Source organism: Leucopleurus acutus (assembly GCF_964270905.1).
Source record: "Leucopleurus acutus genome assembly, chromosome: 5".
Lineage (NCBI taxonomy): Eukaryota > Metazoa > Chordata > Mammalia > Artiodactyla > Delphinidae > Leucopleurus > Leucopleurus acutus.
Genome location: NC_139147.1, coordinates 131,432,457 through 131,504,545, shown reverse-complemented (window position 1 = coordinate 131,504,545; position 72,089 = coordinate 131,432,457).

Genomic DNA, 72,089 nt, shown 5'->3' with positions numbered 1-72,089 from the left:
ACAATGTCCATTTCTGCAGTTTAGGATAATGGTGTTGGGACAGAGATCCATTGTCTGAGCCTCTTTAAAAACACTGGCAGGAGTTACTGGAGAACTACCAAGTTCTAAGCCTCCTGGACAGACTTCAGCCAAGTTCAGAGTCCTGGGGTCTTGAAAGTCTGGACTCAAGGCTGCAGATAGCTTTCCCCTGCATGGAGATATGGCTGCCCTCACAACATCAACTCAGATGACTATACAAAGTGGGTTTTATTGCTATTTCAACATGGTCAGCACAAGGTGGGGAGGGTGTGAGGAGGTTAGAGCCCTAACAGAGCTCTGTGATCATATCTGATCAAGCGAGAGTTTCCAAACATTGGATCCCCAACATTTTTGCTCCTTAATACACCAATCAGGGAAAAGATTTCAAGTGAGAACCCATGAAGATCAAGGAACTTTGTTCCTCTGAGTAAAACTGACTCATGATTTGATAAGAAGCATGATTTGGTAAGTGATCATCATTTAAATCAGAAACTAAAAGTCATAGATTTAAAAAATTTAACACAAGAAAACTGAGGACCAAAGATGTAAAAGGGCCAAGGCTACATGGCTGGTAAGGGGCTGAGAAGAATTAGAATCTGGATCTAATTCATATGTTTCCCATTCTGTGAGCATATCTTTGCAATGTTTATACCTAATTGGTAGCCATCTCTTTTCTATCAGTATTATACCCCTAGGAGATCTCTTTCATTCCCATGGCTATGGCAAGTATCCATATGACACAACTCTAAAATTCTTATTTCCAATTCTGATATCACTGAAATTTTGATAGCACGTCAAGAGTATACATCCAATAGCTGATCTGACATCTCCATTTGGATACCTAACAGGCATCTTAATTTTCCCAAAACAAAACTTTTCATCCACAACTCTACCCAAATTTGTTCCACCTTTTTAGTCCTCTCCAGGTAGATAAAAATACCACCTTTCCCTTAGTTAGTCTATCCAAACACTTAACTTACCTCGAATTCTCATTTTTCCTCATACCCATGTCCAATCATCTATTAGCGTGTCCCACTTGCCATAATTCCAGAAGGTGTCCCAGATCAATCCACTTCTCATCACTATTGCCTCCATCCTCTCTCGCTTAGATTTCTCCTAGTCAGTCTCCTGGCTTCTACTCTTGTCCCCTCCAATCCATTTCCTAACACCCAGAATGATCTCTGAACACACATGTCAGTTCACGTCCCCACACTGATTCAAAGCATCCAAAGATACCCCAGGTTTTTGAACAAATCCAATGACTAAGCACAGCCTAGGAGGCCCCACTAACCCAGCCCCTGACTGCTATTTGACTTCATCTCCTATTACTCCTTTTTACTGCATCTTGAACATGCCAACCTAGTTCCAGATGAGGCCTTTGCTTGTGCCCTTCCCTCACTCAGGACTCTTCCCCAGATCTCCTTATTCCCTCTCCATCACTCAGATCTGATCATGTGGATCCCCCTCAGGAAGGCCTCCCCTGCCTGTTCTCCAACACATCTCTCTACTTTATCTGCTTGGTAACAGCAGTATATTTTTTTATCTTTTCACTTGCTTAGGGTCTCTTTCCAGCACCATGCTCCTCCCCACAATGTTAACTCTTTAAGTTCATGAGCCCTGTATCATCATTGAGAACAGGCCCTCTTCCTTCAAAAGGCTTTGCGGGTCAAAGAGTCTCTGTTGCAACTACTCAGATCTGCCACAGTAGCGTAAAAGCAGCCAGAGATTATATGTTAACAGACAAGCATGGCTGTGTTCCAGTAAAACTTCATTTACAAAAACTGGTGGTGGACTGGATTCGCCCAAGGACCATAGTGTGCCGACTTCTTAAGTAGATGAGCACTTGGCATGTAGATGATGCTCAGTCAATATTTATCAGATACATAAATGAATGAGAGATCTAAACAGAACACTCTCTTGGAGGAAACGCTAAACAAAGAGAAAATGACACTAAGCAGGATGATTCTGTATACATCTGGCAATAGCATATTAGGTACTATTTTTTTTTAAATTTTATTGAAGTATAGTTGATTTACACTGTTGTGTTAGTTTCAGGTGTACAGCACAGTGATTTAGTTATACATATATGTTCTTTTTCAGATTTTTTTTCCCTTATAGGTTATTATAAAATATTGAGTGGGGGCTTCCCTGGTGGTGCAGTGGTTGAGGGTCCACCTGCCAATGCAGGGGACATGGGTTTGTGCCCCGGTCCGGGAGGATCCCACATGCCGTGGAGCGGCTGGTCCTGTGAGCCATGGCCGCTGGGCCTGTGCGTCCTGAGCCTCTCTGCGGCGGGAGAGGCCACAACAGTGGGAGGCCCGCGTACCACAAAATATATATATATAAACATATTGAGTGTATCTCCCTGTGTTATATATTAGGTCCTTATTGATTATCTCTTTTACATATAGTAGTGTGTATATGTCAATCCCAAACTTCTAATTCCCCCCTGCTTCCCCTTTGGTAAACATAAATTTGTTTTCTATGCTTATGGGTCTATTTCTGTTTTGTATATACGTTCATTTGTACTTTTTTTTTTCTTTTAGATTCCACATACAGTAAGTCTTCTACATACGAATGAGTTCAGTTCCAAGAGCACCTTCATATGTCCAATTTGTTCATAACTCCAAGAAAATTAGCTTAGGTACCCAACTAACAGAATCGGCTATATAGTACTGTACTGTAATAGGTTTATAATACTTTTCACACAAATAATACATTAAAAAACACAAAAAATGAAGAAAACATTTTAAATCTTACAGTACAGTACTTTGAAAAGTACAGTAGTACAGTACAACAGCTGGCATACAGGGGCTGACATTGAGTGAAGAGGCAAGAATAGTTACTGACTGGAGGAGGGAGAAGAGGTGGGAGGTGGTAGAGCTGAAGGGTCATCAGCAATAGGAGACAGAGGGCAAGGTGCAATTTCACTCACACCTGTTGTTGATGGAACACACCTTTACATCTTTGAAAGTTTGCAACTTGAAGGTTTGTATGTGGAGGACTTACTTTATAAGCCATACCATGTGATATTTGTCTTTGTCTGGCCTACTTCACTTAGTATGATAATCTCTAGGTCCATCCATGTTACTGCAAATAGCATTATTTCATTTTCTTATGGCTAATATTCCACTGTATATATGTACCATATCTTCCTTATCCATTCATCTGTTGATGGACAGTTAGGTTGCTTTCATGTCTTGGCTATTGTAAATAGTGCTGCAATGAACACTGGGGTGCATGTCTCTTTTTGAATTATAGTTTTGTCCCAGGAGTGGGATTGTTGAATAATATGGTAGCTCTATGTTTAGTTTTTTGAGGAACCTTCACACTGTTCTCCATAGTGGCTGCACCAATTTACATTCCTACCAACAGTGCAGGAGTGTTCCCTTTTCTCCACACCCTCTCTAGCATTTATTATTTGTAGACTTTTTGATGACGGCCATTCTGACCGGAGTGAGATGATATTTCATTGTAGTTTTGATTTGCATTTCTCTAATAATTAACAATGTTGAGCATACAATAGCATATTATTTACAGAGCCTTATTGTCTCATGTACTTAACACTAAAATTTAATATTTCTGGCCCTCTGAGACTTAGCAAAGAGCTGAGAATATACTTTGTATTAAGATCAGACTGATCAGCTGGACCGTAAAATCTTGGGAAACACTTAAGACTCAACCTATGGACCCCATCTCTTTTTAGACCAGACAGGGCCTGAATATAGAAGGAAGTGGTGTCCCATTAGCAATGATAAAGTGACCACAGTTTCTAAAAGGAGGTTTTTAGTGAATTACTCACCATCAAAATTTTCCTTTGATTCTGCTACACCCTGAACTGCATTTTAAGCATTTTCTACTTCAATTTTTTCCTCAGCTATCCTTTATAATGGATTAATGTATTGTGGGGAAGTACCTGCCAAAGACAGAATTACTCAGTTACTGAAAACAATTGGAGACTTGATTTTGAGGGAAAAGCATCTTCTGGTTGGAAGAATAATAGATTCCCACAGCCCCGGATGCTGAGGAAGATCAGGTCTGCCCCTAGAAGGGGAACTGACCATCTTTGCCCATTTAAGATTAACAGAACAATGTAAGAGCTCCTGAGGTTCCCCTCTGTAATCCCAGATAAAGAATCAGCAAACGACTGGTGCCAGAAGAACTCTTTCAGCCCCTGAGGCTCCACTCAATGGAAAGTATTTCAGAATCCATTTTCAAAATCAATGGTGCACACACTGACTAGATTTTATTGAAATCATACTGAGACTCTGACCTCCAGGCCCAAGAAAGTTGAGAAGGCATTTATAAGCACCTCACCACCTTTTCTAAAAATACCTGTTTCAAGAAGGGCACTTTGAGTTGTAAGCAAATGATCTCTAAATAAAAACCTCTGGGGTGAGTTCCCTGGCAGTCCAGTGATTAGGACTTGGTGCTTTCACTGCTGTGGCCTGGGGTTCAACCCCTGTGGGGAACTAAGATCCCACATACTGCATGGTGGTACCAAAAATCAAACAAAACAAACAAAAAATGCTCTGGGGCTGGATCTTGAGATTATCATACTAAGAAAGAGAAAGACAAATACCATATGATACCACTTATATGTGGAACCTAAAGTATGACACAAATGAACTTATCTACAAAATAGAAACAGACTCACAGGCATAGAGAACAAACTTGTGGTTGCCAAGGGGGAGGGGAGGGGTGGGGGTGGGATAGATAGGGAGTTTGGGGTTAGCAGATGCAAACTAGTATATATAGGATAGATAAACAACAAGGTCCTATTGTGTAGCACAGGGAACTATATTTAACATCCTGTGATAAAACGTAATGGAAAAGAATATATATATACATATATATATACATATATATATGTATATATATATATATAAAATTGAGTCGCTTTGCTGTACAGCCTAAATTAACACAACACTGTAAATCAACTATACTTCAATAAAATAAATTTTAAAAACACAAAACCCAATCTCTGGGGCACAGTGTGTTCAGAGAGGGGAGCAGGAACTTTCAGATCCTCTAAGCGGGAAAGAAGACAAAATGGGAATAGATGGAGAAGTATCATTCTCTAATAGTTTTTATTTTTATTTTTTCCTCTGAGCCATGGAAGATATTTAAGTTAACAAAAATTTTATAAACTAAAGAAATTAACTTAATAAACTAAGGGCAACATTCCCTACTGCCCTTTGAATTCTGATATCTGAAAGAATGGACTGTGAATCAGGAAATGAGGAAAAATGTAACTTTTACAAAGCTCTAGTACTGCAAAAATTCTAAACTTAGATAAAACCTTTTTGCAGTACCTTTGTAAAAAGTTCAGTGTGCCTTTGCTGGAAAGTTGCTGATGAACGCAATCTACTGGGAATTTCCCAAACTGTTGTGAAAATATTTCAATGCACTTTCAGGACTCATTTTGCACAAGACCCTCTTGGCATATAAAAGAAAACTCCTGGGAACCCAGACGGCCTTCTGGGTTCATTTGGAAATTTTGTCTTGGACCTTTGCCTATGCTGTGGTATAGAGTTAGGGGTTAATTTCCAGGGGGGGAGATGCAAAATGAGCCCTTAGGAAATAAAGGCCCCAGAACATCTCTATAAGAGGGCTAGGGCTTAGGGCTAGAATCTAACGGGGAGGGGAAACTGGCCAAGCAGCCCACCCCTGCCTCTCACTGCCTTCAGTTGTCTAGAAAGAAAGATTCAGTCCTCTGAATATCAGACTGTCCTTGAAATTCTTTTCTTCTCTGTTGACAATACAGTATCAGAATATGAAGTCTGAATTAGGTCCTCCACTTGCCAATGACTATCACTGTCTGGCTAATAAAATAATACACACGTGTGTATGGGAAACCACAAATGGCTGAACTCTCAAATTCTTAATCAATGACATTCTGTTTGGATCTGCTGACTAAACATGCCACAGTCCTGTGAAGTAAACAAAATTCCATCTCTGGGTTTCCAGAGCAAGAGCATCTTCTGTCTCTGTGGTACCTAAGAGTTTGCACTATCACTTCTGTTTTTCTCATGAAACCTTTATAATGTGATTGATCCCTGGGGTGTTCTTCTGTAGTAAGTAGAAAATTTGGATCCAATAAAAAAGTTTTCATATAAAAGGGCAGCAATAGAGTCACCCTAGCAAGGACAGTAGATGGTGGAGGATGAGTTTCAATAAGAATAATGGTACAGTAATACAGTAGAAGGAACTTGGATTTGAATTCCTTGTTTACCAGCTGGATGACTTGGATTAAATCTCAACCTCAATCTCGGCTTTGCTATAAAATGGGGCTATACTGCTTCATAAAACTGCAATGAGAATTAAAATGAGATCATGATTTCTAAGTCACCTGACATATATTATCAAATGTTTTTTCTTTCTTATTTTCCTTTTTATAGGGCCTTTGTAGATTGTAGATGTGAGAGCTCTTTCCAGGATGTCTCATCAGAATTCAGAGCAGCTACCTTTCCTTTTCATTCCAAGAAGATCTGCAGTGGATTCTTGCAGAGTCAGCTCATAAAGCATGCATGAACTCTCTCCAAATGGCTGTTTTTAACCAAGAAATAAACTGCTTCATGATAGGTGCCCATAAATTAAAAGGGAAGCTTTCTAACATTTTTGCATGTGTCAAAGGTAAATATCTGCATTTCTCTAGGGAATTGCTGAAGAAATATTTAGAGAAAAACTCACCTATGCAGTTAAGTCAAAAATCCCCAAATGCCCCCATAACTCAATCAATTTATATGAAACTGACAAAAGTTTAAAAGAAAGATTTTTGTCCTACCACACCATTCCTTTCCTTGATTCATGAATTGCAGCCCCAAAGAAATTTATCTCAAACCAGCAAATACACAAAAAGTGCTGTTGTCATACAGATTGGTAGTTTGGTTAGATAAACTTTTGCCAGTAATCTTAGCTTTTAATATCAAAATGTTGAAATTACAATAGCAATGAAATACCTTCCATTGTTCCTTCACTTATTAATTTGTAAAATACTTCTCAAATACCTAACGTGAGCCAGGCAATGTTCCAGATGCTGGGGATGAAACACTAAGTTATACAAAGGTCTCATATCCCTTGGTATTTTCCTCCCACCCAACACAAATCTGGTATTTGGTAGATGTCCTATAAAATGCCTGTGTTAAATGATAAGGCTGATTATCTTGACCTGGCTTTTTACCTGGTGCTAGAAAGAGTAACAAAAATAATGTTGGAATGGGTGAAACAATGATAGTGAATAGAAAAATTATAAATGGACTTGGAATTGTATATTTATGGGTTCAAATCCTACACTAACAGCTGAAAGATCTTGGGAAAAATGCTCAACTTCTCTGAGCCTAGATGTTCTCATTTGTAAACTAGGAATAATATCCATTTCACTGGGGAGACATGAAATTTACAAGCAATAGTAAATTGGAAATGCCTTGTGATAGTACATGCTCAATACATATTCACTCTCTTCTCCTTCCCCAACTCCACTTGAAAGTCAATACCATGGTATTTGTATCAAAGCATCATAATCTGAAAATTTTGTAGAGCAAAGCTGATTTACAAATTTAGTACTCAAGGCCCACACCCACGTAAAGTAACTGATTATGGTCCCATAACATTTGCTTATTGCTGCTTTGAAGAGAATCAGGTGTTCATTCTATTACTAACTTACCTGATGATCTTTGGGAAATCCCTTGACCATCCGTGGGCCTCTGTGAAATGAAAGACTGAAGTAGATGTTCCCCCTACTCTGTCATATTCTGACCAATTACCCTGGTGAAAGTTCTGAGGGAGTGACCTTGCCTCCCAAGGCATGTTTGGCCAAAGCCTTGGAGCTGAGATGTTTGGGTGATGAGATCCAAATTAATCAAAAAGACAAGTGAAACCCTTGTTCATTAGCCTTGGCCAACAAAGAACCTCACTCCTTTTTCTCCAATCCCATTATTCCAGGAACTAAAATGCCAGAAGTGTTATCTCATCTTCATTAGAACTTTAGTATTTTTGAAAGCAACTGATATCACAGGGAAAACTCTAGAACTAGAGTTAATGAAGTCATATGTATGCACTTCTCTGCTTTTGGGTTGTTTTTTCTTGTCACACAGTAATGTTATAACACTTTATTTCTAAAAATATCTTTGAGATGAAAAGAAATCTATAAAAGTACTAGTATTTGAAACACTTGAAAAAATGTAAGGAAGATGCTTAAAGATTTCTATTGTGGTATTCGCTACCTCCACGCCTTCCTCACCCGAGTTTGATATTTTTATTGGCTTTTAAAATCTCTCTGCTTGTTCTTTTTTGTTTTTACAATTAGGCATGATAAAAATTAAAACTCCAGCAGGAAATCCCTCTGACACAAGAGAATTACAACTGCTGTGAGAGACTTAGGCTGAAAAAGGAACGTATGCATCTCCTCCAAAGGTGTATCTTTCAGGGAAATGGTTTTTCAACGCAGGCTTTGAAATGAGCAGAGATTATTTCTTTCTTTTTTCTTTTTTTTGTGGTACGCGGGGCTCTCACTGTTGTGGCCTCTCCCGTTGCGGAGCACAGGCTCCGGACGTGCAGGCTCAGCGGCCATGGCTCACGGGGCCAGCTGCTCCGCGGCATGTGGGATCTTCCCAGACCGGGGCACGAACCCGTGTCTCCTGCATTGGCTGGTGGACTCTCAACCACTGTGCCACCAGGGAAGCCCAGAGATTATTTCTTAAAAGGTCAGATGCTTTATCCCAACAGAATGTTTTCCCATGTCTTTCAGAGGAGACCAGTTACTTATAAATATGTCAACAAAAGTGCTCCTTCCCTCAGACCCAGGCAAAATGAAGAATTTCTTTTTAGCCTTATTTACCCTGTGCTTTAGCCGGTTTCACTGTTTACACCCTTAACCTGAAGTTTTAAGGACTCTGAATGCTGAGAAAATAGAGCTAAGACCTAAGAACCAGGTAATGGTGACACAGGGTGCAATTTCAGAGAGCTCATGGCAGCTACAGATCATAACATGTTGAATAGATTGAATTACATGTACCAAAGGTACTAAATCCTACACATTACACGTGTTTCCCATGGATCTATGGAGCAGACAAAGGAGCAGTTGCTGTTACCCTCAACGTTGGACCCTTAGTATCATCTCTGCTCTTTCCTGGCCAAGGGCACCCATAATTACCTCCATAAACTGAACTGGCAACCCAATCACCCTCCACACACCCCCGCTGTAGAAAATTGTATTGGCAATTAATTTGTCAGGAAAATGCAAGGGAATGTGAACACTGGTAATTTTATACCATAGATATTCAAATTAAACCTCGAGCCTGAGTGTTTTTAGTGTCAAATTGTAGAATAGTTACAGAGGGATAGAGAAACACAAGCTTCTTCCTGTTATCTCCCGAGGAGGGGCAGAAAAGGAGGTTCCAAGTGGATGTAATTACCTTGGCTCCATCTGTAGGCTTGACTTGGGAACATTAAGACAAAAACACACTAATTATGGGTGATGCTTCTGTGTTCCTCTCCAAATGAAAGGAGATGGGGTAGTTGTTTGTTCTGTATCATTCCTCGAGTGGCGAGAATCTTTTTAATGAAGAACAATAGTGTCAGATACGTGTAACTTACAGGAGCCCACTTCAATTCTGCTCCTTATTTTCCCAGGATTACTGTGGTTTATAGACTTGTGGTCAACTGACACGCACAAAATAAGCACAGGAAAATACAGCATCAGTATAGCACCAAGTGGAAAGTCCCTTAAACTATCTCCTGTAGAGAAGGACAGCTTCTGGGTCATTCAAGCTGAATCTACGGGAAAAGCATAAATCCTCAGATTCTCCTGTGGCTATATCCTAAAGAGTCACTTCATTAATTCTTATGAAGAGAGAAAGAAAACCAATGTTAATTGTCCATTTCAGGCCAAGAAGTGTACATACATTACATAGTTCAATCTTTACATTAAACGCATTAGGAATATGTTAACTATCATTATTTTACAGATGAGGAAACTAAGGCTTATGGGTAAAGTCTCTACATAACTAAGGCAGTGTGTGTCCTTTGTGGAGTTCAAACTCAAGTACCCCGGTCTTTTCCATATCCCAAATGATGCGAGCTTCTGTGTCAAGGAACACAGAATGGGGAACATATGGGTTAGCTTGATGGAATTCTTTCACAGGGTTTCCTAATCTGTTGTGCGTAGATTAAATAAACAGTATCTTCATGCACCCCAATTTTCATAGGAGCACTACTCACAGTAGCCAAGACATGGAAGCAACCTAAATAACCATCTACAGATGAAATGGATAAAGAAGATCTGGTGTGTGTGTATATATATATATATATATATATATATATATATGAAATGTATATATATATATGGTGGAATATTACTCAGCCATAAAAAATGAAATAATGCCATTTGCAGAAATATGGGCAAAGCTAGAGATGATCATACTAAGTGAAGTAAAGCAGACAGAAAAAGACAAATACCATATGATATCACTTATATGTGGAAGCTGAAGTATGACACAAATGAACATGTCCACAAAAGAGACAGATTCACAGACATAGAGAACAGACACGTGGTTGCCAAGGGGGAGGGGAGTGGGGAGAGATGGACTGTGAGTTTGGGATTAGCAAATGCAAACTACTATATACAGAATGGATAAACAACAGGGTCCTACTGTATAGCACAGGGAACTATATTCAATATCCTGTGATAAACCATAATGGAAAATAATATGAAAAAGTATATATATGTATATATATATATATATATATATATGTATAACTGAATCACGTTGCTGTACAGAAGAAATTATCACAACACAATAAAGCAACTATACTTCAATAAAATAAAAAATAAATAAACCATATCTTTCACACATATATGCAACTGATACTTTTTTTTAGAAGATAAACTCTAAAAAATATTTTATTTCTTGGATGTGTGAAATAAATTAAAGAGGCAGAAGAATAAATACTGGCTCTCAAATTTCTTTGTTAGTGATACACAGAATACAAAAGGAATAGTTTGACAAGTTACAATCAGTTCAGTTTGGGATACATTGTTTGAGTATGAGTCTGAAACTCCAAGAAGAGTCCCAGATATAGAATTAAGTTGACTTTTTTCATACAAAATTATCTAGCACAATATATTGATTAATCAATATAATGCCAATTTATAATAACATCAAGTTCTCATTATATGTGGGTCATTTCTTGAGCACTCTGAACTGTTACATTGAAATACAGTACTTGCACACTCCCATGACAACATTACACTAGTTTTATTTTTAAAGTCTTGTTATTGCATAAATAAGTCTCCACACCTTATCACTACTACATCTTCTTCTTCCTCTTCAAAATTGTCTTGGCTGTTTTGGTTCTTTTTTTTTATATATATACAGCAGGTTCTTATTAGTCATCAATTTTATATACATCAGTGTATACATGTCAATCCCAATCGCCCAATTCATCGCACCACCACCACCACCACCCCTGGCTTTTCCCCTTTGGTGTCAATACGTTTGTTCTCTACATCTGTGTCTCAATTTCTGCCCTGCAAACTGGTTCATCTGTACCATTTTTCTAGGTTCCACATATATGCGTTAATATACAATATTTGTTTTTCTCTTTCTGACTTACTTCACTCTGTATGACAGTTTCTAGATCCATCCATGTCTCAATAAATGACCCAATTTTGTTCCTTTTTATGGCTGAGTAATATTCCATTGTATATATGCACCACAACTTCTTTATCCATTCATCTGTCGATGGGCATGTAGGTTGCTTCCATGACCTGGCTATTGTAAATAGTACTGCAATGAACATTGGGATGCATGTGTCTTTTTGAATTATGGTTTTCTCTGGGTACATACCCAGTAGTGGGATTGCTGGATCATATGGTAATTCAATTTTTAGTTTTCTAACGAACCTCCATACTGTTCTCCATAGTGGCTGTATCAATTTACATTCCAACCAACAATGCAAGAGGGTTCCCTTTTATCCACACCCTCTCCAGCATTTGTTGTTTGTAGATTTTCTGAGGAGGCCCATTCTAACTGGTATGAGGTGATACCTCATTGTAGTTTTGATTTGCATTTTTGTAATAATCAGTGATTTTGAGCAGATTTTCATGTGCTTCTTGGCCATCTGTATGTCTTCTTTGGAGAGATGTCTATTTAGGTCTTCTGCCCATTTTTGGATTGGGTTGTTTGTTTTTTTAATATTGAGCTGCATGAGCTGTTTATATATTTTAGAGATTAATCCTTTGCCCATTGATTCATTTGCAAATATTTTCTCTCCTTCTGATGGTTGTCTTTTCGTCTTGTTTATGGTTTCCTTTGCTGTGCAAAAGCCTTTAAGTTTCATTAGGTCCCATTTGTTTATTTTTGTTTTTATTTCCATTACTCTATGAGGTGGATCAAAAAAGATCTTGCTGTGATTTGTGTCAAAGTGTGTTCTTCCTATGTTTTCCTCTAAGAGTTTTATAGTGTCTGGTCTTACATTTAGGTCTCTAATCCATTTTGAGTTTATTTTTGTGTATGGTGTTAGGGAGTGTTCTAATTTTATTCTTTCACATGTACCTGTCCAGTTTTCCCAGCACCACTTATTGAAGAGGCTGTCTTTCCTTCATTGTATATCCTTGCCTCCTTTGTCATAGATTAGTTGATCATAGGTGTGTGGGTTTAGCTCTGGGCTTTCTATCTTGTTCCATTGATCTATGTTTCAATTTCTGTGCAAGCACCATATTGTTTTGATTACTGTAGCTTTGTAGTATAGTCTGAAGTCAGGGAGCCTGATTCCTCCAGCTCCATTTTTTTTTCCCTCAAGACCACTTTGGCTATTCGGGGTCTTTTGTGTCTCCATACAAATTTTAAGATTTTTTTGTTCTAGTCCGTAAAACATGCCATTGGATGTGCATAGATGCAGGTGTTGAAATATAAATGCCATTAAAAATGTTAATGAGCTCATAGCATCTTCTTATTATTGCATATGTTTTCCATCAGTAGATACTAAAAGTACGATATTATCACATGGATATATGAGTATTTTTGTCATTCAGGGTTTTCATATTTAAGAACTACTCTGTTCTCCATATAGCTTCTGGAATTTATTCTTCAAGATATGATGCAAACTGGGCACCATAGACTTAAATGATGGTACCATGTGGCTCATTGACATGAAAAATGGGAAACATCAATATCCGGTTTTAAACTCAGGAAAGAACTCCTTCACTATAAAATAGACAACTTTTTAGCAAACTGTGATCTAAGGACTATCTGGGACTTGATAAAAACCATATTCCTCAGACCTGTTAAGCCAGACTCTGGAGATGGGGCCCAAGAAATTACATTGTGTGCAAACTCCCTATGAAATTCTGTTAACCATAAAGTCTGAGAACCACTAGTAAAAACTGATATCATGAAATAAATTCTGTTCCAGCTGTACAATACTGCATCTAAATGAGATGCAAAGGATTAACATTAAAGAACAGAGGATGTAAGGCCTTGTATGTGGTGGTTCTTGTCCCTGGAGAACATACACAATAGGCTTTACTAAGGCAAAGAAAAAGCCTTCAGTGTTCAAGTCAGCAGCACAGAATTGTTAAATATCATCAGCCAAAGGAATTTTCCCCCTATTTGGAGATGTGAGGATACTTTGCCAAACCAGATTTAGAATCTTTTTTTTAAATTCTCTATTGCTCCTACTTAATATAGCACAAATCAAATGTTATTCACTTATATTGATATATATAGCCTCTGTCTTTACTGTTGCTGTTCATTTCATTTATTTTCACATTCAGACATTCTTTCCTTGATGTATGCCAAAGACTGGGAATGTGAGTTTATCTTGGTGAGTCAGCTGAGACCCTTGTTGTCATGAGCAACTAACCAGCTTTAGGAGCTGTTAGGAAAATGGAAATTCCAGCGTGATGAGAGAGGCAGAACCTTGAACTCTCACAGTCTGGGATGGCAAGAAGATTCTATCTTGAAAGCCAACTTCAGTTAATTGGTAGTGGTCTCCTGGGCACTGTGTTGCGAGAGATTCTGAGACCACACTCTGGCTCAAGAGGAAAGGATAGTGCAATTGATTTGGGGCAATGTGGCAGCCATGCCAGGCACTTGCCATTCTTGCTCTTAATGATTCAGTATTTCCACTGGAAATGCCTGCCACGTTTACAATACCCAAAGTCAGAGAATTCTGGAAACTTCTCCTCTTTCAAATTTGCATTTAATGTGAGAGAAGCAGTATTCAGAAAGGATGAATTTCCTGAAGCTAAATATCTACTTGAGACAGGACCAAAGTTAGACCTCAGTTTTCTTTTCTGCCCATCCAATTCTCTTTATTACCCTCAGTGATGTTTCACAATGAAACATCTTTAATCTTAGCCATATCTGTTACATAGCTTCTAGAAAGAAAGCTGAGAAAATCTCCACTATGTCAGGTCAGTGGGCAGTTGTCCCAAGCAGTGGGTGTTGGCCTTTTTTCACCAATATCAAATTGGCCTACAAACCACAAAGAAATAATCAGGAATAGTCCAACCCTAGAAGAACAAAACCAGATAATGACTGGTTCTACTCTCCTAAGCAGGAATACATTCCCAGGAGAATTGGGGACAAGGGAATTCACAGGGATGAAGTTGGCTCCTGAAACAGGACAGAACGGACCACATGCTTCATTTTGTGACGTGTTCTCCTCCCTGGAGCCCACTGGGTGGAGGCATGGAGTCTACCCTTGTAGGGGCTAGATTCTCCTTCCTGAATGCACTCTAAAATGCATCATGAGAGTCAATAATCAGAGGGCTGAGTTCCTCCTGATGGACTCACACAGAGAGATGCTCACAGCTTTATGGATCTCTCACAGTTAAATGTGACTCCACAGTCCCAAGGATTGGGCCTAAAAGGAAAATTAGCATCACAAGCATTTGGACACCTTCCTTCTCTTGGAACCATTAAATAGTTCCCTTTCATTTCTTTGTATTTTCCTTTTGATGGTTTTATTTATTTTTTTAAATTGAAGTATAGGTGATTTACAATGTTATGTTAGTTTCAGGTGTACAGTGAAGGGATTCAGTTACATGTATGTGTGTATCTATCTATCTATCATCTATCTATATTCTTTTTCAGATTTTTTTTCCATTATAGGTTATTACAAAATATTGAGTAGAGTTCCCTGTGCTATACAGTAGGTCCTTCTTTGTTATCTATTTTATATATAGTTGTGTGTGTGTGTTAATCCCAAACTCCTAATTTATCCCTACCCCCCCTTTCCCCTTTGGTAATTGTAAGTCTGTTTTCTATGTCTGTAAGTCTATTTCCGTTTTATATGTAAGTTCATTTGTATCATTATATTTCCACATATAAGTGATATCATACAATATTTGTCTTTCTTAGTATGATAATCTCTAGGTCCATCCATGTTGCTGCAAATGGCATTCTTTCCTATTGATGGTTTTAAAAAGACTTCTCTTAAAAACAATTCTGCATAGACTGTTCCAACATCTCCAGGGCCATGTTCCACTGGTACCTATACTGATGTTCCATATAAGGACTCTTAATCAGACTTGTGATAGAACACCTGTTGTCTACAGATGAATTATAGGAAGTGAGGGAATGAGACAAGTGTGCCAGGATGAAGGCAGGGCTAGGCAGGGTCCATGCTGTGCTACCCTGTGACACATGGTAACAGGAAATCATCCTAAGGAAATATGTGTCATTCTCCAAGCGTGAGGCTTTTCCTATTTATTACATCTTCTTTATACCTGGCCAAGTACAATTAATTACCAGTATAAGAGGAAGAGGAGACAGACAGGAAACCACAACTAGAAGCTCCTGCTAGACCCCACTGACAGCCCAGATCCTGGCTTGTTTGAGAGCCTGTGCAAACTAGAAAAAAGGCACCCCCTTGCTCAAAATGCTTTACTGCCATCTGCTGGAATGTTGTCAAAATAACTGTTTATATCTAGGGTGAATGAATGTTGCCCCCTGGAGGTGTGCCCTGCCACTGCACAACCCAAACAACTGAAGTGAGGTGGACTTTGGAGGAAATCTAGTCTGGTAGTGGAACAGGAAATCTCAAGACATGTAAGCATGGTTATGGGCCAGAAATCAGTCTACACCAAGACACCACAGCATGTAAATCAAAGGAAGGCATAATCCAAGACAAAGTACTCCAAAGGGAGACTGGGCTCAGAAAGCCAGGAGGGCCATTAACTTTAATCATGCAGAGGATGATGGAGGCAGAGGGAGCCTGACAAGCCCAAGACAGGTCCCAGCACTAACCAGACTGAGGAAGCAGGGCAGACTCCAACTCAGAGGGTCAGACACAAGTCTTCATAATGTGATTCGAAGTCTCAAAACCTGAGGGAGAAGCTGAGGCTGCAGTCAGAACCAGCCAGCCACAGCTGTAAGGACAGAAGGGCTGCAAAGCCTGGGGTTGTGGCAGGGTTCAGTAGTCATTCAACAAACATTTACTGAGTGCCTACTATGTGCTAAGCTTTATGCTAGGTAAAGAAACTACAGAGATGAATGTCATGATCCCTATCTTCAAGGAACTCTTATTCTGAAAAAAGCTCCCAAAACAACATTTTTGGTGAATTTAACAATTCATCAATAAAAGCAGTAAATATATGATGGGTGTCTATGATATACCTGGCCCTGTACTAAGCACAGGACATAAAACTGTAACCTAGAAACGGTCCTTGCCTAGAGAGTGTGGAGAAAAAGGAACCTTCCTACACTGTTGGTGGGAATGTAAATTGGTGCAGCCACTATGGAGAACAGTGTGTAGGTCCCTCAAAAACCTAAAAATAGAGCTACCATATGATCCAGCAATCCCACTCCTGGGCATATATCTGGATGAAACTATAATTCGGATAGATACATGCATCCTTATATTCATAGCAGCACTATTTACAATAGCCAGGTCATGGAAGCAACCTAAATGTCCACCAACAGATGAATGGATAAAGAAGATGTGGTACAAATATACAATGGAATATTACTTAGTCTAAAAGAAAAAATAAATAATGCCATTTGCAGCAACATGCATGGGCCTAGAGATGATCATCCTAAGAGAAATAAGTCAGAAAAATACCGTATGATATCACCTATATATGGAATCTAAAGTATGACACAAATGAACTTACCTATGAAACATAAACAGACTCACAGACAAAGAGAACAGACTTGTGGTTGCAAAGGGGGAGGGGGTGGGAGAGGGATGGATTGGGAGTTTGGGACTAGCAGATGCAAACTATTATATACACAATGGATAAACATCAAGGTTCTATTGTATAACACAGCATTCAATATCCTGTAGTAAACCATGAAGGAAAAGAATTTTAAAAAGGTGTCTTGAATATTAAAAGAAAGATAGAAAGAAAGAAAGAAGGAAAAAGGAAAAAAGAAAGGAGGAAGGAAAGAGAAAAAGAAACAGTCCTTGCCTATAAGAAGCCTACAGACAGTTAAATAAGTAATTGCAATGCAGGAGGCAAGCACTGCCTGAGAAGTTAGTGCAGAGGGCTGTAGGAGCACATAAGAGAGGCATTTCACCCAGTCTTGGGGGACCTGAGAAGGGTTCCAGGAAAAAGCAACAACTAAGAGGTGATCTGCATAGAACACAGTTCCTGCCTTCAAGAAGTTTAAAGCCTGGTCCTGAGCTATCCAATAGAGTAACCACACATGGCTACTTGAGCACTTGAAATGTGGCTGGTGCAAAAAACTAATTTTAACTAATTTCAATTTTAAAACTGAAGCAATGCAAAATATTTTTTTCTGTTCAATACACTGTATTGTTTTGGTAGGATTACATTTCACTCTAACCATTGCATTTTATAGGATATTATTGTACTGTAATCTTCATGTGCTTTCTCCTTTCAGAAAATTTTAAATTACACATGGGGCTCTTGTTATATTTCTATTGGGTAGTACTGGCCTAGATGAAAAAGATAGTTATACAATCAGAAAAGCAAAGCAAAGTATTCATTATATTGCTGGGATAGGTTTACTTACTACCTGCCGTTGCCTGGAAATATTAAGACAAAATGTTGAGAAGATCCTAGATGGCAGAGAAAAGAATACAGATTAAATGCAAATTAATGCAAGCTGAATTTATAAAGAAATGCGTGGCACATACTTAGCCAGAGGGAAAAAAAGCAACATGTTTAAGAGGAGCACCTCATAATCTGGGCATAGACAAGGTCCCCGCAAGGGGGTAGAGTCCCTGACTGCTACAGATGTGGAAAAACAATACTCACTGTACTCCATCTGTCATTGGCATTAGATTGCTAGTAATGAAAAGTCTCACAGTGGCTTAAACTTTCAAGATATTTGCAGTTTACTTAACACACCCAGCGGTGAGGAGCTCATGGTTTGTTCAGAAGCTCAAAAGTGTCCTCAAGGATTCAGCAACTACTATGCTTTCCTCCATCCCCCTAGGGATTTGGTTCTTAACCTTAGGCTTGTCACCTCAAGGTCTCAAGTCAAGAAGTGATGGGAATGAAATCAGCCTCGTTAAATAACCTTCCCTTTAGGTTACTGACACTCAAAATCTTACCTTTAGATTCCAAGGAGGCAGAGAAAGGAATTATCTGGCAAAGGAGAGCCAGAAAGCCATGATACACTTACACTAACCACAAGGGTCCTGTCGAGGCCAGAAATTAAATTGACGTTCTGTTAACCCTCCTACACTGTTGGTGGGAATGTAAATTGGTGCAGCCACTATGGAAAACAGTATGGAAGTTCCTCAAAAAACTAAAAATAGAGCTACAATATAATCCAGCAATCCCACTCCTGGGCATATATCTGGGCAAAACTATAATTGGAAAAGATAGATACACCCCTGTGTTCATGGCAACACTATTTACAATAGCCAAGACATGGAAACAACCTAAATGTCCACCAACAAATGAATAGGTAAAGAAGATGTGGTATATGTCTACTATGGAATACTACTCAGCCATTAAAAAGGAAAGAAATAATGCCATTTGCAGCAACATGGATGGTCCTAGAGATGATCATACTAAGAGAAGTAAGTCAGAAAAACAAATACCATATGATATCACTTATATATGGAATCTAAAATAGGACACAAATGAACTTATCTACAAAACATAAACAGACTCACAGACATAGAGGACAGACTTCTGGTTGCCAAGGGGGAGGGGGATTGGGGAAGGTATGGATTGTGAGTTTGGGATTAGCAGATGCTAAGTATTATATACAGAATGGATAAACAACAAGGTCCTACTGTATAGCACAGGGAACTATATTCAATATCCTGTGATAAACCATAATGGAAAAGAATATGAAAAAGAATGTATATATTTTAAAAATTGGGGTTCTGTTAGCCGGGACTAAGGGAAAGTAACTCATAGTATCTCCCACATATACCAATAATGATACTTGTCTGATGATATGTAAGTACCCCATAGTCTAATTCTTAGCAGCTAATTTTCTAAAATATACTCCTTTAATTGAAAACACAGGAAATTTTTATCACCGTATATGAGGGAATACAGTTATGAAAGCTCCGGGCAAAACAAAGCTGTCGGAACCCGATGAGAACCTGCCTACAATTCTCTTATTTTCATTTAGGAAAAGTAGTGCCATCTCAGACCATTATCTTCAGTGAGAAGGACAAGTATGGGCTTCACAACAACTGAGAAATTGTGCTTACTGAGAAAATAAATTGTTTTAAGCACTGCTCTAAAGAGATGAGAAAACTGCAAAGTGTCCAGCCTTCCTGAGCTTAGAACAAGTCATTTTTCAAATTTCTCCAAGTATTGAGGGTTGTAAATTGGACCTCAGTAACTGTTAAGACAAAGATAAACTGTAATCGAAGAGATATGAAAAAGAATATATATATATATGTATAAGTGAATCACTTTTTTGTACAGCAGAGGTTAACACATTATAAATCAACTATACTTCAGTAAAATAAAAAATTTAAAATTTAAAAAGAAGGAATACATGTGGGCCTAACATTTCAAAAGGGATTTATTACGTTTCTATCCAGTTTTGGACACTGAGGTAAGTCCTGGCAATACAGAAACAAAGAACACCAGGCTCTACCTTCAGTCAGTTGACAGCCTAGTGGAGAGACAAATTGAAAAGTGATAAAGGCCGTTCCTTAGAATAACAGGTCTTTTTCAACAAAGAAGAGAGATGTTCAAGGAGTACCTCACAGAGGAGGGGATGTTTTATCTGAGTTTTAAAGATAAGTAGACACTTTCCAGGGGGGTCAGAAGCTAAAGAAGATTCCTGAAGGAGAAACAAAGGCAGCAATTGGAGAAGCAGAATGGTGTTCAGAGACTAGGCACACAGTTCCCCACAAATGTAACAGAGCAGGTTAGGACGACTCTGGAGGAGTAGCAAGAAAAAAGGCGGGGAGTGGAGTAGCAAGCATACAGTTTTGAGGCTGAAAAGACCTGTCTTTTGTCCCAGCCCCTTCACTACCAGTTTCCTGATTTGAATAAGTTGTTTCCATATTCAGAGGCTCATTCTCTCCCTTATCTGTAAAATGGGATAATAAATTACATCCCAGGATTCATGTGTGGAAGAAATATAATGATTATAATAAGTACTCAGTGAACTGCAAAGCAGTACACTGACATCCATAATTATTTTTACCATTACACATGTATTATTATTAAGCTGGATATAAACACAGAGCAACCTGCATTTATATGCCATCCAGAAAAAAAATGGTGCTACTGTTTCCCAGCGAATGAGTGGAGGCAAAAGGGGAAGTAAACTAGCTTAAGTTGTGAGAACTTACCTGAGAGCCAGAACAATGCTACTTCATTTAACTGCACTGTGACGATATGGCTGAGAGCTGTTAGAGCACTGAACGCTTATTAGTGGGCTAATCAATGTAATTCAGTGGTGATCTTATAGGAAACTTTATGAAGCTATTTCATTTCCATTGGAAACCTGTTTGCTGCTGGGCATGCCCTAGTCCTCTCTCCGGGAACAGCAGGGCAGACTTGTTATTGGAAGCAATGATGAAATATACTGGCTACAGCTTCACCACCATCGTAATTCTATCTGGTTACCATGGAACCTAGTTACCATGGCAACTGTTCACACATCCTCCAGAAGGACCCTTCTAAGGCAGTGATCCCCAACCTTTTTGGCACCAGGGACCAGTTTCGTGGAAGACAATTTTTCCACAGACGGGAGGAGAGGGGATGGTTTAGGCAGTAATGCGAGCAATGGGGAATGATGGGGAGCGGCAGATGAAGCTTCGCTCGCTCGCCTGCTGCTCACCTCCTGCTGTGCTGCCCGGTTCCTAACAGGCCCTGGACCGGTACTGGTCCGAAGCCTGGGGGTTGGGGACCCCAGTTCTAAGGGACTCTGCTGGGGTATGAGGTGGTGACCAAAGCCAGGGCTGGCCCAGATACATAAATCTGAGCTCTGGCCTCAGCTATGTCATGAAATTTTCGATATTCCTAAATTTTTGATATTCGATATTGAGAAGTGACCTCAGTTTTTCAGGCTCTGATTTCTCTGCACACAGAGAAAGAAGGTTAGTCTGCTCTATTCCACCTTTGTAAGGCTATGTGAGCTCACTCATTGAAATTAACACTTACTGAAGGCCTACTACATGCCAGGGACTTTACTAAATGCTCTATCAGGGATCCACAGGGCTGTGAGTTTTGGTTCTCCAAGGTGTTTGTAATGGTTTCCTTCAGTCTCTTGTCTCTCTTCTCAGCTATCCAAGTAAGTTTCTCAATCAAAGTTAAGGCTTTTTAGAAAGATGAAGTTACTCTCTCAAAACTTTGCATCTTTATAAATAAATGGCAATCTTTTGTAATATTTCTGAAAGAGTGAATCTGGCTGTCAAAGTTGTGTCAGACTTTCCAAGGAGCTCTGGTACAGAAACTCATGAAACCAAGCCCCCAGGGCTAATGTGCCAATAAATATAAAGACCCCAACATCATGTATTAGTGCACTTAAAGTGGGGAAATGATGGACTTTGCAGGACGGTCTAGGTTTAAATTTATAATTATTTTATCCATCATACATACAACCTTGGATAAGTCACTTAATTTCTTGTCTGCAATTGTCACAACATCTGAAAACATCAAGGTTACCTCTCAAGGTTGTTGTGAAACTCAAGATGAGTATATTAAAAATTCTTTTTTTAAGAGCTATATGTTGTTATTTTATCACATATCCTTCTTCTAATTCTAAAATGTAAGCATGAGCAACACCTGGCTAAGGACTAGTTCGACAACCAAAAACAGAGGAGGAAAAGTAGAAGAAAATAAAAGTGATCAGTCTGAAAAAAATTGAATTAGGCCATGGATGAGGCGACTGCTTTCTTCAAACTCTTGAAAGACTACCCTATGAAAGCAGGAAGAGATTTGTGAAGGAAAGCAGGAAGAAAATGTGAAGCTCAGAATGCAGAATTAACTAATTGCAAAACACCATAGCAATGTGCTTAGTAGTTTAGGCTTTGGAATTTGACTAAACTTGAGTCAAATTCCAGTCCTGCCATTCTCTATGGATGACCTTTGGCAGGTTATTTAACTTCTCTAAGGTTTAGTTCTTTCATCAGTATAGATGGAATTAATAATACTACCTGAACAACAAGGTCCTACTGTATAGCACTGTGTGTATATATATATATATATATATATATATGTGTGTGTGTGTGTGTATATATATATATATATATACATATATATATATGCATGCATAACTGAATCACTTTGCTGTATAGCAGAAATTAACACAACATTGTAAATCAGCAAAAAAAAAATACTACCTCTCTCATAGGGCAATTGTGAGAATTAAAGATAAGGGCTGTAAAACACTTAGCAGAGCCAATGGCTTATGGAATTTTTCTATAAATATTAGCTATTTTTATTAAATGATGAAGAGGTGGAGGAGGAGGAAGAGAAAGATGGACTAATGGGTGGAAACTTCTAGGAGACAGTCAGTTCCCTAAGAGGGATGCTTTCCCCTGGAAAAACACCTCCAATGGAACTGCTACTGTCCTAGTTCCCCTGTCCAAGCAGCACAAGATCTGGATGGTGCCCTAAGTCAGTGGTCTTTACCCACAAAAGTCATTTGAGGGTGAAGCTGAGCCTTTCCTTTGTTTGAGAGCTGGGATGTGTGAAGCTGAGGGAGAAACTAAGGAGGCAGTGCTGCCTGGGAAAGTATTCATTCAAAATCCCAGAAGACATGCAAATACATCACCAAACCAACCAGAGCTTGACAAAGAGGAAGGACCCCAGAAAGAGGCCAACAGTGGAGCCAACAAGGAAGAGGGAGAGAATTAGAACCTGGAGTCACTCTCACCAACGAGGCAGTTGCTGGAACTTGTGGGTGTGTGTGTCCATGGCTATGCAGTGGGGATCCTGGGAGCAAATAAAGGCCCCACAAGGGGCAGACACCCTCCTGAGGCACTAGGTTCTCTGTCACCAAACATTTTCCTAAAGATGCGGGCTCCCTCCATCAGGAATCCCAAGAGGGTGTTCTGTCCCTAGAAGAGAACTGGGTCTATGTATATGACTTCTCATCCCTTCCAGCTCTAACTGTTGTGCAGGTCTATAGATGATAAGATCCCACTCGATCATCCTGTAGAGCTATTCTCTTTGCTTACCTTCTTCCGCACATTCAATCAACATACATTTATTAAGCACCTGCTGTATAGCAGACACTACTATTTACGAGGAAACATGGCTTCCATCCTCAAGGAGCTTACAGTCTGGCAATGCTGCCCAGCAGATGTATATTTTGAGCCATGCATGTCCTGTTACATTTTCTAGTAGCCGCAGAAGCAAAAAATAAAGGGTGAACTTCATGTTGATAATGTATTCTATTAAACCAAACATATCTAAGATATTATCATTTCAACATGTAGTCAATAGTTTTAAAATTATTAATGAGATATCTTATATATTTTTTCATATTAAATCTTGAAAGTCTAGTGTATATTTTACACTTACAGGACATCTAACTTCAAACTAGTCACACTTCGGGACTTCCCTGGTGGTCCAGGGGTTAAGACTCCATGCTCCCAATGCAGGGGGCCTGTGTTCGATCCCTGGTCATGGAACTAGATCCTGCATGCCACAGCTAAAGGCTCACATGCCACAACTAAAAAGTATCACATGCCACAACTAAAGATCCCACACGCTGCAACTAAAGATCCTGCACACAGCAATGAAGATCCTGCATGCGACAACTAAGACCCAGCACAGCCAAATAAATAAATAAAAATATAAAAAAAAACTAGCCACACTTCAAGTGCTCAGTAAACACACATGCCTAGTGCTTCCATGCTAGACAATGCAGGTGTAGTAGAGAAAACAGTTATTTTAGAAAATAATGACTATATAAACTGACAGAGGAGAGAAGCCGTGTCTTGTAGAGTTAGCAATGGTATACTGGTAATTGTTTAATAACTGATTAGGGAGAGGTGGACAATTTGTAATATTTTCTGAGTTCCATGGTGCTTTAAATGAAATTTTGTGCCAAATGGGAATGATACCTTCTTCTGGGACCATGAATTTTTTCTTCAAGTGCTAATGAAATAAACTTTCCTCTCCTAGAAGGTGACCACAAAAGGAAGTCAGATAGAATGTGCCCTCGTCAATGGTCAGGTGACCTGGATTCTAATCCTAGAAATTTAACTACCTTAAGGAAGCCCTAGTCCTTGTTCATCTGTGAAATGGGGATTACAGTGATTGCTATGAAAGAACAAAGGGATAAAATGCATGAAGGAATCTTTTAAGAATCCCTACAAATGTCAAGTTTTATTACTGATTTTGCAAACTTCAATGAGTTTTTATTAAAAATTCCAGCTTCCCCACTAAGTCAGGAGAGACTGTTACTAAGGGAAGGAAGGCAGGTGGCCACTAAAAGGCCCTAAGGAAGCTCCAGACTATTGTGTTCATTCTGGAAAAATGAGGAGCAGCTGCCATCGCTGAGCCTGCCGAGTCCGCAAACATATTCCAGCTGCCTGGGAAAAGAAGCTTCCTAGAGAGATCATTAAAAATTACCATTTCAATTTCTACATGTCCTTGTGGCTCTAATTACTAATGCAAAGGAGGGGAGGAAGCATGATTTACTCATGGTTCTGTAATTATCACAGAGTACTGCAGCTTCTCAAATAAATATTGTCAACAAATTGCCATCAATCCTACTCCCCAAAGCCCCAGCTGTTATTGACAGCATTTCCATCAAGACTCCTCACACAGTGGAGCAAGAGCAGATGGTTCCAGGTGATCAGCAAATCCAGTGATATGGGGACAAATATCAATAACCACCATTATTTGTCAAATATTTGGGGGGGTTAGCTTCAGCAACAAAGGCAGGTATATCCTGAGCTGCCTATTTAAGGGCGATGGATTAGGATAATGCTCAAGGTCTGAGCCAGGCAGAAACCCTCCATCCAGCATCTCCTCACTGATTAAACAGAGCAGCCTTGTTATAACCCACACTCCAGACTTTAGTATTAGGAGATTTTGCTTTCTTGTCTTGATGTATGAACTCTGTAATTCAGGGTAACTGCTGATCTTCTGACACAGACATGGGAGACAATCACATTACCAAGATGTCTGATAAAATGTCCAGGGCAGAAAGCCCTATGGTGCCAGGATCTCAAGAGAAGAGGTAGAAGGGTTAAGATTGGCAGACAAAATACAGGACTCCCCTGCAACATTTGGGGACTACTTACATTAACAAATTATTATTTGTTTAATTGAAATGTAAACTTCACTTGGTGTCCTGTATTCTTCTTTGCTACATCTGGCAACCCTAAGAGCACCTCCCAGAGAAAAGGGGCAGAAATTAGCTAATTTGTCCCACCTCAACTAGTGATGTCTCCCTTCAGTCATCCTTTGCACAAGGAAGAGAGATTTCTTGTTATAAATATTAATATTCTTATTATTGAATGTTAATTACAGGACAAAATTTTACACTTTGAGGCAGGCCTGAGGTATCTCATTTTGTCTTTCCTTTGAATTCACAAAAATATTAAAACTCTCCCTTGTTACTATAAGCGAAAATAATCTTTGTCTTCTTTCAAGTTATTTCAAGACCCAAGGGCCGTGATGACTACAGATTGGTCTTGGCACTATAATGTTCACTATGGGCCACATTCTCTATTAAAAACCTTATAAATACCAATTCATGCTCATAAACAGCTCATAAAAAATAGTAAGTGTTGGAGAGGATGTGAAGAAAAAGGAACCCTCTTACACTGTTTGTGGGAATGTACAGCCACTATGGAGAACGGTATGGAGGTTCCATAAAAAACTAAAAGAAGACCTACCATATGATCCTGCAACCCCACTCCTGGGCATATATCTGGAAAAAAACATAATTCTAAAAGATACATGCACTCCTATGTTCATTGCAGCACAATTTACAATAGCCAAGACATGGAAGCAACCTAAATGTCCATCGACAGAGGAATGGATAAACAAGATGTGAGATATATATATATATATATATATATGGTGGAATATTACTCAGCCATAAAAAAGAATGAAATAATGCTATTTCCAGCAACATGGGTACACCTAGAGATTATCATAGTAAGTGAGTAAGTGAAGTAAGCCAGACAAAGAAAAACAAATGTCTTATGCTATCACTTATATGTGGAATCTTAAAAAAAAAAGATACAAAGGAACTTATTTACAAAACAGAAATGGACCCACAGACCTAGAAAACAAACTTATGTTTACCAAGGGGGAAAGGGGTGTATGGATAAATTAGGAGTTTGGGATTAACATAACACACTACTATATATAAAATATATAGCACAGGGAACTATAGTCAATATTTTGCAATAACCTATAAGGGAAAGAATCTGAAACACAAACAAACAAACAAATATATATATATGTGTGTGTGTGTGTGTGTGTGTGTGTGTGTATGTAACTGAATCACTTTGCTCTATACCTGAAACTAACAAAACATTGTAGATCAACTATACTTCAATTTTTTTAAATAAGGAAATTGACTCTTAAAGAAAGTTATTTTTATACTTATTTTTAAAGATGAATAAATCAAATTTCATAGAACTTAAGCATCTTGCCCAGGTCATACAGCTAATCAAATGTCAGAGGTATGATTCAAACCCACAGGTGACTTCAGGACCCATGTCTGGTGTAACCCACGGAGTAGTTTGGGAGCCTTTCTGTTAGCAAACTGTAAGGATCTTCTGGAAATAGGAACTACATCGCCTTCTTTGTAGGGTGCTTCCCACTTCAAATAAAAAGATCTGCTTGATTTTTTAAATTATTGGATTTCATTAGTGGTAGCCAGTATGAGAATTGTCCCAAGATGTGTTTGCCATGGGATTTGGGCTGCTGGGGCATCTGAAGTGTGCTATGACCTAGGGGAGAGAGGCCAGAAGGAGGGGTAGTGTTGTTCAAGGGCAGGGCTCAGGCTGTGAGCAGTGGAGGTGTTCCGCTCCTGAGAAGAGCAAGTTATTCCTGGGATTGTTCCAGAACCTCTGTAGACTCATATCTGAATAATGGGAGTGAGGGCTGCAATAAACAGTGAGTAAGTGCAAAGTTTTTTGTTTGTGGTCTCCTTGAGTCATTAAGAGGACATGAGTAGCAGCAGTTTCTGTGGTGACAGGACACACTGAGTTAGTGTCAGTGGCTTTGGATGGGGATTGGTACCACTGAGGCAGCAATAGCTCCTGGGGAGGAGGGCAGGGCTTGGAGGCAATCACCACACCAGATCAGAGCATGAGAGGAAAGGGCTAAAGGCAGATTTGGTGGGGGGCCTGAGATCACGTGTGAGACCTGAGCCAGAGATTTCAAGAACACTTGAGAGGAAACCAAGATCCCACCAGACAGGTGGGGGCAGAGGTGAGAGAGAACAAACTGATTTGGGGTTATTTTTATAAAATATTCTTCACCCCTGTCTGATTCTCCCTGGAATAATTAGGGTACATTAAAAACAATGGGAACCTCACTCTTTTTATATGGCTTTCAAGTTCAAACATAGTCTTCTAAATTCTAACAAGATAATGAGAAAGAAAATGTAAGGAATAATGAGTGTGAATTGTCTCAAAATGTACATCCTAGAATGTCTATCAACATATGATAAATCGGTGCTTATATAGACATGTTAGTTTTCCTTGTCATTAAAAATCCTTAATTCCACAGCAGGGCTAATGTCAGCTTCCACTAACGGGATTGTGTTATCTAACCCTGCTAAGAATTTCATAACATTTTGTAGCAATCAGTTAGTCAAAATAGTTTCATGCATGTCTTCTATTTTTTCTCATATTTCTTTGAAAATCATGCATGAAGCTATTGCCAGGAATATTTCCCCTTACATTTGTTTCATGCCTTGCAGATTACCAAGAGCCGACAGAATTATTATCTGTTTTGATTTCATACAAATTCTGTGGGGTTTTGCAGGGTAACATGAATTAGTAGTAGTGGTAAATTATCATTGACTGAGTCTCCATTAAGGGTCAGGCATCATAAAAGCAACGAACAATAATGGTTAACATTTGCTGAGGGTTTTTACATCCCAGACATTGTTATAAGCCTTTTCTATGAGTTAATTTACTTGAAGAAATTTCCTATATATACTGTAAAGCCAGACATAGCCACTGAGGTGTCCTGCTTATTGGGTTGAGAAACTCTTAAAGATGGGTCATTTTCCTGGAAAAGGCTAAACTTAGCCATGTGTTAAACACCCCTGTGGTACCCCATCCCTTGACCTGGTGCGACTAGACAGATCCTGCCTGAAAACTGACCCAGAACCAGTTGTCACATGTTCTAATGGAGTCTGTATGGTTGTTGATTGGCTTAAATATAACCAGAGGCATGATGGAGTAGAGCCTAGCCCCCACGTCTCTTGGGTGGCTAAATCATTTCTTAACCCATAGAAATGATAAATAGAGACAGCATCCAAGTTTGACCAGGTCTGTCCCCTGAGGCCCAAGCCAAGAAGAGACAGGAGTAGCTCTAGAATTTTGGGCTTCATCTCATTAGGCTTCTCCAGGGGCAGTTCACACACAAGGATTCCAAGGCAAAACTGAAGTGGTGAGTTAGAAAGCCAGGATGAAAGGGATGCCTTGTAAACCAGGGACTGAAGTGTGGGGCTGGGAACAGAAAATGCAGATTGTACTAATCATGTTCCCTCCTCTTCTGTTTCTAGGAATAGTTTGCAAAAAATTAGTATTAATTTAAATGTTCAGTAGAATTCACCAGTAAAGCCATGTGGGCCTGAGATTTTTCTTTGTATTTTTTTAAACTACTAATTCCATCTCTCTACCTATTATAGGGATATTCAGACATTCTACTTCTTGACTTAGTTTTGTGTCTTTCTAGAGATTTGTGCATTTTATCTAAGTTATCTAACTTATTGGCATACAACTCTTCATAGTATTCCATTAACATTTTTTTTAAAAAATTCTGAAAGGTTGGTGGTAAAAGATGAATGTTGTGTCCCACCAAAATTCATGTTGAAATCCAATCCTCAGTGTGATGGTATTTGGAAGTAGGGTCTTTGGTAATTAGGTGAGGAGGGTAGCACTCTCATGAATGGGATTAGTGTCCTTATAAGAAAGGCCAGAGAGCTAGCACACTCTCTTTCCATCATGAGAGGATATAAGAAGTCAGCTGTCTGCAGACCAGAAGAGAGCTCTCAGCAGAACCTTGTTACACTGGTCCCTAACCTCAGATTTCCCAACCTCTAGTACAGTGAAAAATAAATTTTGATTTTTGATAAGCCACCCAGTGCATGGTATTTTGTTATTATAGCAGCCTAAACTGACTAAGAAAGTCAGTAATAATGTCCCCTCTTTCATTTCTGATATTAGTATTAATTTGAGTCTTCCCCTTTTTTTCTTGGTCAATCTAGTTAATGGGTTGTCAATTATGTTGATATTTTCAAAAAAATAACTTTTGGTTTTGTCAATTTTTCTCTACTGTATTTCAGTTTTTCATTTCATTAATTTCCACTCTAATCATTATTACTCCCTTTCTTCTGCTTGTTTAGGTTTAGTTTGCTCTTTTTTTCTCAGTGCCTTAAAATGAAAAGTTAAATTGTTGAATTTAGATCTTTATTCTTTTCTAATACAGACATTTTTACAGCTATAAATTTCCCTCTAAGTACAACTTTAGCTCTGTCTCAATTTTTGGTATTTACATCTTCATTTTCATTCATCTCAAACTTTTAAAAAATTTTCCCTGTGACTTATTCTTTGACTCATTGGTTACTTAGGTACACTGCTCAATTTCCACATGTTTGTGGGTTTCCCATACTTCTTTCTGTTATTATTTCTAATTTAATTCCATTGTGATCAAGAACATACTTTGTACAAAATTAATTTTAATTTTGTATTTTACAAAAGTTAACAGCTTTCCTATATATCATTAATGAACAAGAGGAATTTGAAATTAAAAACACAATATCATTAGCACCCCCAAAATGAAGTAGGTATAAATCTAACATGTACAAGATCTGTATGAAGAAAACTACAAAACTCTGATGAACAGAATCAAAGAAAAGCTATAAATGGGGATGTGTTCTATGTTCATGAGTAGAAAGATAACATTATCAAGATGTCAGTTTTCCCAACTTGATCTGTAGATTCAATGCAATCTTGATCAAAATCCTACCAAGTTATTTTATGCACATTAACAAACTAATTCCAAAGTTTATATAGAGAGGAGACTCAGAATAGCTAACATAATATTGAAGGAGAGAACAAAGTTGGGTGACTGACACTATCCAACATCAAGACTTACGATAAAGATACAGCAATCAAGTCAGGGTGGTATTGGCAAAAGAATAGACAAATAGATTAATGAACAGAATAAAGAGCCCAGAGATAGACTCCCATAAATACAGTCAACTGATCTTTGACAATGGAGCAAAAGCAATACAATAGAGTAAAGGTAGTCTCTTTATAAATGGTGCTGAAACAAACAGACATCCACATACAAAAAAATAAATTTACACAAGATCTTAGATCTTTCATTAAAAGCAACTAAAATTAGATCTCAAACCTGAATGTAAAATTCAAAAATATAAAATTCCTAGAAAATAACATAAGGAGAAAACCTAGATGTTCTTGGGTATGGTAAAACCATTTTTAGATACAATACCAAAGAGACAATCCCTGAAAGAAATGATTGTTAATCTGGACTTCATTAAAATTAAAAACTTCTGCTCTGTGAAAGACAATATCAAGAGAATTGTAAGACAAAGCCACAGACTGGGATAAAATATTTGCAAAAGATATATCTGATAAAGGACTATTATCCAAAATGTACAAAGAATACTTAAAATTCAACAATAAGAAAACAAACCACCCAATTATAAAAGGGGTCAAAGACCATAACAAACAACTCACCACAGAAGATATACAGATGGCAAATAAGCATATGAAAAGATGTTCCACTTCAAATGTCATCAGGGAAATCCAACTTAAAATGACAATGAGATACCACTACATACCTATTAGAATGGCCAAAATCCAGATGAATAGGCAAAGCTCAGAGGATTTTTAGGACAGTGAAAATAGTCTGCACAATGCTAAAATGATGGATACAGGTCATTATGTACATTATATATTTGTCCAAACCCACAGAATGTACAACACCAAGAGTGAATCCTAAGGTAATCTATGGATTTTGGGGGATTATGATGTGTCAATGTAGGTCTTCCTTTGTAAATTATATAGATAGATAGATAAATAGATAGATAAATAGATAGATAGATGATAGATAGATAGATAGATAGATAGATAGATAGATAGATACAGGTTCCTGCTATTTAGTCTTTGACCCCAGTTCCTGACACAGAGCTCCTGAATCCCTTGTATTTTCCTGGGTGGTAGAAACATCTTGCATTCTAATAAGGCAACTCTTGATGGGTTCCCGAGTAGGGTTGGGCACCAGAAAGACAAAGCCATAATTAGCAGCTTGGAACTTTCAGTCCTACTGCCATTTTCCAGGAAGAGAAGAACTGGAAATTGAGTTAATAATCAGTCATGCCCTATATGATAAAGTCTTTGTAAAAATCTCTAGACTATATGGTTTGGAGAACTTCTGGCTTGGAGAACACATTCACATGCCAGGAGGGTGACTCACCCTATTGCCACAGAAATATTTGTGCTCAGGACCCTTCCAGACCTTGACCTGTGTATCTCCTCATTGGGTTATTGATCTGTATCCCTTATCATATCATTTACTATATAATAAACCAAGATATATAAGTAAGTGTTTCCTTGAGTCCTGGGAACTGTTCTAGCAAAGGGTTGGGGGAACACTGATTTATGCTGCTTGGTCAGAACAGGTGGCAACTTGGGACTTGTGATTTGCATCTGAAGTGGGGGCAATCTTGTGGGACTTCACCCTTAACCTGTGAAATCTAATACTAACTCCAGGAAGAGTGTCATAACTGAATTGAATTATAGGACACTCAGAAGATTGGTCAGTGTGGGAAAACCCCACACATCTGGTATCAGAAGGGTTCTGAGTGTGGGTAGAAAAATAACAGAAGAGTTTTTCCCTCTCCATGTATGTAATTACTTGGAAGCATCCTCATGTCCACACTTTCTAAGATACATTCAGAGGAAATCATGTTATAACAAGATTCAACCCCCAAATCAAATCTCGAGTGTTACATCTACAGTAATAGTGTTACATCTACATCCTTCAATGGATGAATTTGTCTATTTAATTTATGCTGCCATAACTATTCCCACTCCATGCCCACATGACCACCACCAAATACCACAAGAGCAGTGCTGGGTTATATCAGACACAAGGGAGTTCTAGGGATTAAATGGGGTACCCCAAGGCAAACTCTAAACAGCACTTATCCAGCTGACCTCCATTCCTTTCATAACATCATAGGAGGAAATACATGGAATTCTAGGAGGAAATAAATGGAATTCTAGAATCCTGCTGACCCTGGCCAAAGACCCCAATCATCCTTTAATTGTATTGATAGTATGACTTTCAACCACATTAACTCCTGGAATTTCATGATACTCAACTGTAAAATGGAGATAAAAACACCTTCATTATAGGCTTGTTGTGAGCACCGAATGAGATATGGGTACAAACAAGCTTTGATAACTGTAGAGTGATGTGTTAATATTAATAGTTGTTGTCTTATGCCTCACAGATCCCCTACTTTGACCTCAGCCAGTGAGGAGAGGCCACACTCTACTTGAGACTAAACAATAATTCACAAAGAGTGAGAAGAAAAGGGTTTCCAATCAACTCTACTTCTATGGGGGAAAAAAATAAATCAAAACTGTCCCAAGCTTCCAACTTCTTATTATGCCCGAAAAGTAAAAAGTATGCTTCAGAAGGCCCTGAACCAAGATGGCAGAGTAGAAGATCATGTTCTCACTCTCCCTTGTGAGAACACCAGAATCACAACTAGCTGCTGGACAATCATTGACAGAAAGACACTGGAACTCACCAAAAAAGATACCACACAACCAAAGACAAAGGAGAAGCCACAATGAGACTGTAGGAGGGGCGTCATCACAATAAAATCAAATCCCATAACTACTGGGAGGGTGACTCACAAACTGGAGAACACTTATACCACAGAAGTCCACCAACTGGAGTGAAAGTTCTGAGCCCAACATCAGGCTTCCCAACCTGGGAACCCGGCAATGGGAGGAGAAATTCCTAGAGAATCAGACTATGAAGGCTAGCGAGATTTGATTGCAGGATTTTGACAGGACTGGGGGAACCAGAGACTCCACCCTTGGAGGACACACACAAAGTAGTGTGTGCATCGGGACCCATGGGAAGGAGCAGTGACCCCAAAGGAGACTTAACCAGACGTATGTGCTAGTGTTAGAGGGTCTCCTGCAGAGGCAGGGGTTGGCTGTGGCTCACTGTGGGGACAAGGACACTGGCAGCAGACCTTCTGGGAAGTACTCCTTGGCGTGAGCCCTCACAGAGTCTGCCATTAGCTCCACCAAAGAGCACAGGTAGGCTGTAGTGTTGGGTTGCCTCAGGCCAAAGAACCAACAGGGAGGGAACCCAGCCCCACCCATCAGCAGTCAAGCAGATTAAAGTTTTACTGAGCTCTGCCCACCAGAGCAACAGTCAACTCTACCCTCCACCAGTACCTGCTATCAGGAAACTTGCAGAAACCTCTTAGATAGCCTCATCCACCAGAGGGAAGACAGCAGAAGCAAGAAGAACTACAATCCTGCAACCTGTGGAACAAAAATCACATTCACAGAAAGATAGATAGTATGAAAAGGCAGAGGGCTATGTACCAGATGAAAAAACAAGATAAAACCCCAGAAAAACAACTAAATGAAGTGGAGATGGTAACCTTCCAGAAAAAGAATTCAGAATAATGATAGTGAAGATGATCCAGGACCTCGGAGAAAGAATGTAGGTAAAGACCGAGAAGATGCAAGAAATGTTTAACAAAGACCTAGAAGAATTAAACAACAAACAAACAGAGATGAACAATACAATAACTGAAATGAAAACTACACTAGAAGGAATCAATAGCAGAATAACTGAAACAGAAGAACGGATAAGTGACCTGCAAGACAGAATGGTGGAATTCACTGCTGCAGAACAGAATAAAGAAAACAAAAATGAAAAGAAATGAAAACAGCCTAAGAGACAACTGGGACAACATTAAATACAATAACATTCACATTATAGTGGTCCCAGAAGGAGAAGAGAGAGAGAAAAGACCAGAGAAAATATTTGAAGAGATTATAGTAAAAACTTCCCTAACATGGGACAGGATATAGCCACCCAAGTCCAGGAAGTGCAGCAAATCCCATACAGGATAAACCCAATGAGAAACATGCTGAGACATACAGTAATCAAATTGGCAAAATTAAACAAAAAGAAAAATTATTTAAAGCAGCAAGGGAAAAATGACAAATAATGTACAAGGGAACTCCCATAAGGTTAAGAGCTGATTTCTCAGAAGAAATTCTACAAGCCAGAAAGGAGTGGCATGATATACTTAAAGTGATAAAACGGAAGAACCTACAGCCAAGATTACTCTACCCGGCAAGGATCTCATTCAGATTCAATGGAGAAATCAAAAGCTTTACAGACAAGCAAAACCTAAGAGAATTCAGCACCACCAAACCAGCTCTACAACAAATGCTAAAGGATCTTCTCTAAGTGGAAAACACAAGAGAAGAAAAGGACCTACAAAAACACCCCAAAACAATTAAGAAGATGGTAATAGGAACATACATATCGATAATTACCTTAAATGTGAATGGAATAAAGGCTCCAAACAAAAGACACAGCCTTGCTGAATGAATACAAAAACAAGACCCATATATATGCTGTCTACAAGAGACCCACTTCAGACCTGGGGACAAATACAGACTGAAAGTGAGGGGATGGTAAAAGATATTCCATGAAAATGGAAATCAAAAGAAAGTTGGAGTAACAATACTCATATCAGATAAAATAGACTTTAAAATAAAGAATGTTACAAGAGACAAGGAAGAACACTACATAATGATCAAGAGATCAATCCAAGAAGATATAACAATTATAAATATATCTGCACCCAACATAGGAGCACCTCAATACATAAGGCAACTGCTAACAGCTACAAAAGAGGAAATCAACAGTAACACAAAAATAGTGGGGGATTTTAACACCTCACTTACACCAATGGACAGAAAATCCAAACAGAAAATTAATAAGGAAAAACAAACTTTAAATGACACAATAGACCAGATAGATTTAATTGATATTTATAGGACATTCCATCACAAAACAGCAGATTACATTTTCTTCTCAAGTGTGCACAGAACAGTCTCCAGGAGAGATCACATCTTGAGTCACAAATCAAGCCTCATTAAATTTAAGACAATTGAAATCATATCAAGGAACTTTCCTGACCACAATGTTATGAGATTAGAAATGAATTACAGGGGAAAAAAGGTAAAAAACACAAACACATGGAGGCTAAACAATACGTTACTAAATAAACAAAGATAACTGAAGAAATAAAAGAGGAAATCAAAAATTACCTAGAGACAAATGAAACACAATGATCCAAAACATATGGGATGCAGCAAAAGCAGTTGTAAGAGGGAAGTTTATAGCTATACAAGCCTACCTCAAGAAACAAAAAAAATCTCAAATAAACAATATAACTTTACACCTAAAGGGAAGAGAGAAATAAAAACAAACAAAACCCAAAGTTAGCAGAAGGAAAGAAATCATAAAGATCAGAGCAGAAATAAATGAAATAGAAACAAAGAAAACAATAACAAAGATCAATAAAACTAAAAGTTGGTTCTTTGAGAAGATGAACAAAATTGACAATTAGCCAGACTCATCAAGCAAAAGAGGGAGAGGACTCATATCAATAAAATTAGAAATGAAAAATGAGAAGTTACAACAGACAACACAGAAATACAAATCATCCTAAGAGACTACTACAGGCAACTCTATGCCAATAAAATGGACAACCTGGAAGAAAAGGACAAATTCTTAGAAAGGTATAACCTTCCAAGACTGAACCTGGAGGAAATAGAAATATGAACAGACCAATCACAAGTAATGAAATTGAAACTGTGATTTAAAATCTTCCAACAAACAAAAGTCCAGGACCAGATGCCTTCACAAGTGAATTCTATCATACATTTAGAGTAGAGCTAACACCCATCCTTCTCAAACTCTTCCAAAAAAATTGCAGAGGAAGGAACAATCCCAAACTCATTCTATGAGGCCACCATCACCCTGATACTGAAACCAGACAAAGATACTACAAAATAAGATAATTACAGACCAATATCACTGATTTATATAGATGCAAAAATCCTCAACAAAATACTAACAAACAGAATCCAACAACACATTAAAAGGATCATACACTATGATCAAGTGAGATTTATCACAGCAATGCAAGGATTCTTCAGTATATGCAAATCAATCAATGTAATACATCATATTAACAAATTGAAGAAGAAAAATCATATTGCATCTCAATAGATGCAGAAAACACTTTTGACAAAATTCAACACCCATTTATGATAAAAAACGCTCCAGAAAGTGGGCATAGAGGGAACCTACCTCAACAACATAAAAGCCATTTACCACAAACACACAGCAAACATCATTCTCAATGGTGAAAAACTGAAAGCATTTCCTCTAAAATCAGGAACAAGACAAATATGTCCACTCTCACCACTATCATTCAACATAGTTTTGGAAGTCCTACCCATGGCAATCAGAGAAGAAAAAGAAACAAGAGGAATACAAATTGGAAAAGAAGAAGTAAAGCTGTCACTGTTTGCAGATGACATGATACTATACATAGAGAATCCTAAAGATGCCACCAGAAAACTACTAGAGCTAATCAATGAATTTGGTTAAGTTGCAGGATACAAAATTAATGCACAGAAATCTCTTGCATTTCTATACACTAATGATGAAAAATCTGAAAGAGAAATTAAGGAAACACTTCCATTTACCATTGCAACAAAAAGAATAAAATACCTAGGAATAAACCTACCTAGGGAGACAAAAGACCTCTATGCAGAAAAGTATAAGACACTGATGAAAGAAATTAAAGATGATACCAACAGATGGAGAGATATACCATGTTCTTGGATTGGAAGAATCAATATTGTGAAAATGACTATACTACCCAAAGCAATCTACAAATTCAATGCAATCCCTATCAAATTACCAATGGCATTTTTTACATAACTAGAAAAAAAATCTTAAAATTTGTATGGAGACACAAAAGACCCTGAATAGCCAAAGCAGTCTTGAGGGAAAAAAACGGAGCTGGAGGAATCACACTCCCTGACCTCAGACTATACTACAAAGTTACAGTAATCAAGACAGTATGGTACTGGCACAAAAACAGAAACATAGATAAATGGAACAAGATAGAAAGATAGAAAGCACAGAAAAAGACCCACACACCTATGGTCAACTAATCTGTGACAAAGGAGGCAAGGATATACAATGGAGAAAAGACAGCCTCTTCAATAAGTGGTGCTGAGAAAACTGGACAGCTATATGTAAAAGAATGATATTAGAACACTCCCTAACACCATATACAAAAATAAACTCAAAATGGATTAGAGACCTAAATGTAAGACCAGATACTATAAAACTCTTAGAGGAAAACATAGGAAGAACACTCTTTGATATAAATCACAGCAAATCCTTTTTGATCCACCTTCTAGAGTAATGGAAATAAAAACAAAAATAAACAAATGGGACCTAATGAAACTCAAAAGCTTTTGCACAGCAAAGGAAACCATAAACAAGATGAAAAGACAACCCTCAGAATGGGAGAAAATATTTGCAAACAAATCAACGGACAAAGGATTAATCTTTTAATTATATATAAATATATAATATTTATATAAACAGCTCATGCAGCTCAATATTAAAAAAACAAACAACCCAATCCAAAAATGGGCAGAACAGCTAAATAGACATTTCTCCAAAGAAGACATACAGATGGCCAAGAAGCACATGAAAAGCTGCCCAACATCACTAATTATTAGAGAAATGCAAATCAAAACTACAATGAGGTATCACCTCACACCAGTTAGAATGCGCATCATCAGAAAATCTACAAACAACAAATGTTGGAGAGGGTGTGGAGAAAAGAGAACCCACTTGCACTGTTGGTGGGAATGTAAATTGATACAGCCACTATGGAGAACAGTATGGAGGTTCGTTAAAAAACTAAAAATTGAATTACCATATGATACAGCAATCCCACTACTGGGCATATACCCAGAGAAAACCATAATTCAAGAAGACACATGCACCCCAATGTTCATTTCAGAACTATTTAGAATATCCCAGTCATGGAAGCAACCTAAATGCCCTTTGACAGACGAATGGATAAAGAAGTTGTGGTACATATATACAATGGAATATTGCTCAGCCATAGTAAGGAACGAAATTGGGTCATTTATTGAGACATGGATGGATCTAGAGACTGTCATACAGAGTGAAGTAAGTCAGAAAGAGAAAAACAAATATTGTATATTAACGCATGTATGTGGAACCTAGAAAAATGGTACAGATGAACCAGTTTGCAGGGCAGAAGTTGAGACACTGATGTAGAGAACAAACGTATGGACAACAAGGAGTTAAAGGCCCGGGGGCGTGTGGATGGTCGTGTGATGAAATGGGAAATTGGGATTGACATGTATACACTGATGTGTATAAAATTGATGGCTAATAAAAACCTGCGGTATAAATAAATTAATTAAATAAAATTCAAAAAAAGTTTTTTAAAAAGTATGTTTCAGGGCTTCCCTGGTGGCGCAGTGGTTGAGAGTTCGCCTGCCGATGCAGGGTACACGGGTTCGTGCCCCGAACCAGGAGGATCCCACAGGCCGCGGAGCGGCTGGGCCCGTGAGCCATGGCCGCTGAGCCTGCGCGTCCGGAGCCTGTGCTCCGCAGCGGGAGAGGCCGCAACAGTGAGCGGCCCGTGTACCGCAAAAAACAAAAACAAAAACAAAAAGTATGCTTCAAAGCATACCCCTCCCATTTCAGAATGAACCATGTTACTAATCACGAATAGTAAAATCAAACTCAAAGGGCTGGAATGCTTGGTAATTTTTTTCAGCCTTTGAAAGATGAAGCATTTAATTATGCATTTTTTAATCAGTTTGTAATTCTTACAAAAGGCACATGAGGAATGTTAATGGTGGGGGCGTGCTGTATGGAGATGGTGCAGCATATTTGATATTCAAGAGCCATTCCATGGAAGCGGTTCACTGTGTACATTGGAACTGTCATCAGCTTTGTTCAGCTATAAAGAACTCCTAAAGGCAGCTCCCATTGGCACAGTGAGGGTGGAGAAGGAAGGAAAGATTCTTTACAGAGTAAGGTTGACCAAGGTCATCACCTAGGGAGTTTACTGCTTAATTATATCAGCTTTGTGGTACAATCAGGGATTGTGTTAAGATGACATTTTTGTGTTGGACATTCCCAGAAGTCATGGGTCTCGATTGCCACTTTTGTATTGTTCATTTCTGCTAGTGTTATGCATTCCTCACAGAACTGGTTCCCTTGAGTAGAAGCCAAAAGCATTTCAAATTCAAAGAAATACAGAGTATGTTGAAGGTAATCAGGACCAAGAAGCCTGCTCCATAGACCAAACACCAAGCCATGGGGGTGTCATCACTGTGCTGCCACTGATTCAGTCAGTGGGTGCCTGGACAGACCTTGCTCTCAAGAAGAGGAGCTGGTTTTCTGTGCAAACTATAAAGTGTGACTTAAATTCAAATAAGGTAGGCTCTGCCTGCTCACAGAAGGATATTGGGTAGATTGTTTGCAAATGTGTCCCCAATTATTCCCCTCCCTGCATCCACATTTGTTTGCAAGGTGATTTTGCAGTTCTTCCCATCAAATATCTATTTCATAACCTTTTGAGTCTGAGCTGGACTTGTACTTGTTTTGGCCAAAGATACACAGAAGAATTGACATTGTGCCAGTTTCGAGCTTACGTCTCAGTTGACCTTACACACGTTTTTGTGGAACCCTCCAAGCCACCAAGTGAACAAGCTCAGGCCAGCCTTCTGGATAATGAGAGACCCATGGCCCAGCCAACAGCCAGCAAAACCCAGAAGCAGAGCATCCTAGTTGACTAGCAACTGATCACAGGCACACATATGAGCCTGACTGTACCCATCCAACCCATAGAATTGCAAGCTAAATAAATAGTGGCTCTTTTAAACCACAAAATTTCAGGGTAGTTTGCTGTACAACAAAAGCTGCATAGTGAAATGTATTCCATACATAGCCCATCCTGGTGGCAATCGCTCTGGGAAAGATGATGACAGAGAAACAAAAGCAGATGGTTTCTGAGGGACAGGTGCAAATGTTAGTCAAGTGTCAGTTCTAGAATGAGATTCCACATCTGAACCATCTATGGAGCCCCACCCTCTGTCACAAGGCTTGGTCTGCCCACCTGGGTGAGTGTAAGCACCAGCCTCTGGGTGCTGCTCTGCATGTCCCGAAGTAGCCCAACTCCAGCTGTGACCCACCACTCCTTGTGCTCAATTTCCCTGTTTCTTTGACCAAATTTTTCTCCCTACCTCAGTCCCCACTACCCACCTTCTCCCATTTATTCTGATAACCTGATTGAGCTCAGTATGATTCTTCTGCTCCTCCCTCATTCACAATTTCTTGCTTCTGTCCACACCACTAGACAGAAACTACTCACCCCAAGGTCATTAATGGCCTCCTAATAGCTTTGTCTCCATTTCCCTCTTATTCAACATCACTGCAGTACTTGACCTTGTTCTCTGCGACCTCCTTTCAAAAGAGCTGACTTAGGATAGTTTCCAAAAACATTATGTTAAAGAATCCTTTCATTCAAGAAAGGCTTAAGGCTTGAACATGATTATAGTGAGAGACTTGCCTAGTCAGAATCCTTTCCAAATGATAGCAGTATTTCTGACTCCAAAGGGAAGACTGTGACATTGAAAAGGTGGTACAGGTATAAATAACAGACTTGTAGTTGCCAAGGGGGAGGGGGCTGGAGGAGGGATGGATTGGGAGTTTGGGATTAGCAAATGCAAACTCTTATTTGTAGAATGGATAAACAACAAGTTCCTATTATATAGCATGGGGAATTATAGTCAATATCCTGTGATAAACTATAATGGAAAAGAATATGAAAAAGTATGTATATGTATAACTGAATCACTTTCCTGTACAGCAGAAATTAATGCAACATTGTAAATCAACTATACTTTCATAAAATAAATTTTTTTTAAAAAATAAATAATTTAAAGGGTGGTAAAGACATGCTGTGTGATTCTTCATGTTCTTAGCATGTTTCAAGCCAAGTCTAATTTTTTAAAGGGCATGATTACATCTAAAAGGATAGAAGGTAGAATCAAAAGAACACTAAACTAGGATTCAGGGGTTCTGAAATGAGTCTCAGTTCTGCACTTAGCATAAGTCCATCTTTGTAAGTTGCTTAATATATTTGAATGGCATCTATATTATCAGATCGTGCACTCCTTGAGGGTAAGGATTCTTTTTATACTTCTTGGTGCCCACAGAGCCTAGCACAATGCCTGCAACATAGTAGATGGTCAATACATGTTTAAATGTTTACTGACTGAATTTTGAAAGAAAGAATGAAAGACCTGCAGTTTATATACATAAAATTATAAACACTAATGGTATCACCACCACATCCTTTAATGCCAAAACTGCCAGCATACAAGTCCCCCATTGTGCTCTTATCCTCTCACAGATTTGTTCTTGATGGTCACATAAACACTTCCCTCTGAATGGGGGAGACAGCAACGGTGCAAACAATGAACCAAAGTCAGAGTCACCTGAAAAGCTTATTTTTCAAAGTCCATATTCCAGGGTTCCACGCTCATAGAATCTGATTTGGAAATATTAGTTGGGCCCAAGAGACTTTTTTTTGATAGATCTTTATTGGAATATAATTGCTTCACAATACCGTGTTAGTTTCTGTTGCACAGCAAAGCGAATGAGCCATATGCATACACATGTCCCCATATCCCCGCCCTCTTGACCCTCCCTCCCATCCTCTCTCTCCCACCCCTCTAGGTCATCACAAAGCACCAAGCCAATCTCCCTGTCCTATGTTGTTGCTTCCCACCAGCCAAGTATTTTACATTCGGTAGTGTGTATATGTCGATGTTACTCTCACTTTGCCCCAGCTTTGCCCTCCCACCTCATGTCATCAAGTCCATTCTCTATGTCTATCTCTTTATTAGAAGACTTTCTTAAAAATCAAGCTCTCCAAGTGATCCTGATGCCAATGGTCTTTTGTCACAATTTGAGAAACACTGCCCTCACCCTTCAAAAGCTTACGTTTCATCCTGAACCTTCCCTCATACCTGCCCTGCTGAAGGATGTCATCCACACACTGAGAGTCTTGCATTTTTAACCCTCTCAGCTCAGACCCAAGACTTCAAATGCATCTAACTCTCTGCCACACGGAGAGAAATGGGTATCTGGCCTCCGCAGGTGGCTGGGTTCTTCTGCCAAACAGTAATTCAGAGCTCATGGCTACGACTTACTTAGACAGGCTCAGTCCCCTAGGAAGTTATGAGTCAGAACATCCTTTTCAGTCTTGAAAGTGATTAGCAAAGCAGAACAGCGTCTTTGAAACATTGTTTTCCTCCATAACAAAGAGATGAACATGCATCTATTTAAATTAGGACCGTTGTTATAGAAACTACCTATTTTAAGTGAATGATAAAGAACACACTCCATTGAAATGAACAAGCTCTTAGTAGAGCTTGGGAGGCCTTATTTGTTCTAAATGCACATCTTGGCTGACTGACCGGACATTCAGATGTGTTCGTGGCTCCTCTGGAGTTCTCCCCTCCCTTCAAACAAAGGCCATAGGGCTCCAGAATACCCCAAATCCTTTTAAATCCCAGACCCTACTTAAACACAAGAGAGATTGATTTGACCACCCTCTTTTCCTGTAGCAAATGAGTTTTAAAATATAAAATATATAATTCTCTAGTGAATTTCATCATCACCTTGGTGAAAACAATTGTGGACCTCCTTCTTTGACCCCATCGTGTAAAGGAAAGAGAAAACCTTGAACCAGGCTGCAGGTCAGCTCCCTGGGATCCTAGGGAGGTTACCTCCTTGTACCTAAATGGCCTTAGGCAAATTTTTAAATGAAGCCTCCTGCCTAAGCCAGAAGGTTCCCCCTCTGCTGTCTTCCCCTCCTTCCACCCTGCCCCCTACTATCCCAGTACTTGGAAAGTGTCACAAAGACCTTCTGTTGAAGAAGACACTTTGAACTGGGCTGCGTCCACCTCAGTATTTGCAGCAAACTCCTTCTGAAAGGGCCAGATAGAAAATATTTTAGGCACAACTCTTCAACTCTGCCATTGCAGCAGGGAACAAGCCATAGACAATATGTAGGTGAATGAGCACAGCTGTGTTCCTATAAAAGCTTATTTACTAAAACACGTGGCAGGCTGCATTTGACCCATGGGCCACAGATTGCCAAGCCCAGATGTAGTAGATTCTGTCGTGTGCTGCCTGCATTGCCCCCTCCAGGACTAAAGTACTCACAGTTCTAGATGCTGGGAATTGTAGCAGCTGAAAGTTCCCAGCTGAGTCCCTGCATGGGACCTGTTCTCACCTTACAAAAGGTACAGTCTGTCTCCTCAGGAGCGGCCCACATCCCATGGCTGGTGATTGGGAATGCAGAGGTGGCATCCACGTGGCCCAATCCAGGACACAGCTCTGAAAGGCCCTCCCAGCTCCAGAGTCCCTGTAGCATTGACTGAGGCCCTTTGTGTGAATGCATCACAGTTCAGCTTCTGTCTCTCCCCAATCTTGTTTCCCTCACTCCCAACAGGAGTCAGTCCTGAGAGCACCACCCAATAAACTTTATGCTCTCAAATCTCCAAATCAGAGTCAGCCTCCCAGAAAACCCAACTAGAGACAAGCACTGGGCCTCTCCTTCTGTCCTTACTCTCCATCCCTAGCCCACACTGGTGGGCTTACTTACCTCCTGACTGGCCCCATGATGCTGACTGCGCTCCTGTGCACACCATTGACCAAGAGAACTTTGGGAACACATCTGATCCCTCTGCTCAGGCCACCACCACTGCCACCCACTCAGGACAGCTGCTCACAAGTGAGTCTCAAACTGTGCCTTGTAAAAATGCAAATTCCAGATCCCCACACCTGGATAATGTTACAGTAGATCTGAGGTGGGGTTTAGGAATCTATATACTTAACAAGCATAAACAAGCACCACAGGTGATTCTAAACTTTGTGGTTTATGAGCCATTCACTAAAACTACACTATACTTGTGCATAGTAGCTGCTTCACAAATATTGATTCAAGACACATTTCTAAGCACTTCCTGTGCTGAGAGTTATAATCCAAGACATATTGTTACATATGTACAGGATATGCAAACAACAGGCTAAGAACAACCAAATGAATATATTCACAATCAGAATTGCACATAGAATTTCAAAAGCATATCTTCCTTATAAGCCAGACAGAAAAAGACAAATGTCATATGATATTGCTTATATATGGAATCTAACAAAAACAAACAAAAAAGATACAAATGAATTTATTTACAAAACAGAAATAAACCCACAGACATAGAAAACAAACTTATGGTTACCAAAGAGGAAGGGGGGGAGGGATAAATTAGGAGTTTAGTATTAACAAATACACACTATTATATATAAAATAGATAAACAACAAGGACCTATACTGTATAGTACAGGGAATTATACTTAATATTTTATAATAACCTTATAAGGGAAAAGAATCTGAAAAAGAATATATATTTATATATATATGTGTGTGTGTGTGTATATGTATAACTGATTCACTGTGCTATACACCTGAAACTAACACAACATTGTAAATCAACTATACTTTGATAAAAAAGCATATCTTCCTTGAGAATAAGAGACACTCATTATATATAATTGAGATGAGAGCAGAGTTAGAAGGGTTGAACTTGGGAAGAGGTTCCAAACTCAAATAGGAATACTGGACAGGCAGGAAATCTAAGGCCGTGATAGAGCTGGAAGCAATATAATAGGGTTGCTAGGGACTGTGGCATACCCTCTCCAATAGTTGTGAAATGTGAAAATGGGGAAATGTTGTTGCTAGATCATCTAATTTTTCTAAGAATAGTCTAGAACGGCATACTGCTGACATAAAGCCTACAGGTTTTTAAATACTGGCTCATAATTACTTTTTCTTAAGTCTGTAAATTCAGTTATGCCCTCAGGACCTCAGTACTAGCTGAAATCTTCTGAGAGTAACAAATAGGGTATTTGCTCTATTTCTGAAAAAGAAATATTCCTATGTTCCCAAGGAGCATAGTCAGAGGAGTCCCAGAACCGTCTGAGTAGAAAAACACCACAGATGTTCTTTAATGAGGCAGAAGGGACCAGAAGTTGAGGTTATGAGATACACAGAGTCCAGGTTACATGTAAAAAGTCCCAGGAAGAGAATTCAGTGAGGGGCAGATGGGATGGGCGACTGGAGATACACTTAGCATCAACCTTGGGGAGGAGCAGTGGCTCGGCCATGTGGGGAAGAAGCCTGCCTGAACAGAGGCTGACTCCAGGAGAGACAGGATGGGGCTCTGTCCCCAGATCACAGAGGTTGGGCAGGTTAGAACTCATGCAGGAATTGAGGTCAAATTCAAGTTATCTCATGCTGATGGGCAGGATACAACCACTTACCAGGTAACAGAGGCCGGGGTTATCCCAGGCCCACCACACAGCCACAGGGGATGTTATAGTTTCAACTCAGATTGACAAGCCAAGAACATGTTACAGTAACTCTTATTTTTCTTTGTTTGCTTGTTTTAGTTGGAAAGCCAGTTGTGGTTTTATTTTAGAAGACAAAAGAACTGACATCAGAACTGGCATATTTGAATGAGAATAAATTCAAAAGATTAAGCAAGTTTCTTGAATATGTCTTATCTTGGTTATAGTTCTTAATTTAAAGGCAGGAAAGGAAAGAGACCCAGATGCTAGACATACTTCTACCACCAGTGGACTTGGTGCCAAGTCAGTGCCCCACCTCCCTGGTTTATGTGTTCTAGAAATAAGGTGTGGAGAGCATCATCCCTCAGTCCCTTTCAGCATAAATGGTGGTCATCTCAATCTAAATATTTAGGCCTTGTTGGCTTACAAGTAACAGAAAACATAACCCAAAAAGGTTTAAGCAAGAAAAGATTTATTATCTTATACAATTGAAAAATCCATAGGGAAATCAGATGTGAATTGATCAGGGCTCCAATGATGTTCCCAGAAGTCTTTCTTCCTCTTTATTTCTTGGCTCTTTGTCTAGATGTTGAATCCATGCTTAGCACTCACATGAGAGCAACATGGCTACAACAGCACACAAACTACATTGTTTTTTTGTTCTAATCCAGTGAAAAGAACATTTGCCCCTATCCTATATGCCTCAGCAAGCATCTAAAGATGTCTCATGGGCTTAATAATGAACCTCTGACCCAGGTAAAACTCATCTTCATTGCCAGAAGGCATGCAATGATTTGATTGGCTTAGGTAACATGGAGTTGGGTAACTGGAGTTGGAGAGTAGAATTTTACCAGTGAAACGAGGAAGGTGGAGCCCCCCTCCGAGGAGTCGGTAGTAAAACTGAGATAGACAGACAATGGCTGCCAAAACAAAGGCAAACGTAATCTGACCTTGTGATTTCATTACATGTCATCTGCATTACTCAAACTGTCTTTTCAAATGCATCCCTTCTAATAGGTTCATTAGGTCATGCTCATAAAAATGCAAAAGAAGTAATTATAATAATCTACTTTGTGCTGGTGTTTTGGTCATTTCCAAAGCTTTTAGCATGCTAGACAGACTACATCTTGGTTTTTCAGATTTTAAAAAAATTGCTGTTGTTTTTGTTGTTGTTTATCAGAAGGCATCCCTGGCTTAGGTACTGAAAGCAAGAACTAGTCCAAAGCAAATGTAACCCAGGCTACTGTTTTTTGTTTTGTTTTTGTTTTTTAAACATCTTTATTGGAGTATAATTGCTTTACAATTGTGTGTTAGTTTCTGCTTTATAACAAACTGAATCAGCTATACATATACATATGTATATGGATACATATACATATATCCCCATATCTCCTCCCTCTTGTGTCTCCCTCTCACCCTTCCTCGGTCATAAAGCACCGCACTGATCTCCCTGTGCTGTGTGGCTGCTTCCCACTAGCTATCTATTTTACATTTGGTAGTATATATAAGTCCATGCCACTCTTTCACTTCGTCCCAGCTTACCCTTCCCCCTCCCTGTGTCCTCAAGTCCATTCTCTACGTCTGCATCTTTATTCCTGTCCTGCCCCTAGGTACTGTTTTTGGTTCTTTTAGAAGAAAGTTACTCACATTCTCCTAACTGGAACTGTTACCTGCGATTTTTCACTCTGGTGATGACTTTGTAGACCTCAAGAATACCAGCTGATAAGCATGAGCCCAATCCCACTCATTAGGCATCAAAATGAGAAGATACAAAGGCACATAAGGTTTGGGGAGAATATCAGATGGAAAATTGTCTAATTAGATTTTACAGAGTTCAGGACAGCCAATAGGACAGAATTTAAGATAGAGATTTATAAATTAGCAGCTAGAATTCTCTGCTTGCATTCTCTGTACTCCTAGAGTGTCTAAAGAATCTGCCCTCTATGAAACTAAGGGAAGGTAAGACCCACTTGCCTTTGCAGCCTGAAGATGAATTCATTGGCCCCCAAATGCAGCTACATGCTGGCAACTATTAAATCTCCCTCCTTGATTTTGGCTCTGTTCCTTTGGAAAAGTTTTGGGGTGACATGATGGGTGATCTAGTAATTAAGTGGATCACAAACAGCAGGAAACACTGCTTATGGAACTCTATTCCAGCTTGCTTAAATGAGCTACCTGCAGGTATTCTGTAAGACATAGTGATGGCACAAAACTTAGGCAATTCATAAAAGGGAAGAAATCTAGGCCATGTGTGTCACTAAAGTTTCAAGTACACAGAAATGCAGGAAAGCTACCATGCAGATAGTACGGGTCCTCATTAGTGTGGAGTTGAATTCACAGTTATCTCTACTGACTTACCACAATGCTAAATGTGCCAACCACCCTTATAACCCACAGAAATACACAAGAGCCTTATGTCTCATGATGGCTATCTTGTAAATTTCACTTGCCTTTTTGCAAATAATCAAGTTTTAAAATTTAATTTGCTGCAATTTATTTTGCTGTTGTTTTTTTCCCAGCCTAGGCTTTCTCAAGGCAGGAGGCTCCATTCAATGAAGGCGCAGCTCCAATCAGCCCTCACAAGAGAAAAGGATGCACTAGAAAAACTTGGGGAGGAAACATACTCCCAGTGAACTAGCGGGTGTAGGTAACTAGTTGGATTCTTTTACTGTCACACCTCATATTTCCCTTCTTATTTCTTCATAGCTGGGTATCTTCCCTCCCTCAAACAGAGCATGTATTTTCCCCTTTTCATATTCTCTTTGGTATCCATCTCCCAAAGCATGAATATTTATTATAGATATATTAGCAGCTGTGTGCCTAAAGATAAGGTATGGAGCAATCTCAAAAATTTCTCCTTTGCCCTCTGCACAACAAAAACTGTTCTTCATAAACCATGAACCAATAACTATGTGTCTTTAACTCATCATATTAGCAAACCTTCTTATGGGCGTGGACTTCTGTGTGTGTGTTGCGCCACAGGGTAGAGAAGAGGAAGGTTAATTACCCTCTCCCTAGAGGTCAGATCTGGTCTCTACCTGCCTTGGTATCATAAATTGTTCTGAAAAATAAAGGTCCAGTGGAAAATGCCACTTATTCTATGGCTGTCTTAAAGACACAATAGTGCCACAATAGTCCTGCATAACAAACAACCCCCAAAACTCTGGCTTACAACAAACAATTATTCTGACACTCACAAGTCAGCAGGTTGACAATAACTTGGCTGATCTATGTTGGGCTCAGTTGGCACCTCTGCTTCAGGCTGAAGATTAGCTGGTGTGGCTCTGGGCTATACTGTTGGGTTCAGGCCAGCCTCTGGAGTGCTCGCTCTGAGACCCAGACTGAAGGAGCCATAGCTGCCTAGGGGACACTCTTGCACAAGCATACTTTAAGCTTCTGCTCATATCAGGTCTGCAAACATCCCATTGGCCAAAGCAAGACACATGGCTAAACGCAAGTCAAGGGGCACCAGCTATAAGGCCACAGCTTGAGCATGGGTGTGTAATTCTACTACTTCCTACACTCCATTAGCTTTCTGGAGTTCCTTCTATCCTGTTCTCATCCCACCAACATTTCAGCTACCACCCCAGAAGTTCCCAACTTTGTTTTGAGCACAAGACTCTCTTCAGACTCATAGCTACCAAAATTAGTTCCATGGAAGACATTTCATGCTAATCTATACACAGTTGACTAGATGCATGACCACAGAACGTGGCTTGATTTTCAAGCACGGTGCACACCAGTGAGAGAAAAACAGGAGAGGCTCTTGGAAACCCCATTCTTTATAAACACGCATGTGCTGTATCTACACAAAGTTACCAGAAAGAATCTGAAACTGCAAGCCTAGCCTCACACAGAATTTGAAAATTTTCTAAGACTATGCGAGGAAATGACACAAAAATCCCTTGCAAATTATGTGTCCTCCCTTTGGGTTTGCAAAGCCATGTCTTTGCCTCTTGCAGCTGTTGTCAGGTGATCGGTGCTGACTCTGAGTAGATTTACTGCAGTAATTGCTGCAGTAATTGTCTAGCTCTCCTCCACATCAGCAAGAGTCTTGGAAATCTGGCCCAGGAGTCTGAGCTGGGATGTGAGAGGTCAATGTCAGCTTCTTGATCATCTGCTTGGTTCTCAATTTCAGGAAGATCTAAGGGGTATAACATCTGAGGAAAAACTGAATTGAGAGGCAAGTAGAAAATCCGTGGTGCCAACTGAATTGGCTGATTAGAAAGGCAGAAAACAAGGACTAGAAAAAAAAAACAGGCATCTGGAGCAGAGCAGTTGGGTCCAGGAAAAAGGGGACAGGGGCACTGCTGAGAGAATCCTGTAGATTCTGGGACCCTTGACCTTGCTGGTGAGTGAAGAGAATCTGCCTCAGTTTGGACCCATTATGAGTCACCAGGTGGAGCTTGGGGACACCAAAAATTAGATTTAGCAATCATTGCATATTTAATATAAAGGGTTTGTTTTAGATTAGAAGAGTCTAAAACGTGGTGCAGAGAACACAAGCTTTGTGGTTTGCTAATGGATATTACATGAAACAGAGTTCTGTGAACAACTGTGTTTTAGAAATCTCCATTAGATAAAGTCAGAGTGATTTCTTGGCAGGACTTTGCAGCACCTTTATAATGTTTATCGGAAGTCTCCAAGAATAATATACAGTTCATAGCATTTGGCAAACTGATTGATTATGAAACCCACGTTTTTAGAGCATTTTGTCAAAAACACACTTTAGGAAGCATGGCTATAGTGACACAGATGAATTAAATTTGCGTTCTACTTATAAACTGCACACTACCAGAGTAAGGTTATAAGAGAAAAACTTAAGTATAACAAATTATATTGTCACCAACTTAACTGCTTTACTCACCTCATCTCTCATGATTTTCTTTTCTTTTTTCAAAATCTATAAGGGCTAATATTTTAATTTAATTAAATAGTTTTCTCTTCTGCATCTCCTCATACTGAAATTCCCATATCAGAAACATCTATTTGCCTTGAGTAGGTTAGTGATTAGTATACACCTGTGCTTCTGAAACCTTAATGTGCACATAAGTCACCAGGGTATCTTGTTAAAAATGCAGAATCTGAGCTATTACTTCTAAGTGGGGCGTAAGATTCTGCATTTTAATAAGCTCCTTTTGATGCTGCTGCAGTTCCATGGACCACAGCACTCCCTCCACCACAGGGAGGAGACTCTTTGCATGTCTGATGGCCACCATGAGGCTTGCTGCCCTCATGGAGAAAGAAGACAAGGTGTAGAGGAAGTAGGAAGCCCAAAGGTCTCCTTTCCAACCTGAGGGATGGTGGAAGGAACACAGAAGGCAGAGGAAGGTAAGATGTACCTTAATCTACCCTATTTGGACCCAAGTCCCAGAGAACAGAGGTATATTAGAAAGGGGTTAAGGTAATTTCCCGAAAGGAAAAGATTCCTGTCCATCTTGTAGTTTCCAATTCTGACATGAAAATACCCAAGTGTGGGCCCCCTGCCTCAAGCAAAATTTCATAATGAGAAATGGCTAAACAGAGGAAAGACCTCAGTTAACTCTTCAAAGCTGCCTTCTGGTCCCATGGATGGTACCCTAAACTCCCCAAAGCCCCTGAGAATTAGTCTGGGGTGTTTCACAGAGGTAATCACAATAGGGAGTCCCAGCCAGACTTCTGGGGTACCCACAGCGCAGCAAAAGCCAGGGCAAGGGCTAAGTTAACAGGGAAACCAGGTGCAATGAGAGAGGCCAGACCATTGGGATTCCTCAGCAGACATCAACTGAATACCCCTCTGATGATGCTGGTTGACCTTGGAGTTTTCCCAGCCTGGGAGAAGCCCAATTCAGCCTTTACCACAGAGATCAGAGCAGAGCCAGAAAAAAATATGGTCAAGAATCCCATGCCCTATAATCTGGACAAAACTCTAATTCAGAAAGATATATTCATCTCTATGTTCACAATAGGCAGGACATGGAAACAGCCTAAATGTCCACACAAGAACGGATAAAGACAATGTGATATATATATATATCACAATGGAATATTATTCAGCCATAAAAAAGAATGAAATAATGCCATTTGCAGCAACATGGATGGACCTAGAGATTATCATACTAAGTGAAGTAAGTCAGAAAGGGAAACACAAATACCATACAACATCACTTACATGTGGAATCTAAAATAGGACACAAATCAGCTTATCTTCAAAACAGAAACAGACTCACAGACCAAGAGAACAGACTTGTGGTTGCCAAAGGGGAGGGATGTATTGGGAGTTTGGGATTAGCAAATGCAAACTATTATATATACAATGGATAAAAAACAAGGTCCTACTGTATAGCACAGGGAACAATATTCAATATCCTGAGATAAACCATAATGGAAAAGAATACAAAAAAGAATGTATAACTGAATCACTTTGCTGTACAGCAACAATTAACACAACATTGTAAATCAACTATACTTCAATTTAAAAAAGAAAAAAAAAAAGAATCCCATGCCAACCCCACCATCCAGTCACATAAGCCACAACCCTAACGTCCCCATTATGACTTTGAAGAGGCACAAAGAGTAGAGATAGGAAGAGAATGTTTATGCAAAGAAAATAAGCATAAACTCATAGAGATGGCTTACATTACTGGGCTGGACTAAAATAATTCCATTGGACTAAACTTTAGGATCCAGAAAGGTGGATCAGGTCAGTGAATTAGGAAATAATGTACACATTCTCTGCACATATAGTCCCAGCTACAGACATAGGCAACTCTAGTCTGTTTTCATATGGCCTGGACACACTAAAGCTGAGTTCAACTGTGATTTCAGATTTGTTAGTTATTTCTAAAAATTCTCAATCATTGAGAGGTATTAAGTACCTCCAAGTGGCTAATTTCTTCTCATCTAAAGCATCTTTCTTAAAAAGGAACCCTTCTACACTGTTGGTGGGAATGTAAATTTGTGTAGCCACTATGGAGAGCAGTATAGAGGCTCCTTAAGAAACTAAAACTAGAACTACCATATGATCCTGCAATCCCACTCCTGGGCATATATCTGGAGAAAACCATAATTCAAAAAGACACATGCACTCCATTGTTCATAGCAGCACTATTCACAATAGCCAAGGCATGGAAGCAACTTGTGTCTATTGACAGATGAATAGATAAAGAAGATATGGTACATATATACACAATGGAATATTGCTCAGCCATAAAAATAGAATGAAAAATGCCATTTGCAGCAACATGGATAGACCTAGAGATTATCATCCTAAGAGAAGTAAGCCAGGCAGTAAAAGACAAATATCATATGATATTGCTTATATGTAGAATCTAAATAAAATGATACAAATGAACTTATTTACAAAACAGAAATAGACCCACAGACATAGAAAACAAACTTATTGTTACCAAAGGGGAAAGGGGAGGAGGGATAAATTAGGAGTTTGGGAGTAACATGTATACACAACTATATATAAAATAGATAACCGACAAGGACCTACTGTATAGCACAGGGAATTCTACTTAATATTCTGTAATAACCTATAAAGAATCTGAAAAAAATAAAGCATCCTTCTTGTTATGTGGAACTTCAAACAAATGACCTCAACTTTATCTCTTTTCCTCAAATAATTTTTTATGAATTGCTTGACACCTTGAGGGATGTCCTAAAGGGAAATGCCTTCTTGAAAGAATGCTTATCTTGATATTGGGCAGTAAACGATTAAATAGTACTGTCTCTGAGCTCCCTCTAAACTTATACTGCCAGGAAGAAATGCAGAGGTGCTGTCCAAGAACTGTCCCAGCATCCTTGGTGCTGCCCAATGAGGATGTGCTTTCCCTTGGATCCTGAGTAGGGAGTGATTTGACCCACCAAAGGGATTCACCCAAAAAACTTAAGTGCCTCTCCCAAGCCAACAGCAGATGGAGAACAATGATTTCTGCACACATACACACACAACCCACAGTGTCCCGATCCTGAAGCTATAGCAATGTCCCTTAGTTAAAAGCCCTGCAGGGGGTGAAGAAGAGGATTTCTCAGGATCTCTGTGATGTTCCTTTTGGTGATGGAGGACATGTTTTCTATTTCACTCCTAATCCATCTCCATTCACATAACAATCACTGCCCAAGGGATTTACTGTAACTGATGGGAAAGTGTTTTATCTTCCAACTTGCTCAGATAAATAAATAAATAAGAAGTTGAGAAACAACAATCTGTATCAGAGAAACAAGAGCTGCTGTGTCAACAGTCAAAATACAGAGTAGTCCTTTCCAGAATGTGTTGGAGGGACAAGAGGCCCTCTAGAAAAATTAATTGAAAAGGAGGGAGTATTTTAAATGTGTATAAGCAAAGACATAAAGACCTGTCAGTGATTAGTAATAAAAAGCAAGACACTAACATCCCAGGAGACAGGCGGCATACAAAGAAAGTCTACCCAATTACATTGGTAGGCGACTAGTGCCTGAGTTCTGGTGGAGGAGGTTGGATCTTGTCTTTCTGGTGGGCAGGTCCACGTCTGGTGGTGTGTTTTGGGGGTCTGTGACATTATTATGATTTTAGGCACCCTCTCTGCTAATGGATGGGGTTGTGTTCCTGTCTTGCTAGTTATTTGGCATAGGGTGTCCAGCACTGTAGCTTGCTGGTCGTTGAGTGGAGCTGGATCTTGGCGTTGAGATGGAGATCTCTGGGAGATTTTCACTGTTTGATATTACGTGGAGCTGGGTGGTCTCCCGTGGACCAGTGTCCTGAACTTGGCTCTCCCATTTCAGAGGCACAGCCCTGATGCCTGGCTGGAGTACCAAGAGCCTGTCATCCACACAGCTCAGAATAAAATGGAGAAAAAAAAGAAAGAAAGAAAAACAAAGATAGAATAAAATAAAGTAAAATAAAATAAAGTTATTAAAATAAAAAATAATTATTAAAAAAATTTTAAGTAATAAAATAAAAGAAAGAAGAGAACAACCAAACTAAAAAATAAATCTACCAATGATAACTGCTAAACACTATACTAAAAACAAAAATGGACAGACAGAACCCTAGGACAAATGGTAAAAGCAAAGCTATACAGACAAAATCACACACAGAAGCATACACATACACACTCACAAAAAGAGAAAAAAGGAAAAATATGTATATATCGTTGCTCCCAAAGTCCACCTCCTGAGTTTGGGATGATACGTTGTCTATTCAGGTATTCCACAGATGCAGGGTACATCAAGTTGATTGTGGAGATTTAATCCGCTGCTCCTGAGGCTGCTGGGAGAAATTTCCCTTTCTCTTCTTTGTTCACACATCTCCTGGGGTTCAGCTTTGGATTTGGCCCCACCTCTGCGTGTAGGTCACCTGAGGGAGTCTGTTCTTTGCTCAGACAGGACGGGGTTAAAGGAGCAGCTCATTCGGGGGCTCTGGCTCCCTCAGGCCCTGGGGAGGGAGGGGTACGGAGTGCGGGGCAAGCCTGCGGTGGCAGAGGCCGGCGTGACGTTGCACCAGCCTGAAGCGCACCATGTGTTCTCCCGGGGAAGTTGTCCCTGGATCACGGGACCCTGGCAGTGGTGGGATGCATACCCAATTACATTGTAATTACTGTCTGGACTACGATTGTAAGGCGTAATTGCCAGCCTGTTACCGGGTGAACGATGGACCTCTTGTGTCCTTTACTGTGTAAGCGTATAGTTAACTGTACCTGGTTCTCAACACAGAATATGGAATTCTCAGTAAAACCTTTTATCATCTTTATAAAATTCTGGGCATAATCTTCTATATCCAGACATGTACTGAGCATATCCTACCTATTCACAGAGTCATGATCGTGGAGCCCCAACTGGTAGAAATCAGGCAGCAGCTCCTCCTCAGCAAACTCTCATCATGAGCTCCCTCTTTCAGATACACGTGGCAGCAATGTTTATTTCCTCTTGGTAAATGATACACTCCCATTGCTTAAAGAAGCTGGACCCTATTCCTTCGGAACGTACTGGAGACCATCAAACAAAATGAAGTTTAACAAAGATCAAACAGGAGTCTTTATGCCCCAACACATTGCGAGCTCCAGGGACCCTGATACAGACGGGTGGCCTCCCCCAGGTCTGCAAACAGACTGAAGTTTTCTCCTTTGGCTCACCTTCTAAGTCCATTAAGGTTCAGATCAACTTTTACTTCCTTAACGAAGCTTCCTTGGCCACTCAAACCTTCACTGATCTCCCCTTTCACTGAAACTTCTTGAGCAAGAATTGATTGTACCATACTTGCAGTATTTAATCATGCACTGTCTTACATTCCTTAAGTCTTTTCAAATATAGGGCATTTTCCAAAATAGAATTTGATGATCTCACTATCAAAGAATTTCCTGAAGAAGGGATTAGGTTCCAAGTTTTTTTAGCTATCTGGTTAGGAGATGTTTTCCATTGGGAGCCCTTTTTTTCCTGATCTTACTAGGGCAGTGGCCCCTAAAATACTGGGAATCAGGATAACTACCTCACGACAATCTGGGGCTTCCTGACCGTCTCACTGTGACACAGTCACCACTCACCCCACTCCTGACTCAGCCCACTTGCCTTTCTGACTTCATCTCCTCTCCTCTACCCAGTAGCCTGGGCATTGTCTCTTTTCATAAGAGGTAACTGCTCCGCTTGGACTCGGATCTCTTTGTTAGGAGCGAAGCTTCAGCCTGTCCAGACTAGATGCATCCTCGGCAGACTCTGCTGGAGGAGCCACCTTTGGACTGCTGTGCTAACAACCTCCTGTGGTTAACATTGGTTCACCTGGCCTTTACAGGCCCTCCAGCAGCTCTCTGCTGCCCCCTTCCGGCAGTTAGTGGCATTATGTCAGGTCTTTCAAGGAACTCAGCCAGGTGCTTAACTTTTTAAATTCTAGTAAAATCCTACGGATTGGGCAGGCCTTATGACAAACGGTCACATCACATGAGAGATGTTCTTAATTTAACTACTGTTTCCTTAGTATTTAGTTGCCTACCTCCTATGCAGCCACTCAAAATCAGCTAGCCCAGCCTTTATTAGATACTATTGATCTAAAAGTATCTCCTAAAAAGCCAGCTATCAGGTTTTATTCTGAAAAAAATATATATATATTCATAAATATATATATAGTAATTTAAATATATTCATATATATTCATTTCCATTATAAAAATAATCATATATATACATGGAAATGAAAAATGTTATTATGTGGGACAGTGAAATTTTAGGCAAATTATTATAATACTCTCTTTTTCTGACTCCCTATCCATACAAAAACAGGGTTAGTCTGATGGTAAACAATGGTAATTCTCAACTATTAGTTTATGTAAGAATTGCCTGTTAAGCTTATTAGAAATTTAAATATCTGAATATCACCCCTAGAGACTAATTTTCCAGGTGGGGCCCAAAGACCTGTATTTTTAACTAGCACCCAATAATTTTAATGCAAGTGGTCCATGAGAAACACTAGTTGACAAGTCATTTTCTATTTCTATTTATTCCTTATTTAGGCAAAACTACACATTCTGAGGCTTAGATAGAGTACCAGCCCAACAAGGACCTAGGGTAAAGACAGGTTTCTGTGGATAAGCATTTTTATAAACACAATAATCATGATACTCTCTACTTGCTGTGTGACAATTGCAGTGCCCAGAATATGCCTAACACCAGCATCTGATATAAGAGTGTTGTAACTTGGCCACCATCACCCTGATAACAAAACCAGACAAAGATGTCACAAAGAAAGAAAACTACAGGCCAATATCACTGATGAACATAGATGCAAAAATCCTCAACAAAATACTAGCAAACAGAATCCAACAGTATACTAAAAGGATCATACAACATGATCAACTGGGGTTTATCCCAGGAATGCAAAGATTCTTCAATATATGCAAATCAATCAATGTGATACACCATATTATCAAATTGAAGAATAAAACCCATATGATCATCTCAATAGATGCAGAAAGAGCTTTTGACAAAATTCAACACTGATTTATGATAAAAAACCCTCCAGAAAGTAGGCATAGAGGGAACTTACTTCAACATAATGAAGACCATATATGACAAACCCACAGCCAACATCATCCTCAATGGTGAAAAACTGAAACCATTTCCACTAAGATTAGGAACAAGACAAGGTTGCCCGCTCTCACCATGCTTATTCAATATTGTTTTGGAAGTTTTAGCCACAGCAATCAGAGAAGAAAAGGAAATAAAAGGAATCCAAATCAGAAAAGAAGAAGTAAAGCTGTCACTGTTTGAAGATGACATGATACTACATAGAGGATCCTAAAGATGTTACCAGAAAACTACTAGAGCTAATCAATGAATTTGGTAAAGTAGCAGGATACAAAATTAATGCACAGAAATCTCTTGCATTCCTATACACTAATGATGAAAAATCTGAAAGAGAAACTTAGGAACACTCCCATTTACCATTGCAACAAAAAGAATAAAGTACCTAGGAATAAACCTACCTTAGGGAACCAAAGACCTGTATTCAGAAAAATATAAGACACTGATGAAAGAAATTAAAGATGACACAAACAGATGGAGAGATATACCATGTTCTTGGATTGGAAGAATCAACATTGTGAAAATGACAATACTACCCAAAGCAATCTGCAGATTCAATGCAATCCCTACCAAACTATCACTGGCATTTTTCACAGAACTAGAACAAAAAATTTCACAATTTGTATGGAAACACAAAAGACCCCAAATAGCCAGAGCAATCTTGAGAAAGAAAAACGGAGCTGGAGGAATCAGGTTCTTAGATTCAAACTATACTACAGAGCGACAGTAATCAAGACAGTATGGAGGGGGAGCTTCAAGATGGCGGAAGAGTAGAACGTGGAGATCACCTTCCTCCTCACAAATACATCAGAAATATATCTACATGTGGAACAACTCCTACAGAACACCTACTGAACACTGGCAGAAGACCTCAGACCTCCCAAAAGGCAAGAAACTCCCCACGTACCTGGGTAGGGCAAAAGAAAAAACTGAGACAAAAGAATAGGGAGAGGACCTACACCAATGGGAGGGAGCTGTGAAGGAGAAAAGGTTTCCACACACTAGGAAGCCCCTTCACGGGCAGAAAGTGTGGGTGGAGGAGGGGGAAAGCTTCAGAGCCGTGGAGGACAGCGCAGCAACAGGGGTGCGGAGGGCAAAGCAGAGAGATTCCCACACAGAGTATCAGTGCTGACCAGCACTCACCAGCCCGAGAGGCTTGTCTGCTCACCTGCTGGGGCAGGCGAGGCTGAGAGCTGAGGCTTGGGCTTCGGTTGGATCCCAGGGAGAGGACTGGGGTTGGCTGCGTGAACACAGCCTGAAGGGAGTTAGTGCACAACAGCTAGCCAGGAGGGAGTTCGGGAAAAAGACTGGAACTGCTGAAGAAGCAAGAGACTTTTTCTTGCCTCTTTGTTTCTTGGTGCGTGAGGAGAGGGGATTAAGAATGACACTTAAAGGAGCTCCAGAGATGGGCGAGAGCCGCAGCTATCAACAGGGACCCGAGAGCAGGGCATGAGACGCTAAGGCTACTGCAACAGCCACCAAGAAGCCTGTGTGCAAGCACAGGTCACTATCCACACTGCCCTCCCAGGAGCTGGTGCAGCCCGTCACTGCCAGGGTCCTATGATCCAGGGACAATTCCCCGGGAGAACACATGGCGCATTCCAGACTGGTGCAACGTCACGCCGGCCTCTGCCACCACAGGCTTTCCCCCGCACTCCATACCCCTCCCTCCCCAGGGCCTGAGGGAGCCAGAACCCCCGAATGAGCTGCTCCTTTGACCTCTTCCTGTCTGAGCAAAGAACAGATGCCCTCAGGCGACCTACATGCAGAGGTGGGGTCAAATCCAAAGCTGAACCCCAGGAGCTGTGTGAACAAAGAAGAGAAAGGGAAATTTCTCCCAGCAGCCTCAGGAGCAGTGGATCAAATTTCCACAATCAACATCATGTAGGCTGCATTGTGGAATACCTGAATAGACAATGTATCATCCCAAATTGAGGAGGTAGACTTTGGGAGCAACAATATATATATTTTTTTCCTTTTTTCTCTTTTTGTGAGTGTGTATGTGAATGCTTCTATGTGTGATTTTGTCAGTATAGTTTTGCTTTTACCATTTGTCCTAGGGTTCTCTCTGTCTGTTTTTCTTTTGTTGTTTTTCTTTTTTTTTTTGTATAATTTTTGGTGCTTGTTATTTTGGTGGATTTGTTTTTGGCTCGGCTGCTCTCTTCTTTCTTTCTCTTTTTTTATTACTTAAAAAATTTTATAATAATTATTTTTTATTTTAATAATTTTATTTTGTCTTCTTTTTTCTCCCTTTTATTCTGAGCCGTGTGGATGAAAGGCTCTTGGTTCTCCAGGCAGGCATCAGGGCTGTGTCTCTGAGGTGGAAAAGCCAAGTTCAGAACATTGGTCTGGAAGAGACCTCCCAGCTCCACGTAATATCAAACGATGAAAATCTCCCAGAGATCTCCATCTCAACACCAATACCCAGCTCCACTCAATGACCAGCAAGCTACAGTGCTGGACACCCTAAGGCCAACAACTAGCAAGACAGGAACAAAAACCTACCCATTACCAGAGAGGCTGCCTAAAATCATAATAAGGCCACAGACACCCCAAAACCCACCACCAGACATGGACCTGCCCACCAGAAAGACAAGATCCAGCCTCATCCACCAGAACACAGGTACTAGTCCCCTCCAACAGGAAGCCTACACAACCCACTAAACTAACCTTAGTCACTGTGGGTAGACAACAAAAACAACAGGAACTATGAAACTGTAGCCTGCAAAAAGGAGACCACAAACACAGTAAGTTAAGCTAAATGAGAAGACAGAGAAACATACAGAAGATGAAGGAGCAAGGGAAAAACCCACCAGGCCTAAAAAATAAAGAGGAAATAGGCAGTCTACCTGAAAAAGAATTCAGAACAATGATAGTAGGATAATCCAAAATCTTGGAAATACAATGGAGAAAATACAAGAAACCTTTAACAGGGACCTAGAAAAACTAAAGAGCAAACAAAACAGTGATGAACAACACAATAAATGAAATTGAAAATTCTCTACAAGGGATCAATAGCAGAATAACCGAGGCAGAAGAACGGATAAGTGATCTGGAAGATAAAATAGTGGAAATAACTACTGCAGAGCAGAATAAAGAAAAAAGAATGAAAAGAATTGAGGACAATCTCAGAGACCTCTGGGACAACATTAAATGCACCTATATTTGAATTATAAGGGTTCCAGAAGAAGAAAAGAAAAAGAAAGATTGAGAAAATATTTTAAGAGATTACAGTTGAAAACTTCCCTAACATGGGAAAGGAAATAATTAATCAAGTCCAGGAAGTGCAGAGAGTCCCATACAGGATAACTCCAAGCAGAAACACACCAAGACACATACTAATCAAGCTATCAAAAATTAAATACAAAGAAAAAATATTAAAAGCAGTAAGGGAAAAATAACAAATAACACAAAAGGGAATCCCCATAAGATTAACAGCTGATCTTTCAGCAGAAACTCTGCAAGCCAGAAGGAGGGGCAGGACATATTTAAAGTGATGAAGTGGAAAAATCTACAACCAAGACTACTTTACTCAGCATGGATCTCATTCAGATTTGACGGAGTAATTAAAACCTTTAGAGACAAGGAAAAGCTAAGAGAATTCAGCACCACCAAACCAGCTTTACAACAAATGCTAAAGGAACTACTCTAGGCAGGAAACACAAGAGAAAGAAAAGACCTACAATAACACCCCAAAACAATTAAGAGAATGGTAATACAAACATACATATCGATAACTACCTTAAATGTAAATGGATTAAATGCTCCAACCAAAGGACATAGACTGGCTGAATGGATACGAAAACAAAACCTGTATATATGTTGTCTACAAGAGACCCGCTTCAGACCTAGGGACACATACAGACTGAAAGTGAGGGGATGGAAAAAGATATTCCATGCAAATGTAAATCAAAAGAAAGCTGGAGTAGTAATTCTCATATCAGACAAAATAAACTTTGAAACAAAGACTATTAGACGAGACAAAGAAGGACATTATGTAATGATCAAGGGATCAATCCATGAAGAAGATATAACAATTGTAAATATTTATGCATCCAACATAGGAGCACCTCAATACATAAGGCAAATACTAACAACCATAGAGGAGAAATCGACAATAATACAATCATAGTAGGGGACTTTAACACCCCACCTTCCCCAAAAGACAGATCATCCAAAATGAAAATAAATAAGGAAACACAAGCTTTAAATGATACATTAAACAAGATGGACTTAATTGATATTTATAGGACATTCCTTCCAAAAACAACAGAATACACTTTGTTCTCAATTGTTCATGGAACATTCTCCAGGATAGATCCTATCTTGGGTCACAAATCAAGCCTTGGTAAATTTAAGAAAATTGAAATCTTATCAATTATCTTTTCCGACAATAACACTATGAGACTAGATTTCAATTACAGGAAAAAATCTGTAAAAATACATACACATGGAGGCTAAACAATACATTACGTAACAACCAAGAGTTCACTGAAGAAATTAAAGATGAAATTAAAAACTACGTAGAAACAAATGACAATCAAAACACGACAACCCAAAACCTATGGGATGCAGCAAAAGCAGTTGTAAGTGGGAAGTCTATAGCAATACAATACTACATTAAGAAACAAGAAACATCTCAAATAAACAACCTAACCTTATACCTAAAGCAATTAGAGAAAGAAGACCAAAAAATCCCCAAAGTTACCAGAAGGAAAGAAATCATAAAAATCAGATCAGAAATAAATGAAAAACAAATGAAGGAAACGATAATAAAGATCAATAACACTAAAAGATGGTTCTTTGAGAAGATAAACAAAATTGATAAACCATTAGCCAGACCCATCAAGGAAAAATGGGAGAAGACTCAAATCAATAGAATTAGAAATGAAAAGGAAGTAACAACTGACACAGCAGAAATACAAACGATCATGAGAGATTACTACAAGCAATTATACATCAATAAATTGAACAACCTGGAAGAAATGGACAAATTCTTAGAAATGTACAACGTTCCGAGACTGAAGCAGGGAGAAACAGAAAATATGGACAGACAAATCACAAGCAATGATGTTGAAACTGTGATTACAAATCTTCCAACAATCAAAAGCCCAGGACCAGATGGCTTCACAGGCAAATTCTAACAAACATTTAGAGAAGAGCTAACACCTATCCTTCTCAAACTCTTCCAAAATACAGCAGAGGGAGGGACACTCCCAAACTCATTCTATGAGGCCACCATCACCCTGATACCAAAAACAGACAAAGATGTCACAAAGAAAGAAAACTACAGGCCAATACCACTGATGAACATAGATGCAAAAATCCTCAACAAAATACTAGCAAACAGAATCCAGCAGCACATTAAAACGATCACACACCATGATCCAGTGGGGTTTATCCCAGCAAAGCAAGGTTTCTTCAATATACACAAATCAATCAATGTGATACACCACATCAACAAACTGGATGATAAAAACCATATGATTATCTAAATAGATTCAGGGAAAGCTTTCAACAAAATTCAACACTGATTTATGATAAAAACCCTCCAGAAAGTAGGCATAGAGGGAACTTACCTCAACTTAATTAAGGCCATATATGACAAACCCACAGCCAACATCATCCTCAATGGTGAAAAACTGAAACCATTTCCACTAAAATCAGGAACAAGACAAGGTTGCCCACTCTCACCATTATTATTCAAAATGGTTTTGGAAGTTTTAACCACAGCAATCAGAAAAGAAAAAAAAATAAAAGGAATCCAAATTGGAAAAGAAGAAGTAAAGCTGTCACTGTTTGCAGATGACATGATACCATACATACAGAATCCTAAAGATGCTACCAGAAAACTACTAGAGCTAATCAATGAATTTGGTAAAGTAGCAGGATACACAAATAATGCACAGAAATCGCTTGCATTGTTATACAGTAATGATGAAAAATCTGAAATCGTTATTAAGAAAACACTCCCTTTTACCATTGCAAAAAAAAGAATAAAATATCTAGGAATAAGCCTACCTAAGGAGACAAAGACCTGTATGCAGGAAATTATAAGACACTGATGAAAGAAATTAAAGATGATACAAACAGATGGAGAGATATACCATGTTCTTAGATTGGAAGAATCAACATTGTGAAAAGTACTCTTCTCCCCAAATCATTCTAGAGATTCAATGTAATCCCTATCAAACTACCACTGGCATTTTTCATAGAACTAGAACAAAACATTTCACAATTTGAATGGAAACATAAAAGACTCCGAATAGCCAAAGCAATCCTGAGAAAGGAAAATGGAGCTGGAGGAATCAGGCTTCCTGACTTCAGAATATACTACAAAGTTATGGTAATCAACACACTATGGTACTGGCACTAAAACAGAAATATAGATCAATGGAACAGGATAGAAAGCCCAGAGATAAGCCCACGCATATATGGTTACCTTATCTTTGCTAAAGGAGGCAAGAATATACAATGGAGAATAGACAGCCCTTCAATAAGTGGTGCTGGGAAAACTGGACAGCTACATGTAAAAGAATGAAATTAGAACACTCCTTAACACCATACACAAAAATAAACTCAAGGTCGATTAAAGACCTAAATGTAAGGCCAGACACTATCAAACTCTTAGAGGAAAACATAGGCAGAACACTCTATGACATAAATTACAGCAAGATCCTTTTTGACCCATCTCCTAGAGAAATGGAAATAAAAACAAAGATAAACAAATGGGACCTAATGAAACTTAAAACCTTTTGCACAGCAAAGGAAACCGTAAACAAGATGAAAAGACAACCCTCAGGATGGGAGAAAATATTTGCAAATGAAGCAACTGACAAAGGATTAATCTCCAAAATATACAAGCAGCTCATGCAGCTCAATATTAAAAAAACAAACAACCCAATCCAAAAATGGGCAGAAAACCTAAACAGACATTTCTCCAAAGAAGATATACAGATTGCCAACAAACACATGAAAGAATGCTCAACATCATTAGAGAAATGCAAATCAAAACTACAATGAGATATCATCTCACACTGGTCAGAAAAGCCATCATCAAAAAATCTACAAACAATAAATGCTGGAGAAGGTGTGGAGAAACGGGGACCCTCTTGCACTGTTGGTGAGAATTTAAATTGATACAGCCACTATGGAGAACAGTATGGAGGTTCCTTAAAAAACTAAAAAGAGAACTACCATACAACCCAGCAATCCCACTACTAGGCATATACCCTGAGAAAACCATAATTCAAAAAGAGTCATTGGGCTTCCCTGGTGGCACAGTGTTTGAGAGTCCGCCTGCCGATGCAGGGGACACGGGTTCGTGCCCCAGTCTGGGAGGATCCCACATGCCGCGAGCAGCCGGGCCCGTGAGCCATGGCCACTGAGCCTGTGTGTCCGGAGCCTGTGCTCCTCAGTGGGAGAGGCCACAACAGTGAGAGACCCACGTATCAAAAAAAAAAATGTCATGTACCACAATGTTCATTGCAGCTCTATTTACAATAGCCAGGACATGAAAGCAACCTAAGTGTCCATCAACAGATGAATGGATAAATAAGCTGTGGCAAATATACACAATGGACTACTACTCAGACATAAAAAGAAACGAAACTGAGTTATTTGTAGTGAGGTGGATGGACCTAGAGTCTGTCATACAGAGTGCAGTAAGTCAGAAAGAGCAAAACAAATACCGTATGTTAACACATATACATGGAATCTAAAAAACAAACAAACAAAAAATGGTCATGAAGAACCTAGGGGCAAGACTGGAATAAAGATGCAGACTTACTAGAGAATGGACTTGAAGATATGGGGAGGAGGAAGTGTAAGCTGGGACGAAGTGAGAGAGTGGCATGGACATATATATACTACCAAATGTAAAATAGATAGCTAGTGGGAAGCAACCGCATAGCACAGGGAGAGTTCGGTGTTTTATGACCACCTAGAGGGGTGGGATAGGGAGGGTGGGAGGGAGGGAGATGCAAGAGGGAAGAGATATGGGGATATATGTATATGTATAACTGATTCACTTTGTTATAAAGCAGAAACTAACACACCATTGTAAAGCAATTATACTCCAATGAAGATGTTTTTTAAAAAGTGTTGTAATTTAATAACTCTCTTCCATAATTTATCACCCTGGACCTGGAGCATGCAGAGATGGTAAATAACTAAGTCAGCAAATATTTTAGCCTCCAACACACAAGTGACTGCTATTTAGAATGCATTGTTGTGTCCTTCCTTAGGCTTGGAGACATGAACTTGAGAGAGTTTTTTAAAATTGCTGTTATTTGATTACTCAGATGAAGGCTCATCAGACTAACTGGGCTTCCTCATACTGTGAAAACAAACACCAAAGAGAAAGATATTTCTGCCAGCTTCCACAGCAGCTTTTTGAAAATGTAGTTTCACTGCATTTTAAGTTCCATGCTTGGTAGTAGTTTCTCACTGACCATACCCTGCATTGGAATCACTTGGGCTCTTGTTAAAATGCAGATTCTGATGCAGCAGGTCTAGGGTGGAGGCTGAGATTCTGCATTTTTAAAAAGTTCCTGGGTTATTCTAATGCTACTTGTCCTCAGCCCACACAGAGTAGCAAGGCTTTCGTTAGGGTTCTTTTCTGAAGGCAGGCTGCCTGCCTAGTAATCCTGGTGTTACCACTCACTGTGAGTCTCTGGGCAAGTTGAACTTGGAGTCTAATTTTTTCATGTGTAAAACAGGACAAAGGTTTAGTATGAATTAAAGCGGGAATACCTGTTAACACCTGGCACATGGAAACCTTCCAAGAAATGTTTATCATCATCACCGCAGGACTAGGCAACTTCATGCAACACCTGTGGCAGGTTGTAATCACAGCTTTCAGACCTTGTTCCCATCCTTCCTGGATCATCCTTCACCCTGCAGTCTTCCTGTCAACATCATACTATATTCAGTTGATACACAAGGAAAAGAAGAAGGTGATGTGTCGAAGCAGAGTGGTTTGAAAACACTATGCTGCTGGATTTGAAATTGGAAAGGGACCATGAGCCAACAAAAGCAGGTCTAGAAGTTGGAAATTCCAAGGAGGCAGATTTCTCCCCTAGAACCTTCAGAGAGGGCATGGCCCTGCCAGCCACTTACCTTTAGCCCAGTGAAACCGAATCTGAACTTCTGGCCTTCAGAACTGTGAGAGAATAATTAGTTTGGGGTTGACTCATCACTGTATTTTTCCTATTTCATTAGGGCCCCACCAAGATTGTTCCCTTTCACTCAGCCCACTAGAATGCACATTCCCTAATGACATGATCCCATCTAACTGTATCTCTAGCAGCTGGAACAGTGACTGGCACAGAGTGGGTGCTCAATAAATATTTGCTGAATGAATGAATTGTTATAGCCATCTCCTCATCACTGTCTCTCTGAAGGAGCCTGGGTACAATACCCTGAGCTCAGCGTCATTCCTGTTTACCCACAGCTCTCCATTTGAGATGCACTTGGATTCTGAGAGGTGAATACAGGCCAAGTATCGTCCAGTTTGCAACTGACAAAACAACATGAAGAAAAGTGAGCTCTTGCTCTTAAAAAGCAGCAAGTCACTATTGGAAAAAGAAAAGAAATGAACATTTGTTGATTACAGATGAGGAAAGTAAACCTGAGAGGCTAAGTAACTTGCCCAAGGTCACAGGGTAAGGATTCTTCTTCAAGTTTATATAACCACACTTCAGATATAGTATAATTTCAGGTTTTACTATACAAGTGGTTCTCACCATGCTTGCAGGGCTACCAGCAACACATTCTCTGAGAACTTGAAGAAATGCACATTCTCAGGCCCCACCCCAGACCTACTGAAGCATAAACTCTGAGGTGGGGCCCAGGACCTGTGTTTGAACAAGCCCTCGGGGTGGGGGTAGGTCTGTGCACATGGAAGTTTGAGAACAATTGTCCTCTGCCATGCTGCCCTCAGCATCTTCCAACCCACTCCTATCCTAGGCACATTTAAAAAAACCCACTCCTAGGAATATTTAAATGTTAAATCAGAGGATCCAACAGTTATGCTTAAAAGTATAGACTTGCATGGTGCATAAAGTTAGGAGTAAAGAGAGAAAAGATTAGTATTTCTCATAGGAAGGTTGTTTGAGAGAAAGATGATCATTCCAATCCCACCCTCGCCCCACCCCTCCTCCCACCCCCCACAGTCCAAGGACCCCTCAGCACAGAGTGGAACAGATCCCTTGAGTCCTGAACAGGCTACAGAGTTAATGGAAAGTCATGAACTATAGGGGTTCTTTGAGGGAGAAAACAAAGGAATATCATCTTGTGAAGGGAGAGACATTATTTTATATTTACTATTTTATATGAAGGGAGACAGGTGAAAAGTGGGATCTTGGCCATATTAAACCAATTAGATATATGTAAGGACAGGAAAGGAAACAAATTTTTTTAAAAAACGTAGTATTTAAGGATGACATTTAATATTTATTTATTTATTTGTCTCCATTGTTGCTGTGGGATCCTTTTTTAGTTGTGGCATGCGGGATCTTTAGTTGCAGCATGGGGGATCTAGTTCCCTGACTACGGATCAAACCCAGGCCCCCTGCATTGGGAGCGCAGAGTCTTAGCCACCGGGCCACCAGGGAAGTCCCAGTTTGGGATGTCTTAAAAACTACTCAGGCAAAATAAAAGGAGTGTAAGAGTATAGATGAAAGAAGATTAACAAAGCGTCAATAAGTCTTCAAATAGGGACATGAAAGTTCATGAGGATTCTCTCCACATTTGTATTGGAAGAATTTCCAAAATAAAAAGGTTTTGTCATAGTGCTCAGAGGAGGGGTATGAAAGAATATGTGAATATTTCAGCCTGCTGAAGCATCTGTTGAAACAAGGAAGAGGCCAGAAGTTCCAGGAACTTAAAGTAGAGCTCCTCCATAGTTTCATCTCAAGGTATGAGCTGGAGTCAGTGTCACCTGTAGGACACAGATGCCGCAAGATAACACATTCACCCTAGAAAAGAAAAATCTCCATATTCTTACATTTAAGGATGGCCACGCAATATTTAAATGTGACATAATTATACTAAAAAATCTTACTTATCTAAAATTCAAATTCAACCAAGTGTCCTATATTTCTATTTGCTAAATCTGGCAAACCTACCAATACTCTAATATCTAACCAAAATTTGACACCATGATCAAAGGTTGATCCAAGTATATTTTCTACCTCAATCCATGTTGCCTTCCTCTGCTTTCTGCTCATCCTGTCTTTCCTCCTCCTTCTCAATAGTTTTCAGCTGCCTTCTCTTTCCCAGTCTGTATCATGTGGTTAATTTCCTCCTTATTAAATCTATTTTACTAACACAAATCAATGCAAAATGAGACCAGTTGATGATAAACCTGGATTTAAAACAAAGTCAAGTTAAAATCTCATTGGCTGTGCCTGGGTTGTGACTCCATTCCTTAACCTGTTACTGTAGATAGAGAAATGTAATTGTCTGATAGGCTTAGGACCCCAAACCAAGAATGGGCCACCCCAAACATATGACCTGAAACAGGATAACCTCCTCAAGTGACTATTTCCTGCCTTTTTTTTTTAACATCTTTATTGGAGTATAATTGCTTTACAATGGTGTGTCAGTTTCTGCTTTATAACAAAGTGAATCAGCTATACATATACATATATCCCCATACCTCCTCCCTCTTTTGTCTGCCTCCCACCCTCTCTATCCCTCCCCTCTAGGTGGTCACAAAGCACCAAGCTGATCTTCCTGTGCTATGTGGTTGCTTCCCACTAGTTATCTATTTTACTTTTGGTAGTGTATATATGTCCATGCCCCTCTCTCACTTCGTCCCAGCTTACCCTTCACCTTCCCCGTGTCCTCAAGTCCATTCTCTATGTCTGAGTCTTTATTCCTGTCCTGCCCCTAGGTTCTTCAGAACCTTATTTTTTTTTTTTTGGTTCTATATATCTGCGTTAGCATAAGGTATTTGTTTTTCTCTTTCTGACTTACTTCACTCTGTATGACAGTATCTAGGTCCATCCACCTCACTACAAATAACTCAATTTTTGTTTCTTTTTATGGCTAATATTCCATTGTATATATTTGCCACACCTTTATCCATTCATCTGTGAATGGACATTTAGGTGGCTTCCATGTCCTGGCTATTGTCAGTAGAGCTGCAATGAACATTGTGGTACATGACTCTTTTTGAATTATGGTTTTCTCAGAGTATATGCCCAGTAGTGGGATTGCTGGGTCATATGATAGTTCTATTTTTAGTTTTTTAAGGAACCTCCATACTGTTCTCCATAGTGGCTGTACCAATTTACATTCCCACCAACAGTGCAACAGGTTTCCTGTTTCTCCACACCCTCTGCAGCATTTACAGTTTGTAGATTGATTGATTGATTTTTGGCTGCATTTGGTATTTATTGCTGTGCACGAGTTTTCTCTAGTTACAGCGAGCAGGAACTACTCTTCATTACAATGCACAGGTCTCTCATTGCTGAGGCTTCTCTTGTGCCGAGCATGGGTTCTAGGCAAGAAGGCTTCAGTAGCTGTGGCTTGTGAGCTCTAGAGTGCAGACTCAATAATTGTGGTGCATGGGTTTTGTTTCTCCACGGCATGTGGTATCTTCCAGGACCAGGGCTCAAACCCGTGTCACCTGCATTGGCAGGCAGATTCTTAACCACTGCACCACCAGGGAAACCATGTTGACATTTCTGATGATGGCCATTCTGACCAGTGTGAGGTGATACTTCATTGTAGTTTTGATTTGCATTTCTCCAATGATTAGTGATGTTGAGCATGCTTTCATGTGTTTTGGCAATCTGTATATCTTCTTTGGAGAAATGTCTATTTAGGTCTTCTGCCTATTTTTGGATTGGGTTATTTGTTTTTTTGATATTGAGCTGCTTGTATATTTTGGAGATTAATCTTTGTCAGTTGCTTCGTTTGCAAGTATTTTCTCCCATTCTGAGGGTTGCCTTTTTGTCTTGTTTATGGTTTCCTTTGCTGTGCAAAAGCTTTTAAGTTTCATTAGGTCACATTTTGTTTGTTTGTTTGTTTTTCCATTTCTCTAGGAGATGGGTCAAAAAGGATCTTGCTGTGATTTACATCATAGAGCATTCTGCCTATGTTTTCCTCTAAGAGTTTGATAGTGTCTGGCCTTACATTTAGGTCTTTAATCCATTTTGAGTTTACTTTTGTGTATGGTGTTAGGGAGTGTTCTAATTTCATTCTTTTATACATAGCTGTCCAGTTCTCTGAGCACCACTTATTGAACAGGCTGTCTTTTCTCCATTGTATATTCTTGCCTCCTTTGTCAAAACTAAGGTGTCCATCTGTGTGTGGGTTTATCTCTGGGCTTTCTATCCTGTTCTATTGACCTTTATTTCTGTTTTTCTGCCAGTACCATGCTGTCTTGATTACTGTAGCTTTGCAGTATAGTCTGAAATCAGGGAGCCTGATTCCTCCAGCCCCATTTTTCTTTCTCAAGATTGCTTTGGTTATTCGGGGCCTTTGTGTTTCCATACGAATTGTGAAATCTTTTGTTCTAGTTCTGTGAAAAATGGCATTGGTAGGTTAATAGGGATTGCATTGAATCTGTAAATTGCTTTGGGTATTAGAGTCATTTTCACAATGTTCATTCTTCCAATCCAAGAACATGGTATATCTCTCCATTGGTTTGTATCATCTTTTATTTATTTCATCAGTGTCTTATAGTTTTGTGCATACAGGTCTTTTGTCTCCTTGGGTAGATTAATTCATACGTATTTTATTCTTTCTGTTGCAATGGTAAAAGGGAGTGTTTCCTTAATTTCTCTTTCAGATTTTTCATCATTAGTGTATAGGAA